Genomic DNA, 72,089 nt, shown 5'->3' on the forward strand with positions numbered 1-72,089 from the left:
AATACTTCTGTTTTACCATAGATGCGCATGAAGCTGTGATGATTGTGTAATCTGTGCGAAGTCTGCGATGATGTTTCTAGGTGTAGGGAACGTTTGTTAGTGTGGTGGGCGTATTTATGAAATAATGACAAAAGGGCTATGTCACGACGATTACTTAGCAGCTGAAGTGAAAGGTTAATCTTTATTTGAGTTACGCTAGAACGGTAGTCATAATTCCGGGAAATAAAACGTGCGGGTCTATTTTGCATTGATTCCAGCATATTAAGTAAGTTTGGTGGGGAGACCAGACTCAAGCGGTGAACTCAAGTCGAGGGCGAACAAATCTTTGAAATGCCAGTTTGCGGATAAGTGGAGGTGAGTTACGAAGGTTACGTCGCTGGTAACCCAGTGATAGAGAAGCACTGGCAAAAATGGTGGTAATGTGAGAAGTCCAGGAGAGGTTTGTTGAGAGATTTACGCCTAGATATTGAAATGACGAGGTCCGAGATAATGTGAAATTTTTAATACAGTAGGAATAGTCCAAGTTAGTGCGTTTGTGGGTGAAGGACATCACTTTGCATTTTGGTGAATTGAGAGCCATTAGCCAGGTGTCACACAAATTAATAATTTGGTTAAGATCATTGTGAAGGATCCAGTGGTCATCGGAACTGTTAATAGAAGGATAAATAGTGCAGTCCTGAGCGAAAATGCGCATGCATGATGATAAGTTATTGGGTATGTCATTAATGTATATCAGAAAGAATAAGGCACCAAGAACGCTTCATTGTGGTACACCGAATGGAGCATCTGAAATGGGCGAGGAGAAGCTGTTAGCGAAAGTAAACTGCTACCTGTTAGAAAGAAACTTTCAAAGCCAGGATAGAGTTAGTGAATCAAGTTTTAATGATGACAACCTCAAAAACAGGTGACAATGGGCTACGCGGTCAAAAGCTTTAGAAAAATCCAGAAAGATGCTGTCAGTTTGAAGGTTTGAGTCCATGTTAAGATGTAAATCTGTCGCAAATTCAAGCAGTTGCGTTTCGCAAGACAAACCTCTCCTGGAACCATGTTGCTTATGAAAAAAGAAGCTGTTCAATTCTAGACGATGGTAAACATGAGATGCGATAATATGTTCCATCATTTTAAAGCATATGCACGTTAGTGATATCGGTCGGTAGTTCTCAGCCAACTTTTGTCAGCGTCTTTGAAGATGGGTATGACTTTGGCTGCTTTCCAATCTCGGGGTATGTGATCTGTCATTAAAGAGTGATGAAAATTGGGGAATAAAAATTTGCTAGATACTGAGTCTGTATTTTTTAGTAATTGAGAATTAATATTGTCAATACCTGCTGAATACGAAACTTTCCAGTTATTAATAGGCTGAACAATACCATCAATAGTAATGTCAATAGCTTCCATGTGCCGGTAATCTAGGTCTGCAACAATGGGCAAATTAGTAATACTTTCTTTCATGAATACGGATCAGAATAATTTATTGAAAACTTGAGCGCAATCACTGTTAGCAATAGGAATGTTTTCTTTATTGTGTAACGAGATGTCATTAGTATGGCGTTCAGGAGATAAAATTTGCCAGACCTTTCTGGATTAGATTTGAGTAGTGAAGGAAAGTCTTGGGAAAAATATTCATTTTTGGCTACACTGAGCGCAGGGCAGTATGAACTTAAACAGTTAAGATACCTTTCCCAAGCTGACGAGGTGCCAGCTCGTTTTGCAGTTCTGTATGAACGTTTCTTTCTGTTTCTGAGTAGGTGTAGGGACTTAGTGAACCACGTTTTATTTTGTCTTCAGTTATTATGATTAAAAGAATGTTCTGCTCAACCAATGCGCATCACGTATCTCTGAACATGACCCAGTTATCATGAACACACCTGGTGTGGAACGAAGAATTGATGTTCAAGAAATGATTCTAGCTCAATGTTGATTACTTCATAATTTCCCTTGTTGTAGTCACGAATTGTCTTTCTTGAGACGCTTGAAATGGTAATGGGATACTGACAGATACATTGAGTAATCTGTAGTCACAGAAACCATCCGAACATGTAACTTGTTCTATAGTTTTCGGGGCGTTAGTTAGTATAACATATAAGACGTTAGAGCCACGGGTAGGTTAGGTTATAATCTAACGTTAGGCTAATGAATTCTGATGAAAAACTGCAGGATGACGACAAGTTTGGCCAATCAATGAGAGGAAGGTTAAAGTCGCCAATAAGGTATGTGAACTCGGTTGGACAGAGCTGGGTGGCTTTAACAATGCTGCTGCGCAGTTCATCAACGAAGCAATGGCTATAATTTGGAGGGCGGTAACAAACGCCTATCAAAGCTTTAGCAGAATGGCCGTGGCATGTGGCCCAGACAATCTCCAGACCTGAAGATGTGTCAGTAATGTACGATGCCACTGTCTTTTTATTAGCCAGTAGGACGCCACGACCTCTTCTATCTGAGCCATCGCAGCGATAAATATTATAGGTTAGCTTAATTGGAAGAATTCGCTCTCAGCTAAGTCGGGGGAAAGCCAGCTTTCGGCGAGAGCAAGAATAGTGCAGTCGCAGTCTTCAAGATGAGATGAGGCGAGTTCGCGTTTCGACATCAGGGTTCTAATATTAGTGAATGATATTGTTAACGATGTAGCAATGGGATGAGTTAGCGGCGCTTCACGTGTGTCTTCATCTAGCTATCTGCTGATTTCCACTACTAAACACTTTGTGGCATCCTATGCGTAAGATTTGTCATCAATGCGCAGTTTGTCAACTGGAAGTTTGAATGGTTTATTTAGTATTTTCGCGTGATCGATCAATTGTTTTATGGCTTGTCGTGTAGAAAAAGAAAAGTGCTCTCGAACGTAGAAACCAGAAACTTTTAGTTTCTGCGCATAAGCCAAGATGCGTCCTTTACCTTTAAAATACGTCACCTCAGCAGCGAACTTACCTATTGTATGCACTCTGTCAAACTGGGCGCCCGTTGCAGCGATACCATGTTCCTCTGAACAGAAAAAAATAATCTGCAAGTAGAAATTATTATCCAAATAAACTTAGAGACGGCAATGATATTACAGACTCATTAAGCGTAATTAAGGCTTAATGCGCATAAAAGCATAGAAACTCTCTAATAATAGAACTTCATTCGCTTCTGTGCGCAAGCTATGCAGCTGAGCAAGGTATCGTGGCATGCTGGGTTCCTGGCCACAGAGGTATTCCGGGTAATATGCTTGCTGATGAACTAGCTACATGCACAGCAACGAGAACTCGCAAAGCTCCCGTAGTTGTCGCGGCAATATATTTGAAACCTTTCCTCCAGAGAAAACCAATCAGTTATTGGAAGCACCTCTGGGATGCTGAAATGCCTAATAACCTACCCTTATTTAAACCACAGATAGACATTTGGCCATCAACAAAAAATCATGAAAAGCCGATGTCCTCTTAACTCGGCTGAGTATAGGAAACACATACGGCGCACAGAAGCACTTCTTGAGCGGCGATGAACCTCCCATCTGTGGTGAATGTAGTGGGAGGTCGACTGTTACGCACGTCTTACTGGAGTAACAAGAAACAGACGCTGAAAGGAAAAAAAAAATACTTCCCTCTGGCTTAGAGATGTTTCCTTCTACATCCATCAATGTTTTCTGGTAAGGAACCACTGTTCAACATGAAACAGTATTCCATTTTCGCAATGAAGTCAGCTTGCAACAGGTTAGTAGCCAAGGGTTCGTAGTGCGGCTTCGCTTAAGAAGCCTCTGTTGTGATGGTAGCATATGGTACCGCGCACGCCTCCAGGCCCTTAGTTTCAGGGAACCCTGATGAGGCTAGCGCTTCTGATAGCTCACCTATTTTAGTATATCACCTCTTCGTAACATATATTTTATTTTTGTCCAAAATACCAGTTACCAGTGCATACTTTACGCATTTTATAGTTAATCTTTTAAGCCACTTAACAGCCGCGTTACATATACCACTTCACATTAATCCCTACATCGAATCCATCATACCATTGTCTACCGCTTTTTGGCCTTCTGCGGCCCCTGCACACCAAAACCCCATTTATCATCATCATCATCAATAAAAGTTACTATGCAAAAAGTGTTCATTCGTTTTATTGGACGGCCAAACAATTGAAGGGATTATGCATGTCCTGACAAGGTAAATTAACTGAACATATTTTTCAAAGAAAGATTATATGGACATAAAGTATTCTACAAGTAACAACGATATCAATCTGCATACCACTGCTATAGGTCCCATGACCAATGTGACTTGCCTGCTCTAAGCAGTACAGGCTATGTAGAACTGTGAAATAGCCAGCGTTTAGTTTGTCTATCTTGCTTTCCTTCTGATTTCATGTATACAAACCAGAAAGAAGCTTTCTGCAGTTTTATTCTGAAGATTATGAAAGGTTGCCCGACGCTGGGGGGGGGGGGGGGGGTTGGCTTGCAACGTTCACAGGCGCGCGGCTTACTAGAAGATACCATTCCTGTTAGCAACAGTAGGTGAAAGGTAAACGAAAACTCAAGTACAGACATTGTTTTAAAGGTCTTCACTTTCACTACATTGTGTAATATGAAGACTTTCTAAAGGGAAGAAGCCAGTGTCATGTGCATGCACGTTGCTCACCAGCTGCTGTGGCTTCATATCGAAACAGGTGATGTGCAAAGCCATCTGTGGGCTTGAAGATAGGTGCATATAAAGCACCACAGTCCAATAAATATGTTCTTCCCGTATGCAGATATAGCATCATTGCTGCCAGTACAAAGGTGATATGATGAGCTGGGATGCCATCAGCCATCCCACACATAAAGTGTCCCAAGTTTTCAAATAGCGTGAGACTCGAAATTGACGCACTAGCCATTTCCTTGTTTGGATGTACTGTTCAGTTTGTACATCTTATAGTGCAAGGATAACACCAATGGAGTTAAGCATTGTAAAAATCAAGTGCACTGCATTGCCTATTTAAGCGATAAACATTTGCTCGAAAAAAGTTTTTGTGGCTGAAGAGCTTTTGCTTTATACAATGACTTACAGTGTCAAAGTAAATGTCTAGGATTATTCTAGGATGCGAAAAAATTCACTTTTCTACAATAATGAACCCCTAAAATAATATGTCACCCACGATATTACACCTGTTATAGTAGGCAGAGAGGCTGTGCTCGCACATTTATTGGTACGCAGTAATTATCCTGTGGTTCTCGAAGTGAGTCGGCTATCTCGGGTGAAATGTACCATTAAATCTGAAGGAGGACCAACTGTTTTACACATGCATTCTGCCAGATATTCCAGATTCAGAAGACTAAAATACCATAGGAAAGCTTGTCTAACTACAAAAGGGCCACATTATTTAAGTACTCAAAGGTTGTTTCTAGTAAAGAAGCATCTGCACTGACAGAAGCTGTAAGCTGCAGTAAACATGATCCCTCTGTAAGCTGCAGTAAACATTATACCTAAAGTGAGTGCACTGATGTTACACAAAGAATAAACACAATTTCACTACACAGATGACTGCGGTCCTGCCTCATCTCAAAACATTGTTCTCACGTTTCGCTACCCTATTCGCCAAATAAGCGCTGCGTATTAAGAGATAGTCTCAACGTTTAGTGCAACGCCTTTGTCACTGACTAACCACAAATTAAGCACTAACAATGACGTGCATATGTAAGCATTAGAGTGTTCGCTTCAGCTCCTGCTTTGTGACTCATGACCCAGCTGTGTCTCTATGAGGCCGGATCCAGCTCCACAGAGTAACTATCGAATTGCTGTATCTTACAGGAGTATGGTGACCTGTATAAATAAAGTTTTCTATTCTTTACGCACTGCAAGTGAGTGTCCAGAGTTTTCAGCAATATTTTAACTCACGGACACAGGCGTACGTTATCTTTTTCATTCAATAAAGAGGTGTAAAGATCGACGAAAAGCTCTTGAACGTATATGTGTTTTCTATGTGCAGTTACTGAGAAGAAGGCTCAAGTGCTACATGATGCCAGTTCTCTATTGTCAGGTTCGCTGCAGTGCTGTAATGTTACGTGGTGACGCATGTCACAAGATGAAAGGGGATACTGTCACGGCTGATACTCGCGGCGCTCGCCGCCACGCAGATACGCCTAATAAATGTGCTAGCAGGTCTTCAGAGATATTTCGGACGTGGCTGTGGTGATTTGAGCGCTTATCTCGGCCACCTAGTACGCCTCATATACACGATCGTAACGGGAATTATGTAGCGTTCCTTAATTACATATACAAGTGTGCACGCGCTTCACAATGACTGTGAAACTGTACCACGCAGTCAATCAGTGTTGCTGTGCAGTTTTCACAATGGTCTATATAAGGCTATGAAATATTGCATGGCGACGTCCATTTTTCCTACTTTAGCATACAGGATACGAAATGTGTTTCAATTCATCGAAGCGTTTTGGTAAACGTCGGCGCAACCAAAAGCTTTGCCGCTGTTGCTATACAGCTGTCACAACGCTCTACGGCTTTTAAAGTGCTCAGCGACGCTCAATTCTGTTAAATTTATATATAAAGAGTACAACTTAAACTGTTTCCGTTCCCGCGCGAATCTCCTGAAGTGTGCGGTATGCTCAACGACACTAACGAACAATGTAATGCTTTGGCGTTAAAGTCATCCGAGAAGACAGTTCACTTCCAAACGTATCTGCCTGCGGCTATCAGCATTTAATATGTTGCCGTCACATCAAAACGCAGCAACCTCACCACGGACACGGCTTCTTCGCCGAGCCAGCCACGAATTCTGTCGAAACTGTGCTGCCAGCTTGATTAGGGACGAACGAACAAAACAACGTCAACAACGTTCGCCCCCGTAGTAACAAGGCGAAGACAAATTTAAAGGATCTAAAGTCCACACATTTCTCTCTCGCAATCTCTGCTCCTCACGTATGCGCGCAAAGAGCGGTTAAGTCTAATTTCGATGTGCTCGTGCTGACACGCGATGTCCCACGGAGGAAGGAAAAAGATAGGAGGGAGCACACCGCAATGCTATTGAAGGTATTGTGGTGGCTCAACACGTGATCGCAAGACGCAATGCACGGTTAGATTTAGCGACCCCGGTCTGCAGGCAGAGCCACGGCAGGGCAGCCGAACAAACACGCACCGAATAAAAGCTACTGGCATAGCTACTGGGAACCAAACGTCACAGCAAATCTCGATTCTTGCTACGTGATCTCGACGCAAGGAGCCACGTCTTGGGCCACCACTTTGGCTTCACGGAGCGTTCGCTTGCCTAGGCTGGCTGCGCGACGTAATGCTTCCTACTTAGTTTTCTTTCCTCCATGCAATCTCCCTTGGATGGCCTTGGTTCCTTCACGAGAGGGACATTTTAGTGATCGCCCAACGTTTCTGCGCAGGCGCGAGTAAGAGCGAGCGTGAGATAGAAAATATGGGGTCTTTTGCTCCTTGAATATATGACTCTGCCTAGGCACTACGGAGGAGGTTTCTTAGCGCATGTTGTATATGTTTGTCCCTAGGCGCGTCGGCATTGCGCGGTGGGGTCGAGTTTGTTTACGTTAGGACGCTGGTTGCCGGCGCGGTGACATAGGTGAAGGGGTGGTCACTGACGCCCTATTCGGCGACCGCTGTGTCGGACAGACTGTCTCACACCTGCGGCGCTTGTGCTAAGTCAGTCGTACCAGATCATAGCTTTTTCGTGCCTTACGGTGATGTACCTTGAAAATAACATCTCAGATATTTCCGTGGGAGCAGTAGGGTCCATAGTTGAAAAAAAAATTATGGGGTTTTACGTGCCAAAACCACTTTCTGATTATGAGGCACGCCGTAGTGGAGGACTCCGGAAATTTCGACCCCCATGGAGTTCTTTAACGTGCACCTTAATCTAAATAACCTAAAATGCGGTCGCCATGGCGGGGATTCCATCCCGCAACCTCGTGCTCAGCAGCCCTACACCATAGCCACTGAGCAACCAAGGCGGGTGACCGTAGCAGAGGCCGGGTCACACATATCGAAAATCTAGAAGTCAGAGCGCCTTAGCAACCGCGGTTGAAAGCAAGTGGCTGAAAGGCCGCCAGTGACGCTCGAGGCCCCTGCAACCGCTATGGGAATACGTCGCGTTATCCTAACGCCTCTTACGCTAACCTAACCTAACATTAACCTAACCTAACGTGGCCTAGACGAAAAGACAATAATCCTCAAGGCGCAACCGTTGTGACAACAGGTCGCTCCACCCTAACGCCTTTCACTCTAATGTAACCTAACCTAACGTTAACCTAACGTAACGTGTACGAGACGGAAAGACAAAAATCCGCACTGCTTAACCGCTGTCAGAACACGCCGCGCCACCCCAACGCATTTTACGCTAACGTAACATAACTTAAACCTAACCTAAACTTTTTTCGCGGGCGAGACCCACTTGAAAAACACAACAGGAAATTTCAGCCTGTCGTATTTTCGGACGTTGTTTCTGTCATTCTGTTGACTGTAGTGTGACGTCCTGTAGTCGAAAGTTGTGTAGTTCTTGACCAATATTTCATTAAAAATTGACAGAGACCTCTTTAAGGCTACAAAAAACATAAAAAGTTTCAGGCCGGGGATTCGAACTTGCGACCTGAGGATCCCAGCACCTTACCACTACACCACGCCAAATTTTTTTCTTTTTACATGGAAAACAAAATTGAAGGTGTAATACAAAGTGGGCACAATTATACACACCTAAACCCCGGCAAACACACACATGCATTGAACAATTGCATCCAGTCTGGTGGAGGTTCCTGCGCAGCATACACATTTCTTATATAGGCCGCGCTTTCGTGAAAGAAGGATTTTGTAGATCACGGGCTTTCGACATGGCGATCACACAGTCTACTTCTCCATAGGCTATTTAAACTAAGTATACTATGAACATGTCATAGGAAGGGCGACCCGTGACCTTAAACGGTAGAAACTTAAATGAATGTGGAGTCATGTCAATGTCCTTTTTAAGCGTCCATTGGAGAACGTCCCCCCCCCCCCTCTCAAAAAAAAGAAAAGACAGCGTCCCTACAGTCTATGAAACAATGATCTATGGTTTCAGCACGTGGATAGAGTCGACGGTTTGTTGACCACGGCACAAAGCAACCCCTCGAATTCAACCAAGTTTTAACAGGGAGTGTTCCCGAATGTAATTTAAAGAAAAATATTTTTACTCCATGAGGTACACACATTTTTCGGACGCACTTAAGTACATCCTGATAAGGTCGGCTTAAATAAGGTGCACGATACAAATGATCTGGAAAAATGGAGTCCCCCAGTGCCGCAGAAATTGCTTTTCGACTCGCTGTGAACACGTACTCCAGGCTGAATCTAACTTTCAAGAAATGTGTCAACAACCTCCTTGAGAAAGCCCCAAGGAGCCTGCGGGACATATTTGGCATTTGATGACACTACCATATTAGGAACATAATGAACTAAATGGAGTTGCAACATTTCCCGCAAAAACGGATAGTCACTGTCTCGAAAGAAAAACAGGGGACAAACAATTTGCCTGACGAAGAGGTGGACTAATCCTAGACCACCACATTCAAGGGGGAGGAACAGATTATCGCACCGCATCGATTCGCAACTAGAACTCCAAATAAATGCTGCAAATACGCGATGCAGTGCTTGAACGTGCAATCGTGAGCAGTGCAGTACTTGAAGCACATACATTAGACGGGAAGCTAAGAAGACGTTGCACACTTCAGCACGAATGAACATTGACAAATTCCGCCCTCGCCATGAATTCACTTTACGTTGAATTTTGCCAACTTCTCCCGACCAATGAGCGTTGCTATTTCTATACTGTGAGAGAGGCACACCTAAATAACGCAGCTCTTTTTTCCAATGAATGCCTGCGTAATTTGATGGCATTGTGGCCCATTATCCAAAGCAAAAACCTGAAATTTTTCAATGATAACGCTTGCACCAGAAGCCGCACAAAATTATTTTGTAGTTGCAAGAGCAGTTTTTACACTCTTTTTATCGGTACAAGAAAAAAAGGCCATGTCGTCTGCATACGCAAGAACCCAAACCTCATTAGTCAGTAATTTTAACCCTTGGAAATTTTCTTCCTTATGAGTGCTCCTACAAAGTGGCTCTAAATACACGCAGGAAAGAAGCGGTGACAAAGGGCATCCTTGTCGTGCTGATGATACAAGCCTAATCGGATCGGAGAGAGAGCCATTCACTATCAGCCTCGTTGAGCCATTAGCATAACATATCCTGACACCTCTAAGGAGCAGGGATCCGATATTTATAAGCTCTAGTACAGTAAACAGGAATGAGTGATTCACCCTGTCGAACGCCTTAGCCAGATCTAGCTGTACCATTGCCACCTGTCCAATCCACTCAGCTACACACTCGAGCACGGATCTCGCAACATGAATATTTGTATGAATGGACCGGCCCCTGATGCCACATGCTTGATGATCACCGACCACAGATCTTATTATAACTTGCAAACGGTTATCTAATACCTTAGCAAAAATTTTATAATCCAAATTGCATGAGGAGATAGGTCGATATCCGCCAACATTTTGCGATTTAGTCTCATCATCGCTTTTGGCTATAAGGACGGTGCGTCCTTCATACATTGTGGCAGTTAGGTACCCTACTTTCAATGCGTCACGGTACACCTGAAGTAATAATGGCGATAAGAGGGAACGAAAACGCTGATAAAATTCGGCAGTAAGGCCATCCGGGCCGGGCGTCTTGCTCATCGCTAACGAATCGATGCATGCAGTTACCTCATTAATATCAATGTTTTCATTTGTATAATCGTAATCATCCTGATTTAACTGGGGCAGCAACGATACAATTTTTATGGCAGCATCTGTATCCAATGGCTTACGGTCTCAATATAGTTTTTGATAATTTTAGAGAAACACTTTAGTTATTAGAATAGGCTCATTAATAATGATTCCACCATATTCTATATCTATTATTTGTTTAGACAGCATGTGTCGATGCTCATCACCAAGGGCCCTCCCGCAAGGCTGTTCTTCCAGGAAACGCTGCTCTCGCGCACGCACTAGTGCACCTCTGTATTTTTATGCGTTCAAAGTTTGTAACTGTGCCTTGACCTTATGAATATCATCAATATATTGACCCGGATGTAGGCATTCAAGCTCATGCAATTCACTTAGAAGTCCATACAATGCTTTGTAATTATTCTTTTTTTCACAGGCCAATATTCATGATTCTTCGATAGGTATCATTTTAGCTTCCTGTTTGAATAATTCCCACACAGCAAAGAGTGGCAATTCCTTGCGGCATGACACATGAGCTATAAGCTCAGTAACACGATTTAAGAAACACTCACGCGAAAGTAATTGGTTATTAAACTTCCACAGCTCCCAGCACATACGCCGACTTTGATACCGACGGCTTCCAAACGATGTTGAGACTAGGCAATGGTCACTAAAGAATATAGGGTGCACAGTGTAACCATAAATAAAAGGTAGTGAGCTCAGTGAAACGTAAATTCGATAAAGCTTGCATGCGAGGTACCCTGGAAGTGCGTATATCGACATCCCGCCTTTTCATTTTCCCCAATGTTCACACGCTGATAATCCCATATCAGGCGTTGCAACGCATCACTACTTGGATCATGCCTCAGCTTTAGATACGTATGATCTTGCGTGTTACATACACAATTAAAGTCTCCAAAGAGGACCAATGCACGATCAGTACAGAAATGATGTTCTAGAGATAAGAAGAAACACTCGCCTTCACGTAACTTGTTCGTAGCATAAACACACACACATGTAAAGATCATACCCCTGATATCAATATCGAAACAAATTAGACGCCCTTTCCTATCTGTAAACAAATGTAGAAAATCACATGGTAAATCTCTTCTAAAAAATAACATACAAACTGCGGAAACGCCTAATGCATGGCTGACACAAACATTGTAGTCAGAGAGGAATGGAGATAGAACTACAACTTTGTTTTTGTCGGATTCAGTCTTTGTTTCTCGGATAGTAGCAATATCTAATTTTATATTACGTAACAAATGAAGAAGCTGTACTTGCCGTTGCTTACATAGTAAGGCACGGACATTTAAAGTACCAAAATGGAAGGGAAGAACGCCCGCTATGATTACCTATGTAGGCGCAGCGTCTAAACGCTGCACCAGAGGTGCACCACTCCCTTCTTGATGATGTGATGCACTATGGACCCTTTGGTGCACGTTAACACAAGGGACATCTGCAGGAGTAGGTATTCCCCGGAGCGGTTTTGTCAACTTTGACACTTTGGGAACACGAGCGAACACAAAGGAACAAAAGCGGCCGCTTTGTATAAACACCCCAAACACTTTGCAAGCTGTACTGCTAGACTAGTTATATGAGCAGTCCAGGATAGGTGTTCTTCAAATATTATACCACAGTTGTCTCGCTCTTTGCACTTTTGAGTGCGCATATAATTCGTGCGTTCAATGCAAAATAGCTACATAAACATTCGTGGATGACTGTTCATTCTGACGGTATACTGGCTTCTCACGGCAGCGCTGTACCAGAATAATGAGACCCGAGCGAGACAGCTTTTCACGCAATTTTGTGGAACAACCCAAAACTTATTTTTCGCTCCCCAAAATCTTATGCAATATTTCTGGAAAATTAACTAATGTGTCAGTGTAACCACACATGTAAGTCCACAGGCCTCTGTGCCACATCTTACCAAATAAAACAAAATGGATACGCAGCCATTCCCGCAGATGGTATGATTTTGATTAGCGGCCGATTTTGAGGAGGCCGGTAGGGCGTTGCTGGTGCCTCGTCGTCACGGCACAATTATAACAATTGGTCACGTCGACTTTAATACCGGTGTCGGTGCTATCAGCATTGCCGGCTTCAGAGAAGCACGATTGAATACAGCGCAAGAGAAAAGTACAGTGTACACCAGCGATGCGAAACTGACATACAATTTTAAAGCGTCGCGATGGAAAGTGCTCTTGTCGTGGCGTCAGAACTTATGTCGCTGCGACAGTAAGTGCCACATTTATAACGCCACTTCAGAAAATGTGTAGTCCCTACAAAGAATTCCTGTTGCGACGTCAGAATCGCTGTTGCGATAGAAAGTTGTCACGACTTCAGAACTCTTGCTGTCGCGGCAGAACGTTTCTGTTTCTGTTGCGACATAAGAATTTCTGTTGTAACGTCAGAAATGTCTGTCGCAACTACAGAAACGTCGGGAACTTCTGTCGTACAACAGAAATTTCTGTAGCCGCGACAAAAATTTCTCTAGTTGCGACAGGAATTCCTGTTGTCTTTTTCAACTTGGGAAGCAAAGCCAATAATCCTCACGGCGTAACATTAGGCAGTGGCGTTCAACCCCTGTTGCTAAGGTGCTGTGCGTTCGTTTCACACAAAGGGGACCACTAAAAAATGCTCCTGTAAGGTAGCGTACAGCAGCATACAAAAAGCCTGCCAAGAGCGAAGTTGCTGCATTAGGAGAGCAGGCCGGGCGCGTAAAAATCTCTTACGTTATTTTGAAGGTAGAGCGCCATAAGGGGCAAGAAAGGTTTAATCCGGCATGGCTGACTCAGCACCAGCGCCACAGGTGCGAGGAAGTCTTTCCGATATACCTTCAGACACAGCGATCACCAAATGGGGCGTCCGTGCGCGTTGCCTCATCGCGTGGGCAGCCATCGTTGGAGTGTAAACAGACTCGACCCCACTCCGGAATGCCGCATGCCTAGGGTACAAACGCGTACGAAACGAGCAAACAAAGTTCTGCGCCGTAGTACAGATATTGAAGGAGCAAAAGCCCCCAGATTTTCTCTCCCGCGTCCTTTCGTACTCGCGCCTGCATCAAAACGTCTGGTGATCTCTGAAACGACCGTCTCGCGGTTCCTGCCAGCTGGATGGATCGTCCGGTGCCGTGCTGTTCTGCGATGTTGTGCGCGTGCGCGGTGGGGCAACTCTGAGTGAAAAAGTAGTGGGCTGGTTCCGCTTCCCTTTGCACTGTGGCTGCTTGTCCTCTTAGAAGTAAAACGGCGTTCTCTTTGCTCAGCGTCCTTGAGTGATACATCGCCATCTTCGAAGCCCGTCTCCCGGTTGAAGCAGGAGCTTACGCTACGTTTTGTTCTGTAATGCCGCAAGAGTTGAACGGGCATTCTACGCTCTCTCAGAAGGCAAGAAGGCATTTCACTGTCTCCTTGCAGACGGAGTGAGCAATGCATTTCGTTTCACTCGACATTTTGCGAGAGTAAAACAATGCTTTGAAGAGTAAATTGGCCCTTTTACTCCTGCGATACTCTCCCCAGTTAGAGTGTAGCCACTCCGATGTCCAGGCGGATGAAGTTGAGCAAGCATGTAGCCGATGTTTCATGTAGTCTGGGGCCGTTACCGCTCTGGTAACCGAGACTCCGTCATGGTAGGCAGTTTTGGCACAGGTGTCCACCTCCTGGTTACCGGCTATCCCGTCGTATGAGGGCAGCCAGTGGAAAGATACAGTCATTATGGGGGAAGCAAGAGCCGTTAGCTTGGCAAGCAGCAGCGCCCCTGTAAGTCCTGCCTCCCATGCTTTGACCAGGGCCTGGAGCGCTGGATTAATAGCCCACCACCACCGAGCCTGCGAGAGCATAAAGTTCCTTTTTTTGAATTCCTAGCCAGGCGCAGATAAGTTTCTCGGCACACCGCCATGGTACTTACTCGATGGCTTAATTAGTTACTTCGACCCGTAAGATTTCTAGTATTTACAAACCCAAGCATGCAGTTGAAGGTGTGAAGGGGACACAGGAAGAAATTGGGCAGATAAACGAACGGGACATAAACGTACTTAGCGGAGAGAGAATACCTCTAAGACACAAGAGTGTTGTGCGCAGAGAATTGAGTCACAAAGTATATAGGAGGTCGTTGTCAGCGTCAGCCGCCCAAGTCCAAGAATCTTATTTATCATACATATGACTTCAAAGAAGCCAGATATGTACAAATAATATAATCGCTTACACGGGAGCAAAAATCAGGGGCGCTATAACGTAAAACTATTCCAAACTTTTCTATCCTAATTCTGCTATCATGCCCTCCACGATTGGTGAAAAACTTTTTTCGACCACGCCCACTTCACCTGACTGTCACGCGACGTCACGAAAACCGCGATACCTCCCCATCTGATATGATGTGTATACACTGATTATGCATGATTTGACAGAAAAAAAGAAAAACATTTATTTCTGATTGGACCCCTTTTCGCAATTAGCCCTCGGCTATTGGTACAAAGTTTTCGGGCTGCGCCCACTTCACCTGCCTGTAACGCGACGTCACAAAACCGCACACACGCACCGCGTCAAAGTGACGTGTGCGCGATAAAGATGCATTAATATGCCGAACAAAACTGAATTTTCTTCGGAATAGCCGCAGGCTGCCCCGTTCCGAAAGGAATAAAAGATGGCTGCCGCCGATCGCTGAGACGCTGGCTACTCGCACCTGCCGGAGAGCATGGGTTTATTTGCGTATTATAAAACTTCTTGCGTGGCCGTGTAACGTTTCCGAGCCCTTTCGGCACGTTTACGACCTCATTCTGCCAACTCTTCTTTGTTGAAGGTCAGTTTTAGCGTCATACTTAAGCTTGCGTTGCATGCCGCCGTGATTTTCGACCAGTCACCACAAGCTAAGTAAGGGAAAGCCGACCAATCGCAGACGCCGGCACCGCCCTCTTCATCCGGTTATCGATTTTCAGTGCACTGGCTCTGCCCCAGTGAATCCCTCTCGACTTGAGCGTTCTCCTCGCCTCTTGTCAGCCAAATAGATACGACAAGCCGCTCAGTGTAGGCAATGTTATCCGTTTTTCAAGCAAACAAAAGTGACCTCCTATGAACGAGTAAAGCGTTTGATTGGTCTGTTCAGACAATCCTGCGGGTGACCGCCCGGTGCTTGCGTCGGTGGCTACGCAAATTTGACGTCAGGAGATTGGAATAGAAACATATTGGAATAGTTTTACGTTATAGGGCCCCAGGTGCACTAAATTTGAAGCAGCTTCATTTGCATTTGAGCCAATCAGCTGTTCCCATTACTTTTTTCCCTTTTCACCTTCATTGCTGCTTCCCACAGCGACTTTTGCATACGTCAGCGGGCTGTGTTTACTCTGTCGCTCAAAAAGTTGTAAAGCAGTGCGAGAGAACTTAACGGCTCACATGATGTCATCGATCAGCGGTGACTGCGTGGCAGCCGTTTTTCACCACGACGCAAAAGTGACAGGAGGGTGCCGAGCGTCAGAACTCCAGTTTCACCACCGTAGTGTGGCGTAAATGTTTGTATAGCATCGAGCATTGTCCTCTAGAGAATGCCAAAAGTAGTTTTTTTTTCCTTTTTGCAGGCTAGTGCGGCCCTTTCGAGCTCCACGGAAAGCCACCAGCGGGAGTGTATAGCACAGCGATGTCTCGGTGCCAATAGAGGCCGACTCAATGCAGAGTATAGGGACTTTCGGCTACTTGCATGCCGCAGACGAAGCTAGGCAAACACTTCACGCTTTTGCGAAATGCGCGCGTCTTGCAAGGATAAGTGTGACGGGGCTTGAGTGCTTTGGACAAGGCTCTGCAGACACTCAGCAATGTAGCCTATTCGATGGGAGGAAAGAGGCGTCGAAAGCACAGCGCATACGAAGCTACCGGCACTACGTGCACTCCGCAAACGTCGCCGATCGCTTTGAAGATGAGTCCCGCGCTGGCGCGCACTCTAGCCACGTCGCAGACCACTTTCAGGACACACGAGTGCCGGCAACGAGTCCCTACGGCGTCCGCCAAAGGCGTCTTTTTACGGCGTCCGCGACTCGCGTGGTCAACGCCGTTGTAAGCGCGGCGGTTGTCTCCCCTCTGTACGGAGCGGCGGACGAGGAGGACATCAAGGCACCGTAGCAGCCGCCGGATAAGAAAGCCTCCTCCCCCCCCTCCCTCGCCTCACGTCCTGCCTCGCGCGCCATAGCACAGGGCACGTATCTGGGCCGCGTTCCTCGCTCGCGCACGCTAGATTGAACCGCGTTCGTCGGCTCAACCTCAAACGCTTTCACTCCTACGGTACCTCACGACGATGGCTACGGCTGAAATGCGCCTGGAGTGTCCATATAGTTGCTATCGCAATAAAAGAAGGAAGACACAGAGGTGGTTTTCTTTGGCCGCGGTTCAGTTACATGTCACATAGAACTCACCATTGTCGAAGGGATGGGAGGTCGGTATCCCCGAAAACAAATAGCCGGCGCAGAGGAAGCTGCAGACCGGATCTGATGCCTGTGTCGCCCGTGTGTGCGACATTTGCTGCCTTGTGAGTTAGAAAGCAAACCGGTTGCCGGAGTGAGGGGCCACTGGTAGGATGACCTGTGCCAGCATGCTTACGTATTAAACTTTTCCCTTACGTACACTCTCTCACGCGCATCAACGAGAGCAGGTAACCTTAGTGGCTGCTTCTCCAGCACGCTCGTTCAGCGTTGAAATTAGTTCGTTTCCTTTTTTTACAGCGAAGCTGTTTAGGCTAGGTTCGGGCACATCTCATCTCCGTGGGCATAGACCGACAACTTATACTTATCTCCACCGTCAACACCTCTTTACTACATTGTGTATACTTCTTGCCACGAGCGCCGTCTCTTTCCCGACATTGCGCAATAGCGCAGGGCGCGCTCTTCGGCGGTCACCTACGCGGCGCACAAGAGCGTGCGCTGTGATTGGCTTAGCCCCGCTATAATAAAACATCATTGTCTCTATCCACCAATCGTCGCGTATGATTGCCTTGTGACGTACCTGGTAGCACACTCCCAAGTTCAAGAAATAACCACAGGGGACGAAAAAATCGACCGTGAGGCGCTGCTAATGAAACGAGCATAATACAACCATATGAAGGCTGCCTGCGTGAGTTCAATATCTACCGCTAGAGGTGCCGTTACAAGAGCCATTTTAACCTACAAACTTTCTCCCACACTCGTTTTTTTCCACACACTCGAATCGTTTTTATTACATAACAAAGACTACAAGATTATTAGTCCTAATGATATATTGTAGACTTTATTAGTAACGTTGTTGTTTTTTTTTGCTTGTATAAACGGAAATAGCGCTCAGCATCATCGATCTCCCACGCGACCTCTGGACTGGAGTTAAAATTTTTAGCGGTATGTTCGCGTGCACAGCAGGCTCCGATTCATTGGTGCGTAGACTTAAGCTGGCTGCTTATTTTGCACTAAAACCAGATTATTGCGCTTCAAAACCTCGCGTTACTCAACTTGGGGTGAAGTGACGTGTTGCGAGCGGAGATGTAAGCCCGCAAGCTACGTTTTGGTTGTGAGCCATGCGGAACACGTTGCACCGAAACGGGAGCCGGATTCTGCTGCGACTGACGACAGCAATAACGGTGAGTCGTTTAACATCTGCTTGAATCGTTATGTAATTCTCGTCTCATTCACTTACAGGCGGAAACAAGTTAATGAACTAGACACCGCAATAGATATGGGCAGTGAGGACTCTTCATTGCAGTTTCCTAAATAAACCTTTAGTTGCGAGGCCGTCGTTAATTCAATTTCAATCTCAATTTATTTTCCCATCTTACAATACAGATGGAGGGGTTGCAGAAAAAAGCTACACCAGGGCAGCTTGACAAGTCTACAAACCTAAAGTTCAGCAGGGAGGCAGTACTGGAACTTGTACAAAAAACAAACAAACAGATAAGTATATCAAGTAATCACTAAAGTATACACGAAACAGCAATACGTGCACACAAGTAAACTCAAGCCATATTATTTAAACACATAGTATGAAACTCCTCGCGCGAACAAGAAAACAAGTCAAAATTAGTGAGAGTATAACCATTAAGAAGAGATGGAAGAATATAGTGAAGGCGTTCTTGTCCGAGTTTAAGTTGAGGTGTCGGTACCATCCATTCCTCGCCATGTCTTGTTGGATAGCTTAACGTTTTTTTCTTTAGTTCAGCTAATTTCCTGAGATTGGTTATATTATTCCTGATTTCCGATTTAAAGATGACACTGAGACGATATTTATAGAGATTATGTACTTTAATCACTCTAGAATGACTAAATAAAGTTGCACTTGGATGTCGGTATGACGTATTATACACATGTCAGAGATACCTTTTTTGGATTAGGTGAATACGTTCAAGGTTAGTGAAGGTTGTGGTACCCCAAACTAAGTGGCAATAATTCAAATGCGAGTTAAAGATCGAGTTGTAAATGAGCATTTTAGTTTGTGTGGGAAGGATGTTTTTTAAACGACCTATAGCACCAGTGATTTGAGCTATTTTGTTTGAGATGCAATTAACGTGATAATCCCATGACATATTCGAGGAAAATATAACTCCTAGGCATTTGAACTGCTCTATTATTTCAACAGGACGTGAATTCAAAATATCTTCATGCGGTGGTATAAGTTTATTTTTTGGTTTGAAAATGACTGCCTTAGTCTTACCCTCATTTATTTTCATTGAATTAGCAATGGACGAATCCTCGAGGGCTTTCATTGCAATGTTGCATTGATCAATAAGTTCGGAAATGTTATTACCGACAAAAAACAGACTTGTATCATCCGCATAGATGACAAACCTTGCATCATGGTTAATATTTATTATATCATTTATATAAATGTTGAAGAGTAAAGGTCCTAGCGTACTTACTTGAGGGACACCGCACGTGAGAGGTTTAGGTTCAGACTGCGTACCATTAATTAATACCACTTGTTGCCTAAATGATAGATAAGAGTTGACTAATGATAGTGCTTTCCCTCGGATACCATAGTGCTGTAATTTATTAAGCAGTACTTTATGGTCCACGAGGTCAAAAGCCCTTGAAAAGTCCACGAACACACCAATGACAATAGCTTTGTTTTCTAGTTGTGGTATTATGTATTCTTTTTGTTCGAGCAATGCAGACTCAGTTGATTTGCCTTTGCAGAAGCCAAACTGAAATGGTGTTAGCAGGTTAAATTTATGAATTAAATTAGACAGTCTTAGATGAAGCATTCTTTCAAAGGCTTTTGAGAACACTGGCAGAATTGAAATTGGTCTGTTATTACCAAGAACATTTCGATCTCCCTTTTTAAAAAGGACAACGACTTTCGCTAATTCCATTTTTTTGGGTAATACTGCAGTTACTAAACAGATGTTATAGATGTGAGCAAGTATAGGAGCGATAACTTCAGCTACATGCTTGACTGGCCGAATTTGAATGTCATCAATATTACAGCTACTGCTGTTGTTAAGATTTCTTATTACTGACACTACTTCACCTTCCGTAAGAGGATGCAGGAAGACTGATTCATCATTTCAAATGTGCATGTATTTGTTAGCATCAGATTGAGCAGCGCTAGTAGTCAGGTTAGTTAAAAACGTATTGAATGCATTAGGCAATTCCAAACCACAACCTTCCTTTCCATCAATATTTAGTTTGGTTAAAGCAGCGAGTGCACTATTACGCTGTAATAGAGTATTTAATCTTGCCCATAGTACACTATGTCGAGCATTCTTGACGTCTAGTAGTGATAGGTGATAGGAAGTTCTTGCAGATCGCAGTTTTTCAGTCAATTTATTCCTGTATTTCCTAAAGACCGCAAGGTCCTCAGCCTGACGAGTGCACAAAAAATTTCTGTATAACTTTTGTTTCGTTTGTATTTCTCTGCGGAGCTCTAACGTTATCCAGGGCTTACGGGTTTTTCGACTTTTTATACGGGTCACAGGAGGAAAGCAGTCATGATAAATTTGCTTAAATGTATCAATAAACGTATTATAGGCTAAATCTGCGTCATCTAGTTCAGCTATTTTGCTCCAATCTATTTTCACAAGCTGGACCCCAAAGGATGTCAGTGATGTCTCTGTAATTGCTTGGTATGTGACTGATGTAGATTTGCTCCCCATTGCACCAGGCTTCTCTATGCAAACAAACACGGGAAGGTGATCACTAATGGAACACGATAAAACGCCCGATATAACATTCGTCTGCATAGAGTTAGTGATAATTAAATCAAACACAGAATGGCTTTCACTTGTGACTCTCGTTGGTATATCAATCAGGTTAACAAAACCATTAGACGCAATGGATGTATTAAAATCTCTAGCAGACGGACTGGGCATATTCATGTCAATATTAAAATCGCCGCAAGCTATTTACGTTTTCTGATTATGACGCTCAACAACAGAAGCCATAAACAGGTCATAGAACTCCAGAAATGACGAAATATCACCGTCCGGAGGCCGGTAACATACAGAAAACACAGTGCTTTGTGTACAAACCGACAGAATTTCATAATCTTGGGTTATTACAGTGTATGATTCAAGTAATTTACCTTCTAGATCGTTGCTGAGCAATAGTGCAACACCACCGCCGCGGACATTTTGCCTATTTACGTAGTATGTGGTATAGTCTTTCAATCTGAAAACATCATAGTCACAAGTGCTCCATGTCTCTGTTAACATTATTGCAGAAAATTGAAAAGAGAAACCGGCAAAGAATTCTTGACACAGACAATAACGAGAGCGCTATCGAAATGCGCGTCACATTTTTCATCTTGCTGTAGCCGTGACCATAGGTGACTAAGTAGCCTTATCAATATCAATATAAAAAAAATTTCGAGAACGTCGGCAACTTCTTATGTCCACAAAACCGAATAACTCTTTGGTAAAATGAAGTGAAAGTAGAGAATTTAGTGCATTAGACGGTTGGTGCAGTTATGAGTACGCCACCCGTCACCCATATTTCGTACTTGTTGGTTCTAAATGTTCTTGCTGTTCAGTTCGGTATACCGTAGGGCATTTACTTTTTCAGTATTAAACGGTGAATCACGGTCGTGTAGAAAAAGAATACATCAGTTGTAATAGCTTCATTACTTTCATGCATTTGCTTGTGGAACCAGCAGTGTATGAGCGCTAGTGTATAAATGAGCGCGCAAATGTTCTAATTTGTGATCTTAATAACACCTAAGCTGTTGACATGCATCGTAGATAGGCAAACACGAATTTCATGGATAGTAGCAATACTTGTTTAACGTGCTGCTTAAGCACCCTAGGACAGTCTACATTTTCATGTGTTCTTTAGTCACACACCATTATATGTATGTCACTCCTTTTTGAAATTTATATTGCAAAATGGTGTGTTTTTTTCAATTTGTGATGCAGCCAAAACTTCTGTTCCAAGCATGCAGTAATGAGGACGGCACCAGTATAAAGCAACACACCCCACGCACTATAGAGAAGCTACTGCCTGCAATAACATGGGCATTGTTGCAACCACTGTTGTAAATATAACCTGTAAATAGTGCCTCGTCTTACTGACTCGTCCTTCGTGTAACATTGTGGTGGAGGTGGAACATTCTCCGTCCTCGCCACGGAGCTTCGAAGCGGCCGCACCACCGTCTTCTCAGTCATGGCTTCCGATGGAACCACCACCGTCGCCACCTACACCTGCGGCGCCAACCACAACGTGCGTTACGGTTCCTAGTCTCCATGATCCTGAGACATTCTCCGCCCAAAATTACGTTGACGTTGACGTCGACGACTTGCTCAGCATGTATGAGCGTGTTAGCCAAAGCCACCTCTGAGCCCGTACCATCATGCTTGCCAATGTGATCTTTTATCTGGACGGTACACCACGTGTCTGGTATCGCACCCATGAGATCGACTTCTCCAGGTGGGACATTTTCAAAGAGCGGCTTCGAGACCTATTTGGCAACCCGTCAGGTCGCCAACAGGCTGCGCGAAAAGTGCTTGCCACCCGTGTCCAGTCATCGACCAAGTCATATGTCTCCTACATACAGGAAGTGCTCGCGCTTTGCCAGAAAGTCGACGAGCACATGACCGAGGTTGACAAGGTGGGCCATATCCTTAAAGGCTTTGTGGGTGACTCCTTCACTTTGCTCGTCTATAACGACGTTTCTACCGTCGACTCCATCGTCAAAGAATGCCGCCGCTTCGACGTAGCCAAAAGCCACCGCGTCGTCCCACAGTTTTCCCGGCTCCCAAACACCCCTGCCACGTCCTCTTGCTCCGCTCTTACCGCCACACGACCATTTCAAGAGAACGTCACACGTATTGTTTGCCGTGATATCGAAGCGGTGAGTCCGGCCCCCCTTCAGCCACGACCCCCTGACGGTACATTTTACCAAGTGGCCCCCACTATTTCCGTTATTGAAGCAGCTGTGCGGCAAGAAATTGCAAACCTTGACATCCCTACCATCTGCTTTGTCTCCCAACCTTATTCGGCACCCATTCCCATGCCCACAACCTGTAATGACCAGTACCTCGCTCCCAGACCACGCAATCCTGCTGAATATCGAACCCCACATGACAAACCGATCTGCTTCCGCTGCCACCGCGTTGGTCATGTATCCCGCCACTGCCGCACCCCCTGGATGCCGCCGTACTGGAGCTCATTCCCTGCTCCTCGCCCATACACCGACGCTCGCCGTTATTCACCTCGTCGTCTGTATCCTACTTCTGATGCCCCTGACAGCCACTCCTCCGCGCGTACCCCGTCGCCTCAACGCGGTCGCTCCCCGTCACCCCAGCCTGGCCGCTTTTCCTCACCAAACCGACGGACTGAAAACTAGGTCATGCAGCTCTTGGAGGTAGTGCTGCATCACGTTCGTCCTGTCCAAATCCTCTGTTCACACTCCTCACCAACACTAACCGAATGGAAGTAGACGTAGATGGTGTTCCGTTGACAGCAATATTTGATGCTGGACCCCAAGTGTCCATATTGAGCGCTAACCTATGTCGTCGCCTCAAAAAAGTTATTACGCCTGCCATCACTCGAGCCCTACGCGTCGCCAATGGCGCCAATGTTGGCGTCAGGGGTATGCGCACTGCTCGCATAGGAATTGCTGGCCGCCAATTTCCAGTTCTGTTCACCGTGCTGACCAGTTGCCCTCATAACCTAATCTTCGGGCTCGACTATCTCACGACGCATTCTGCCCTCATCGACTGTGCCACCGGTACGCTATGCCTCGAGCTTCCTCATCTTTCAGACGTTCTCCCCGAACATCCGAACACCCTCTACACTACAGCCTTTATTCACTTACCTCCAAAAGCCCTAACCTTCGTCGAACTGGCCTCAACGGCAACCGCGCCTGATGGCGACTATGTCGTCGCATCTATTCGTGACGTCCTCCTGCGCGCGACATCTCTATGCCACACTCCGTCGTAACCCTTGCCGCTAATCGTATGTGTCCGCGTTATCAATTTTGGCTTGACAAAGCAAGTGTTAGCTGAAGGCATAGCAGTGGTCAGGCTCCGGTCAGTGACAGACGACCACGCTACTGCTTTTGCAGCCGACGCGAGATTCTCCTGATTACCTGCAGGATGCCTTGAACCTCGACGGCCCATTACGTCCCATGGTCGCTCCGGGCCTCGCACCTGACGAAGCAGCCACCCTATATCGCCTTTTGCTTTCCTACCGCGACATATTTGACACTGACAATCGACCACTTGGTCATACGTCCCATGTTAAGCATCGGATAAACACTGGTGATGCTGTTCCCATTCACCGCCGACCGTATCGCGTGTCCATGGCAGATCGGCAAATTATTCAGCAGGAAGTAAACAAGATGCTAGCCAGAGGCATTGTTGAGCCCTCGTCGAGTCCTTGGGCGTCGCCAGTCGTGCTCTTCAAAAAGAAAGGTGGTACATGGCGTTTCTGCGTTGATTATTGCCACCTAAACCGAATTTTTAAAAAGGGCGTTTACACTTTACTGTGATTGTCTTCACGGTGCCAAATACTTTTCATCCATCCACCTTCGATCTGGTGATTGGCAGATTTCCGTCGACGAGCCAGACCAAGAAAAGACCGCTGTTGTCACTCCAGATGGCCTTTACCAATTCAAGGTTATGTCATTCGTTTTATGCAATGCCCCCGCCACGTTCGAACAGATGATCGACTCTCTGCTTCAAGGTTTCAAATGGTCAACTTGCCTTTGTTACCTAGACGACGGCCTTGTGTTCTCTCCTACATTTGAGACGCACCCTGAGCGCGTCGCAGCTATCGTTGACGTATTCGGGAAGGCTGGGCTCCAATTAAACTCATCGAAGTGCCACTTCAGGCGCCGACAGAATACAGTGCTAGGCCATCTCGTCGATACTTCCGGAGTACAACCCGACTCGGAGAAGGTTCGAGCAGTAATGGCTTTTCCTATACCTCAGTCGGTCAAAGACCTTCAAAGTTTTGTGGGGCTTTGTTCTTATTTCCAACTGTTCGTGAAAGATTTCGGAGCAATCGCTCGACAACTCACTGAACTTCTGAAGAAAGGCGGGCCTTTTACATGGGGTTGCCCTCAGGCAGCCGCACACGCCTTACCACCATTCTCACCAATCCAGCGGCCTTGGCCCACTTTGACCCCTCCACACCTACAGAGGTCCGAACCGATGCCAGTGGTTATGCGATTTTCCCCGTCTTATCGCAACACCAACACGGACACGACCGCGTTATAGCCTACGCTAGCCGGATCCTGACAACTGCAGAGCGCAACTATTCGATTACCGAGCGCGAATGTCTTCTTCTCGTCTGGGTTGTTTCAAAGTTCCGCCCATATTTATATGTTAAGCCCTTCTCAGTAATCACGGACCATCATGCGCTCTGTTGGCTTTCGTCGCTTAAGGATCCTAATGGCCGGTTCGGTCGTTGGCCCCTCCGACTACAAGAATATCCCTACACAGTGACTTACAAGTCGGCACGCCAACACCAGGACGCAGATTGCCTCTCTCGCTACCCAGTCGAAGACTCGATCTCTACGTGGGATACTGTCACCGGCGCCTGTGTTCTTCAGTTTTTCCAATGCTCCATGTCGCCGACGAGCAGCGCCGTGACCCGTCCTTGCGTATCATCATTGACCGCCTGGAATCATCACTTGGCGGCAGCTCCCTTCGCTTATTCACATTTCAAGATGGCGTACTCGACCGCCACAACGTTCACCCCAACGGCCCTGCATTACTCCTTGTGGTTCCTAAACACCTTCGCTCGGTTGTTCTCCACGAACTTCACAACCTCCCCACTGCCGGTCACCTGGGTGTGTCACGTACCTACGACCGGATCAGCCGACGCTTCTTTTGGTCAGGGCTTGCTCGCTCCATTCGAAGATTCGAAGATATGTAGCTGCGTGTGAGAAATGCCAGCGACGCAAGACACCATCGACGCTCCCTGATGGGTACCTTCAACCACTCGACAAACCCGCGGAACCATTCTTTCGGGTTGGTTTGGACTTACTTGGCCGTTTTCCTCTTTCTACCTTTGGGAACAGGTGGATCGCTGTGGCCATGGATTACGACACGTGCTACGCATCACCCGAGCGCTTCCTACAAGCTGCGCCACAGATGTCGCCGATTTTCTTCTACACGACGTGATTTTATTACATGGAGCTCCACGAGAATTTCTCACAGACCGTGGCCGGCCATTCCTGTCAAAAGTTATCGCGGACGTCCTGCAGTCCTCTGCCACGAGGCACAAGCTATCCACGGCATAGCATCCGCAAACAAATGGCCTCACAGAGCGTCTCAATCACACTCTCAAAGACATGCTCGCGAAATGTCTCTTCAGACCACACTGACTGGAACCTCGCTCTACCATTTGTCACATTTGCTTATAATTCCTCGCGCCACGACCCAGCCGGTTATTCCCCATTTTTCCTTCTGTTCGGCCGAGAACCAGCACTGCCCCTTGACACAACCCTCCCTGTTCACGCGGCACCGACCAGTGAATATGCACCTGACGCCATCGCACGCTGTGGTCGCGCAAGGAAAATTTCCCGTGACCGCCTTCTGAAATCCCAAGAGAGCCCTTAACGGTGACTGTGGTTGCAAACAGGTGGGACACTCTGTACAATCTGCTTGCGCGGCTGGTGATCGCTCGTTACCAGGCCACCATGCATGAGCAAGGACGATGGTGAGCCATTTACGAACGCATGTCAATGATTCCAGCTTATCTCTACATTCAAATTTGATTTCTGCTCCTGCACGAGTATACGCACTGCTTCTCTTCTGCCAATAAAGTTGCACGTTCTGTTCACTCACTTGTACACTCTAAGAAAAATCCCGGGGAAAAAGGAGTAACTGGGCAGTTAGTCCTAAAAAGGGCGCTTTCGTGGACTAACTGCATGGATGTGCGTGCCGTGTACAAATTTTGGAGAGTAAGTGTTTAGCCCCTGGTCGGTAAGAGACCAACGGGAGGACGAACGACAACAGTTACTCCCGATGCACTCCATTGTTTTCGTCCGCGTCGTGGAGTGATGCGGCGAAAACGGTACTGACTATAAATCGTGAACAGCTCGAAGTTCGTGCACCGTTGCATGCAGTTCGTGAACTGCATGCAAAGCAGCACTTTGCCTCTTCGCGAGAAAATTCCGTGAAATTTAAAAGATGGAATGTGGAGACCAATGCCCCTTGTGCTCACACTATAAGTGAGCGATACACATTAAACACGCAAGTCATTGATAGACTACTAGATTTTCTTGGTGAATAGTGCCGTTCCTTCTCTTCCAAGGAGATTACAAACTTAACTGAAGCTCAACCGGGACACGCTAGGCGACAGAGAAATTGTTCTTCTCTGTCGCTAAGCGACAGAGAAGCCCAAGGTTTTGTACAGTTTTTTACGTGACACCTCATGTAAACTATTTCAAAGAAAAACGCACCGATAAGAAATGGAAAGATGACACCAGTGACCAGATATCCTTGTACTGGTTCTTGCTGACACACTGAAGACACAACAAACTTCGGTAGCACTTTACCCAGACACAGTTCAATCATAGTTCTGAGAAAGGTATCCTTTACATCTCTAAGAAAAACAAATCTCACGGTCGAAAACAACGATGGTGTGCCTTTTGATCTGGTTATGCTCCTGGGCCTGCACAGTATATGGCGAACTCGGACTGCTGTACACAATGCGGATATCGACGTTAGACCAGTTCGCGAATATTTTTGCGAATCTGTGTCCCATTTTGTCGAAGTGCAGAAGGTGCAGACGTATGTACCGGAGTGGGTTCCAAGACTGGAGATGTTGTTGCACATGCCGAAATACTGATGACTTGTAGTCAGCCAATTGTAGATGACTTGTAGTCAGGAAAATTGCCCGGTGCCGGCAATTTTCCACCGGATTAAAAAAAAAATACGCGTGTTGATAAAATTGCATAAACAGGCCTGGAGTGTGGCCTGATCCCGGTGACCAGAACCGGTAACGCACTCCCTCACCAGAGCAGGATTGGCCACCCTGGTGCAGTACTTGGCCAAAAACCTCCTATATGAACAACACAATCAAACCGCGGCCCTCAGTCCCCAGCAGCTGCGACGCAACTGACCACGGCGGCGGCCAGACCTGCGACGCTGCAGAGGTTGCTAAGAATCACTGGCTCCGGACAGGCCGCCATTGGAATATGAACCTGGCAACGTTTAACGCTAGAACGTTATCTAGCGAGGCGAGTCTAGCAGTGCTATTGGAAGAATTAGAGGGCAGTAAATGGGATATAATAGGGCTCAGTGAAGTTAGGAGGCCAAAAGAAGCATATACAGTGCTAAAAAGCGGGCACGTCCTGTGCTACCGGGGCTTAGCAGAGAGAAGGGAACTAGGCGTCGGATTCCTGATTAATAAGAATATAGCTGGTAACATACAGGAATTCTATAGCATTAACGAGAGGGTGGCAGGTCTTGTTGTGAAACTTAATAAGAGGTACAAAATGAAGATTGTACAGGTCTACGCCCCCACATCCAGTCATGATGACCAGGAAGTCGAAAGCTTCTATGAAGACGTGAAATCGGCGATGGGTAGAGTGAAAACTAAACACACTATACTAATGGGTGACTTTAATGCCAAGGTAGGCAAAAAGCAGGCTGGAGACAAAGCAGTGGGGGAATATGGCATAGGCACTAGGAATATCAGGGGGGAGTTATTAGTAGAGTTTGCGGAACAGAATAATATGAGGATAATGAATACCTTTTTCCGCAAGCGGGATAGCCGAAAGTGGACGTGGAGGGGCCCGAACGGCGAGACTAGAAATGAAATAGACTTCATACTCTGCGCTAACCCTGGCATCATACAAGATGTGGACGTGCTCGGCAAGGTGCGCTGCAGTGACCACAGGATGGTAAGAACTCGAATTAGCCTAGACCTGAAAAGGGAACGGAAGAAACTGGTACATAAGAAGCCGATCAATGAGTTAGCGGTAAGAGGGAAAATAGAGGAATTCCAGATCAAGCTTCAGAACAAGTATTCGGCTTTAACTCAGGAAGAGGACCTTAGTGTTGAAGCAATTAACGACAATCTTGTGGACATCATTAAGGAGTGTGCAATGGAAGTCGGTGGTAACTCCGTTAGGCAGGATACCAGTAAACTATCGCAGGAGACGAAAGATCTCATCAAGAAACGCCAATGTATGAAAGCCTCTAACCCTACAGCTGGAATAGAACTGGCAGAGCTTTCGAAGTTAATCAACAAGCGTAAGACAGCTGACATAAGGAAGTATAATATGGATAGAATTGAACATGCTCTCAGGAACGGAGGAAGCCTAAAAACAGTGAAGAAGAAACTAGGAATTGGCAAGAATCAGATGTATGCGTTAAGAGACAAAGCCGGCAATATCATTACTAATATGGATGAGATAGTACAAGTGGCTGAGGAGTTCTATAGAGATTTATACAGCACCAGTGCCACCCACGACAATAATGAAAGAGAAAATAGTCTACACTGTAAACGGAAATAACTCCGAGGTGGGAGTATACTGCTTGTCCTCTAGCGACCCCCCGGTTCGGAGTTTATTATGCTCCGTATGATCGGAGTAGAATTTTTACTCCGTACGAGCGGAATTTTTGCGTGGAATTATGGGAGTTTTTTTTCTGTCTTTTCTTTATTTTTTGCTTTGCAATTGACGGAGTTTTTTCGAGGTGCAACGGGAGTATAAAAAGAGGCGAAAGAGGCATCGCGTGAGTTTGCGCGATCATGTTTACATGCAGAGGCTGCTGGTCAAATTTAGAAATATGCCCACGAGACCGCGTCAAATTCGACGAAACAAGTCAATGAAAGCACATATATCATAACATACATAAACATTCCAGAAACGCCCAATGCACAAATTTGAAAGACATCACACGTACACGCGATACTCAAAGAAGCAACGGTGCCAGTATATATAGCCACGATACTGTGTGCCTCGAAACCGCCTAGGGAGCAGCTGTGCTGTTTTCAGAATTAAGACTCACATGCTCGTTTATACGAGATCTGCCTCTTTGAAATTAACAGAATACCTTAATCAACACAAAACTGTTAATTCAAAATAGTGAGAGAAAAAAATTTAATGGCGTTATTTTTCAAAATTATCATGCCAGTCTGTGAGTGCTGAAGCGACTTCGCACACTGCCGGCGTTCGCGGCCAAAAAGTAGTGCGTTAGGTACAGTAAGCAAGAAAAATGTAAGTGCATGTGCTGCATAGCAAAATTAAATTTTTGCGATATAGTGGCAGCGTAGCAAGAAATTATTACGTGTGAGCATTACCCGCAGCAGCCGACGTGACACCAAAAAATGCGCAGACATACATTTTATACACCGCACTACTTGCTCTGCGTCCAAGCGATCTGTCTCGGTTGCGAAAAGGAGCTACATCGCTGATCTGGCGAGTGAATCGCTAAACTCGGAGTCAGCAGGCATGCGTCTAAATCAGTGTCTCGGATAGAGCGTAATGTTAATGCAATATCGGAAGCAACGACGTGACCATAACCTATATGCGCGATAACAATTCGATTCACATCGCTCAATAAGAAGCTTTATTTTCAGCACGCATACTTATGTCCTACCGTTTTTCTTCGGGCGAGGATATCCGTTCACAGATAAATAAAAACAGTTGCTTGCACTCCGGTCGTTTTCACTGGCAACACAGCACCGCAACGAACTTGGGTTACGCCATTCATGCGCGACTAGCACGGATGTCGTCGCTCGAACAGTGGCTGCTGTTGTCATTGCTACGCGGTCCTTTCAAACACTACACTGGACGTTGTCAGCATGTACTCAAAAAGGACATAGAAGTCGCATTTCACGTACTGAAGAACATAAGACAGGGTGACGCAGCACGAAAACACAGTCAGAACGTGAACCGACATCACGAGCCAGTGAGCAGCTTCGAGGTATACCTAAGCCTTTTTCCGCACTTGAAAACGTGGCTCTTGCAATCATCGTTGTCAGCAAAGTGATCACAGCTAATGTACTTGAAGCTGAGATACAGTGAGCTTCAGGCATGCCTATAACACTTTCTGGAAGGAGATACGGGAAACAAATTGACGAAACGCTGTCACGGAACGACACTTCACAGACGTAAACAAACCGTCAGCCATGAGCACTGCCCACTCCGCCGAACGCGCCCGGTCGCTGGCGAGGCGCACAGCCTCATGGGAAGCGCCACGTGACCGGCGGAGGGGAGTTTTCTAAAACTCCCTGTCGGAGTTTCACGGGAGAACAAGATTTTTAAGCGGAGTAAAATCGCGTCATGTCGCCTTAAAACTCCCGCAGCTAGCCAGCGGAGTGAAACGAGGGAATGGCGCTGTTTTGCTCCCATACATCGGAGTAAATATTTGAGGAGGGGAGGTTTTAGGGCACATCACCTCTTAAAAACCCTCAGCTGGGTTTATTTTCGTTTACAGTGTAGAGGAATTCGAAATCCCACAGGTAACGCCGGAAGAAGTAAAGAAAGCCTTGGGACATATGCAAAGGGGGAAGGCAGCTGGGGAGGATCAGGTAACAGCAGATTTACTGAAGGATGGTGGGCAGATTGCTCTAGAGAAACTGGCCACCCTGTATACGCAATGCCTCATAACGTCGAGCGTACCGGAATCTTGGAAAAACGCTAACATAATCCTAATCCATAAGAAAGGGGACGCCAAAGACCTGAAAAATTATAGACCGATCAGCTTACTGTCCGTTGCCTACAAACTATTTACTAAGGTAATCGCAAATAGAATCAAGAACACCTTAGACTTCTGTCAAGCAAAGGACCAGGCAGGATTCCGTAAAGGCTACTCAACAATAGATCATATTCACACTATCAATCAGGTGATAGAGAAATGTGCGGAATACAACCAACCCTTATATATAGCTTTCATTGATTACGAGAAAGCATTTGATTCTGTCGAAACCTCAGCAGTCATGGAGGCATTACGGAATCAGGGTGTAGACGAGCCATATGTAAAAATACTGAAAAATATCTATAGCGGCTCCACAGCCACCGTAGTCCTCCATAAAGAAAGCAACAAAATCCCAATAAAGAAAGGCGTCAGGCAGGGAGATACGATCTCTCCAATGCTATTCACAGCGTGTTTACAGGAGGTATTCAGAGACCTGGATTGGGAAGAAATGGGGATAAAAGTTAATGGAGAATACCTTAGTAACTTGCGATTGGCTGATGATATTGCCTTGCTTAGTAACTCAGGGGACCAACTGCAATGCATGCTCACTGACCTGGAGAGGCAAAGCAGAAGAGTGGGTCTAAAAATTAATCTGCAGAAAACTAAAGTAATGTTTAACAGTCTCGGAAGAGAACAGCAGTTTACAATAGGCAGCGAGGCACTGGAAGTCGTAAGGGAATACATCTACTTAGGGCAGGTAGTGACTGCGGATCCGGATCATGAGACAGAAATAATCAGAAGAATAAGAATGGGCTGGGGTGCGTTTGGCAGGCATTCTCAGATCATGAACAGCAGGTTGCCATTATCCCTCAAAAGAAAAGTGTATAATAGCTGTGTCTTACCAGTACTCACCTACGGGGCAGAAACCTGGAGGCTTACGAAAAGGGTTCTACTCAAATTGAGGACGACACAACGAGCTATGGAAAGAAGAATGATAGGTGTAACGTTAAGGGATAAGAAAAGAGCCGATTGGGTGAGGGAACAAACGCGAGGTAATGACATCTTAGTTGAAATCAAGAAAAAGAAATGGGCATGGGCAGGACATGTAATGAGGAGGGAAGATAACCGATGGTCATTAAGGGTTACGGACTGGATTCCAAGGGAAGGGAAGCGTAGCAGGGGACGGCAGAAAGTTAGGTGGGCGGATGAGATTAAGAAATTTGCAGGGACGACATGGCCACAATTAGTACATGACCGGGGTTGTTGGAGAAATATGGGAGAGGCCTTTGCCCTGCAGTGGGCGTAACCAGGCTGATGATGATGATGATGATGATGATGATGATGATGATGATGATGATGTAGTCAGCAAACAGCTGATGGTTCTCGGTACTATGATTTTGTTATTCTGTTCTTCTGAGCTCGTAAACTCTGTCAAGTAAGGTAATAAAGAAAACAAAAAAAATACCTGCCATGGTGAAGTGGTTAGAATACCTGACATGTGAGGCTGTGAGTTCTAATCCTGCGTTCGGGCACTTTTTTTCTTTTTTCAGCTCAGTAATTTTTTATCAGGGTATAAATGCCTAAATTCATTAATTTCAGCTTTGCGGAGCATCGGAAATAATGACCGTTACTCCCTTGAAGAGCATCGGAAAAGGACAACAGTTAGTCCTCGAAGGAGTAACCGTATGGGGACTAACAGTTCATCCCCTCGCATTTACCCCCTAAAGGGAGGAACGGTTGTGGCAGATCATTTCCTTCCCTAAAGGAGTAACCTCAATACCTAATTTCCTCCTTTTCTTCTTAGAGTGTAGCTTGTTTGTGTGGGCGTCTGTAGAGGCTCTTTGGTCTCCTGGCAATCAGAACGCACCAGCTACGTGGCAGCCAATGCAATGAGGCATGCCGCATAGCCAGCAGGGCGAGCATGGCACGTACCAGCGTACGCAGCCGGTGAAAAACCGCCATATTGGACTTTGCTCTAAAAAAAAAACAATTTCCGCTTCCTGTTTGAGTAGCGCCATCTGTCGTGTTACCTACGCAAGTTCCATGCGCTTCCGCTGCTTATTTTCGTACCACTGTGGAAGGTACAGTTTCCCTTCTCTAAAGCTGGTTCTTTATTCTATAGTTGCACTTTGGATTCGGCATGGGCAGGACGCGTGTTGTTCGATCGGAAGAACCGCGGGAATTCAGTGAGCGTCGGTGCGCCCATTCGCGCTTCTGAGGCCGCCCTTGCCGATGTACCTCGTCCGACGACATCGAGTGCCGGCGAAACTCTTCCCGAAGAAGAGCAACTCCCACTCGCCGAACGCCAACGTGAGCAAAAGCGTCGGTACGAGCGGCGCCGTCGAGCGAACGCCACCGACGACGATCGGGCCACGGAGGTGAACGGAAGATTGTATACGTCGCCTTGAGCAGAAGCATGGACATCAATCGTTTGTACCTCACCAAAGCCACGGTTGACTTTACACTCTATCACGGTAAGGACACTGTTGATCGTGATCTGCTGAACGAGTTCAGGCGACTGGACTCACACCATCTCGACACCATCGACAAAGCCTGCACTTACCAACTGGGCCAGCCACAGATTTACACTAACTGCGCTCAACATACGTTCTCTGTGCAAGCATTTCGTCGACGATACGCACAACCCTGTGCTAAGAAAGATGTAACATCTGTGCAACCACTTGTCGTGTACCACAGTGCTCACAAGGCAATGACTACAACGGTCACAAAATATGTTACTTTATATCTTTATTTTTATGCGAAGCATATTACGAGGGCTCAACCCAGCTCCTCAGGCGCGGCGGTGACCATGAAATCACGTGACACCGTGACGTCACGACAGAGGAGAAGTGGCTTTGGCTCAACTCTTGCAAGACGGGCTGGGTGGGAATCGAACCAGGGTCTCCGGAGTGTGGGACGGAGACGCTACCACTGAGCCACGAGTACGATGCTTCAAAGCGGTACAAAAGCGCCTCTAGTGAATGCGGTGTTGCCTTAGAAACGAGCTGTTTCTAAGGCTCAGGCGTGCGACGCTTGCTCAGGCGCACATTTCGTTGCCGCGCCGAACGCTGCGTTGCTCGACGCTCACCGCGTCCAATGCGGGGCGCGTAGTCGCTGGCGGGTCGACGGGAACGCTGTCGCGTTCCACTCTTGAAGGCGAAGCAGGGTAACGCATGAGTTGTTTCTTCGTCTAGCCGAACCAAATATAGCCAAGGAACAGCAGTTCACCAGGCTAAACAGTGGTTCAACAACTAAAATAAAGGCTAGTATGCTTCGCATCCTGGGCTTAACCTTAGCTAAGCCACAGCCATTTTTTCTTTAAGTTTCACAAAAAAACTTCCCTGGACTTCCTTCTTCACAGGGTGGAATTGTACTGATTTCTTTCAGTGTTTTTGAACGTCAAATTTCACTTATGGAATTGACTTTGATCGCCATGTCTGCACTTACCGCATCGGACCATAGGATTGTAATGGTGATGTCGGGTAAAAAATGGCTCTTATAAGAATGACTGTTGGCTATATTGCAATAAGAATTGTATGGGCACTCAAGGCGTCGTAGTGAGGTTCCGTAGAAAAATCAAAAATCGCGACCGCGCGCCGTTTGCTATGAATCCGTTTGCCCTGAGTGCTCGGAAAAAACATTTGAGGGTGAACGAAGAAGAATTGTGCCTTGGTGTGGCAATGTGTTTTCGCATGCACAAAGGAGGAAGGCGGGAAGGGCAGGAGGCTTTGCGCGGACTATTCCAGCTCGCGCGGGAGGGAGGGGGGGGGGGAGCTGGGAGGCGTGCGCACTAAGATCACCGGTGCGCACGCTAGGGGCAGGAAGGGTAGCAGAATAGTGCACCCCCGCTTCTCTTCTTCCCCGGCTGCGCCTGGCGCGGCCGCGCGCGTCTTGCAGGTTAGTAATCTCCAGTGGGTTTTAAGGTTAGCCGACCTGAGGAGGAGGAGGAGGAACTTTATTATTGGAGAAACCATTGCGCGGTTTATTCCTGGGTGGTTCCCTCTGACAGGGCTCCACTGGCGATCGCGGCTCGCCGGGCCTGGTCGAGGGTCGCCAGTTGGCTTCCCAGGTCCAGTTCGGAGAGTCGACCTGAGGTAGCCGATTCCTTCGTCTGCAGTGTATTCCCCGCAGACGAAGGTTGCGCGAGAACAGGCCAGTTTTTCTGTTACACCTTGGCGATTTTTTTTGCCAATTTTTGCTGTCACCGTAGCGGTGAAGGTCCGTATTAAGTCCAAGTGCGCGGTAGCAATGAGCAGCCCATATGCTGTATGCTACTTGCGCGGGGGCAAGCATGCAAAAGTGAACCGAGAAGGATGACTAGTTTCATGCAAGCAGTGTTCCCGCGCGCCCAGTGTTGGGGCGCTATAACGTAAAACTGTTCCAAACTTTTCTATTCCAATTCTGCAATCAGCATTCCGCGATTGGTCAAAAACTTTTATGGATCACCCTCACTTCACCTGTCTGTCACGCGACGTCACGAAAACCACGATAGCTCCCCATCTGATATGATGCCTACACACTGATTATGGATGATTTGACCGAACAGAAGAAAAATTGTGATTTCTGATTCGACGCCTTTTCGCCATAAGCCTTCGGCTATTGGTCCAAAGTTTTCGGGCGGCACCCACTTAACCTGCGTGTCACGCGACGTCACAAAACCGCAAAAACTCATCGCGTCAAAGTGACCTGTACGCGTTAAAAATGTATTATTATGCCGAACAAAACTGAATTTTCTTCTGAATAGCCGCAGGCTGGGCCGGTATTTTGTAGCGATGCCTTTTTCCGATTCTATGCTTTTTCACTCTTTTCGCGCATGGCCAGTGGTCAGAGCGACGGTCTGCCCACATTATCAACGGGATCGGACGGCCATGTGTGGTGGATGATAAGAATAGCATAGAATAAGGCATAAGGCATCGCTACAAAATAGCGGCCCTGCCCCGTTCCGAAAGGAATAAAAAATGGTTGCTGCCGATCGCTCACGCGCTTGCTCCTCGCACCTGCCGGAGAACGTGGATTTATTTGCGTGTAATAAAACTTTTTGCGTGGCCGTGTAACATTTTCGAGCACTTTCGGCACGTTTACGACATCGTTCTGCCAACTTTTCTTTGCTGAGAATCCGATTTAGCGTAATTCTTAGCCCTCCGTTGCATGCCGCCGCAATTTTCGACCAGCCACCGCAAGCTAATTAAGGGAAAGCAGGCCAATCACAGGCGCTGGCCCCACCCTCTTCGTCCGGTTATCGATTTTGTGTGCACTGGCTCGGCCCCATCGAATCCCTCTCCACTTGAGCGTGCTCCTAACCTTTTGTTAGCCAATTAGATAAGACACGCCACTCAGCTGTGTAGGCAATGTTATTCGTTTTACAAGCGAACAAAAGCGACATCCTATGAACGAGGAGAGCATTTGAATGGTCTGTTCAGATAACCCTGCAGGTGACCGCCCGATGCTTGCGTCAGCAATTACGCAGGGTTGACGCCAGTAGGTTGGAATAAAAATATATTGGAATAGTTTTACGTTATAGGGGCCTTGGAGATCGCGCGATTAAGCGCACGGTAGGGCAGAACGCGCGTCTCCGGGATCATCTAGCCCGGGCTTGGAAGCGCAGGTCTGTCTACGGGCCTGAGAGCATACGCGACTCGTGCGCCATACCTTGCAGGTAATTCGCGTTACATGCAAAAACTAATGGCACCTTCGGCTGGCCGTTTCAGAGCACTCGGAGTGAGTGGCCTTGTTTTCGGCTGGTTGAAAGAGGGTTCACGCCTTGCGTTCGGCTGGTTCTTTTCGATCGCTCTCCTCCACGTTCAAGCACTCTGAGGCGTTCTGAGTCCTGCCGTCGGAGGAGTCGTCGAGATTGAAGCATTTCCCGCAACGTCATCACAACACAGCGTTGCCTCTGTGGGCGACTTTCCATCGTAACGTAGGCAACCTAGGCCACCGCATGCTGGCGTCTCGACGAACGCTCGCTCTACCGGCGCATCCACCGATTTTCCCAGCAGCGCCAGAAGCTTTCGATAGGCGAAACATCGGACGTTGACAGTAGTCCCGTGTTTATGCATCTGCCATTTCCTCCTCCGAGAGCGAGTCACACGTTCGGTTTGCGCGCTTGTCCTCTACCTCTGAGTTCGTGGAATGTTGGATCTTCGCCCGTCTCTGCTTTGCGGGGTGGAGGTGACCAGTCGAAGATACCATAAGTGTAAGTCGAGATCGCAGGTAACTTCATGTGCTCTGTCTTCCGGCGCGCCTATTATTAAAGCTCACATAGTCTAAGTTTCGGAACGCGATTAAGTGAGCGGCAGCAGGACGCGTTCGCTCCCTGCTGCCGGTGCTCCTCATTACCAAAGTGTTTCGACAGCGAGGGCTCGCAGTCACCGAGTGAGATCGGTTCACACTTATCTGAGCATCCGTGACACCATGCTTGTTAATTTAATTAGTAAGTGAATGTTTACTCCAATTTATACGGCTGAGAAAACTAAGAGCACCATACTTGGTGTAATTGTCTACTTGGCTAGCGCTTTCAATGATTTGCCTTTCGGATGAAAGTGAGACCCGTTTTGTTCATACTGGTCTCTCGTTAGTGATTACGAAAGTACTCCGTGTGCCGCATATTCTCTTCGCACTAAAGAGCCTCGGCACTTCTGATGCGCCATCCTGTGTTGCGAAAAAAGAAAAAAGAAAAAACAACACGGAAAAAAAGTTAATTTTCTGAGTTTTTAATATTTATTAAGCGCTGATGAAAGCTTCAAACATGGTTAATGAGTAAGCTTTACCAAATCTGCTGTCAATAACATGCGACGAAATGTATGACAGGCTTTCTATCGCCTATTTTATACCAATCCGCAGCACTCCCGTTATTCGGCGGCAGGAATCGAAGCTCTGCGTCACACGCGCTGATAATTGCCCTTGGCTGTGACGTTTATTGTGAATTTCCTTGAGGGTCGTGGTTCACCGAAACGGTGACAGCAGCTCTGAATAAGCTGCTATGCTGCAAGTACTTGAATTTGAAAAAATAGTTCTGCGGAAACCCACAAGGTGGAGCGAAGTAAATATTTAAGGGAAAATGAGACATCCACCCAATCGCAGCAGTTGCTACACAGCAGACCCATACGGGTTTTGTGGACCCATATGAGGTTTATGTGGACCCAATTGTGGACTCATATGCAAAACCGTTTCTGTGAAGCGGTTGCTGAGGTGACCGACAATTAGGCCTGGAAACCGAACTTTTTGCGGGATATGTACACCAAGGGTGCGACTTGTGCGCTAGACTCGCTCGCAACTTGCTACTTTCTGCCAAACTCTAGGAGTGGATGCAGTGACCTTGATTTGCGATTACTTTCTCTCGACCCGCTTATAATATGCCCTACAGGCCTGCGCTGCCTTTGAAGGCACGTTTATCATTCCCGCTTGGCAATCTGTTTTGAACGCAATGAAAAACGTCCTCTGAACTTCGAGAGCGTGCTGGAGAGCGTGTTGAAAAGTGTGTTGTGTATGTGCGCGACACGCTTTTAGAGTACATGACTGAGTAATTCTATTGGTATTATGACACAACAGAAATGTTTAGCAACTAATATGACTTTCTTTCGTATTGAAAGGTTCTGATTCGTTATTTGCCTCTTATTCAGACATGTTTGAGAATAGTCTCTATTAGCTTTTATGTGCGAATGCCTGTAACACTGTACTTCATATTCACTGCGTGTGCCATATAATGACTTTGCATGGCTTTACGATGCAGTTCGTGTGCTCTTTTATTGGGCCGTGATAACAAATTTTAAATAAATGAATGAACGAGAAAATCGTTATAGCGACCGAGGTCTACCTTGTGGCTGACTGTAAAGTACTCAGTGCACCCAAAGCCTTGCCACCGAGCGGCGGTCATGCCTTCGTCCCTTTCTGAACTTTCGACTCCCCCGTGGCCTCCATCTCCGCGAAGCCCGATGCCGCGATTCGCGCGCTTTTCGCCTATTAATTTCTTAATCTCGAGAATTCTACAATGAAAGTAAAGTTGCGCTTTTCACAAAACAGTTGCGTGTTTTGTGCTCTCCGAGTCGTCGAAGTGCGCTTCTATCGATATAGTATTCTTCCTGCTTCTTACTGCGCTGATGACCGATGTTCATGTATCAGCCGCGCGTTAGACAGTCACAGTGCGGCCAGCAGGCTTTTCCCGTCTTCGTCAGTCAATCTCTCTCCGTTGCGCCGGCACGGGTCGGAACTAGCAAGTGTTTACTTTCGACGCGTCGCGTGCGCCTGGTTGCAAACGAGTTTCTTGCGTCGCCTGGCTACGCTCCTGCCCCGTATATACACGCTCTGAACCACCCCTCGGTGCGGCGTGCAAGACAGCCACAGTAGCAGCAGCAGTGGAAAAGTAAAAGCATCATAGCATATTCATGGCTACTGTCGCCAAACCGTCTTAACGAGCTCTCACGTTAAAACGGCCATCCCAGTTCAGATATGTCTCTTGCCAAGAAGCAGCCGCTGTGGTGGCTTAGTGGCTTGGGTGTAGCGCTCCTAAGCTCGAGGTCGAGGGATCAAATCCCGGCCAAAGCGGCCACATTTCGATGCGGGCGAAATGCAAAAACACCTGTGGTACTTAGACTTAGGTGCACGTTAAAGAACACTTGATGGTCAAAATTGATCGGCATGCCCCACTACTGCGTGCTTTATAATAATATCGGGGTTTTGGCAGGCAAAACCTTATTTAACAAGTGTTTTATTTCTCTTATATTTTTCTCAAGTAATTCTCACCTTAGGTCTTCAGAAAGAAGCGCTGCAACAACTAATTCGTGCCCTTCACGTCTAATGACAATCGGTTCTTTGTGCAATTCGGTACAAGTAACGATAGGCGATCAAGAAATGTGCGTGTTGCCTTGGGCGGCATTGGTTGGACAAAAGCTAGAACGCAAAGAAAAAACTGATCCTAAAGATGGTCGCTTGCACTTCAACCGAGCCTTAAATCAAACCTCTTTTTTTCATTTTAAAAGTGTGCACAGAAGAGGTTGGTATCATGTGTGATGACCGCGCTACTCCTTCTCTCTTAGGCAAACATACTTATAAAAAACTGGCCGGCTAAAGGAAATAAGCAAATCACAAAATGAGAGCGACAGTACGTAACAAAAATAACTCGACTATAACATACACAATAAATAAATGCAATATCAACAACAGAGGGCAAATAAACGTAGGTGTGAAAGCGCTACGTAGAGTTCACGTAATTTTCGAATTGGTGTGTGGTACGTCACAACACAGAATTTTCTCAGGAAGTCATGCCATTGAAGAGTATAGAACAGTCACTTGTATTTCACTTGAATTTCGAGGGAGCGCAGTCTACCATACAATATTATACAAGCTTACACCGCAAGCTGTAAATAAGTCAAGATCACGGGCACTTCAACAAAACATTAAAACGATTTAGAGATTTAGATTTAGAGACTTAGGAGATTCACCTTCAACGCATTGCTGTTCAAAAAATTTTGTTCTCGGATGCAGTTCTTTGGAGTGCAGTCGACTGGTGGTATAATATCGAGGAAAAAAAACCTCGATGGTCACCCTTGGAGCTTGTTGTTATGCAATCCGATGCGGTGCAGGCGCTGCATCTCTGATGCTGTACCCATCATCGGTCTCTGTCCAGGGGTTACCTTATCTTCCCGCCTTGCTATAACGTACTTATTGGAGCCTGAATGACGGAAGAGTCTTATGGACCGAGGCCAAGACGGCTGTGTTTCACCCTTCCTTTGACGTATCCGGCGTGGCATGGCGGTCTCTTTTATCAACCTAAACGACCTACTTCGCTGGCACTGGAATGGTTGTCCCCAAAGACCTGCCGACGTGGCCTTACTTCTTGAGCACGCTAATGGAAAGATAGCGGCATGCGCCTCACTGAGTTCATGTATACCACTCTAGCGATAATAATCACGCGGCAGGAACTCATTTCAAGCATGACTGCGAAGACATGCGAAGAAATAACAGCTTGTTGGGAGCTCACCTTTAATAATGCTATTTATACGAATAACCACGACTACAGTAGAAACGTAGAAAACTAGAAAACTATAGAGGAAATAGTGACTTTAAACTATATACTGGAGAGCGCCGGGACTTTCCAGTTCATTTCTTTATAATTAAAAAAAACCTTTTAAGCAAATTTCAGCAGCTGCGGAAAAATACACTTGATCATTAGTGTCTATTACCAAGGTGTACATTAATTCCAGGTATACATTTCTCTGGAAAACGCACTGCAGCACAAGTTTGAAATTTCCTTTATCTCACTGACCACGCCCCACCGCACTAGCTCAGTGACTATGGTGAGCACCAGGTAAAGGGTTCTATCGCAGCCGTGGCGGCTTCATTCCAATGGGGTCCGAATGCAAGAATGCTCGTGTAGCGGTGCATTGTACACACGTTAAAGAACCGTAGGAAGTCGTAATCAATCGACAGTCCCTCAGTACGGCGTGCTTCATAATCAGTTTGGCGCGTAATTTTGGCGCGTAATAATACACAGTTTAGTTTATTTTACTGACTATACGGATTACGTTTTTAATTGATACTGCGCAACAGCGACCGGCCGTCATATAACTTCTGTACACAACAAGAAACTACCAAGTCTGAGTTCTGATGACACAAGTATGAGCTCCAGTTTCTGGGTTCATGGGTTCCTTGCGCCTCCACCAGATGGCGCTCGCCTCCGCGCATCCGCTGAGTGGCTATTGCGGATCCGCTGAGTGGCTCGGCTAAATTCGCCAAGGTCTGAAGCAAGGATGCCCTCTATCTTTATTGTTGTTCACGCTTTATGCCACGAGCATGGAATGACGACTTGAAAACAGTGAATTAGGGTTTGATTTGTCCTACATGCGCAATGGGCAAATGGTACAACAGAAGGTCCCCGGACTGAGGTATGCGAACGACATAGCGCTACTAGTGGACAATGCAAGAGATTTACAGACAACTCAGCGACAGCAATGCCTTGAGTTTAGCCCAGAGAAATCGGGAATTATGTTCTTTAATGAAGAGACGAGTAATTACGTGGTACCAATTCAACAGCAAGTCATGCGTATAGTCAAGCAATTTAAGTAACGCGGCGTACACATGAACGAAGGCAAGACTTACTCAAGCACAAACCGAGATAATCTGAGAATAAAGGAGAAGCGGAATGCAGCACTAATGAAGCAAAGATCACTTCGGGACGACGATAAATATGAGGTGGTGAGTGGAATCTTGAAGACAGTAATGGTACCAGTGCTAACGTTCAAATAAAATATCTTGTCAGGGTTGGAAGTGAACCGAAGATTGGTAGGCTGGTTCGATTTGAGAGCACACGGTAAAGCCACAAATGAGGCAGTGTGACATGCGTTCGGCCTCGTTTGAAGTGAGAGAAGCGCAGAGCAAAATTAGTTTTAAAGATAGACTCAGGAACATGGACCAAAAAAATGGGCGACTAAAGAGCACAAATGTATTTACTAGAAAAGTGTGAATACAGAGTAGAGAAAGAAATCAAGAATGTTGCCAACCAAGTACAGGACAAAAGTGCAGAAAACCAGGAGTCATCACAATGTGAGGGAAGAAGAGAGAGCGAATTTTGTGCAAGGAATGGAAGCAAAAAAAGAACACCATGGATATTTATAAGATTGGGAATAAATAAATTAGACAAGAAAATCGGCACGATAACAGAAAGGGAAGTGGCTTGCTATTTGTATACCTTATTGAATCTAGCAGGCTAGGTGACTATTTGCCACAGCGCCATTTGAGAGGGAATGCCACTAAATATCATCATCATCATCGATCATTATTACCTTGACAGCGCCGGCCATGCGGGGCAAAGAAAAAAAAAGAACCAGAAAGCTCGCCTTGGCGTATCCGTAGTAGAGGCGGCAGCATTGCATTAGCCTCTCTACAATGCCTATACAAAGCCTTAATTCCGTGTCACTCAGTGCAGAAGTTCAATAAACGCAAACTCGTGTTTCGACTCTTCAGGCCCTCACACAAAACTTCGATGAATATGGATTCCAACTCGTTGGAGCTTCTCCATTTTTATTTTTAGTTCTTTCTGTTTAATTAAGGGTGTATCCACTTCCAGCCTGGTTGACCGTTCCAAAACGTGTGATGGCGTATAGAGAGGAGAAAAATTTGGATATTTTGTGCACCTGTTGGTGTATTCTGTGCACTGTTTGTGTACGGAAATGTATGAAAGGAGTATCAAAGTAGATTGTTTGTTGGTGTCGAACTTGGTAGCGTGATGCGGTGTAATTTTGAAGCAACTTCGCGCATATTGGCGATGACGAATGAGATGTGACGCTTCTGGAAACTTGCGCAGTTCCGTATGTCTGACAAGGAGTCGCGGAGATCAAGCCGGTAATGTTCCTCTAATAAGAAAAAAGAACGATGGATGATGAAAACTAGACAAACAGAATCTAGAACCAAAGTTATACTGTGCACCAGACACGGACCACACGTCTAGTCACTTAAAGTAGTGAACTGCCAACTGAAAGCTCATTTTCGAGAGAGTATCAGTGCGCTTCGCACAAGGAAGACCTTGATGTATGTGTGGGATGCGCTGGAAAAGTACGGTAATGCAGTACCAACTGGCCCAAATGCTCAACTTTGCAGAACAGTAATTTTGGCTTCGTGAGTTATATGGGAGAACGCATACGAAGAAACTATACGAAACTACGCGACAACACGAACGCTTTTTAGGAACTAAGAGCTGTATGCGGAACGGAGATACTTCACTTGTTTTCTCACTTCTTTTTTTATTGCGTGCACAGTGAAGAAGCTATTTCTGCCTTCGCAGTGGTCTGAATCCTGATTTTGAGTCGCGACGCGAATGATGTTAATCGAAAAAAAAGGTCAACAATATTATGTCTTACTTAACGTCTTATTTGTTCTTGTTATCGCTGGTTCTTTTGTTTGAAAAATGCTTGCGTCGTCAAGTAAATTGCTATATATGCGTAAGAAGGTTGCTATCGTTCTCTTTGCCTCATTTGCAATAAAATCGAATCTATGGTCGTATGCTGCCAGGTAAATCGTTGTTATTTGTTCTTCTATAAGAGTTCAGAACACGGCCTTAAATTCGCAGCGGAATGGCCAAAGAGGGAGGACATTCGTGCTTCTCACAGAGATCACCAGCCCTCAAGTAACTGACACTTTCCCTTACCCTTCTCCCGTCTCATTAGTTAATTACTTATTTATTTATTTATTTAATTATTTATTTAGGTGCCTTAAAAGGCTTTAGAGCGCATTACGTAGGGGGGGGGCAATACAGCATCATTCTGCCAAATGCAGAAAAAAGGAAGAAAAGAAAGAAAAATAGATTTGAATTGGGTAGAAAGTAAACACCGTGGTATAAAGGAAGTTAAACGATACAGCCAGGATGTATTTCATAATTGGGTCAGCGGCAATGAGAAAAATATTACACAATTTAAAATGCGCACAAACAACAGCACAACAGAAAAGAACAATGATATCAATCTCATAAATGATAACGATAGTATTATAATATCAAGGTTGAGAGACATAAATTTACGCAGCTAAAAACATCAGGAAACAAAAGGAAACGTTATACGAGTCTAAGAAACGCACAAATATAAAAACATCCGTCATTCACGGACAAGATGATCCAGAAGTTCCTTTCGAAAAATAGCTGCTTCAGTGCAAGTGCCAATATTTTCTGGTAATCCGTTCCACTAGTTTATCGATTTCTCTAACAATGAACATTGTTGTTTAATGTGCAAGTAAATATAGGTTGCAGATTATATAGGTTGAACATGGTTGAACATGATATACGTTTCATGAAACCGCCTGGACGAAATGTTATGTGATGGCTTAATGGGATTGGTTTCAAATGTTGTATCGAGGTAATATAAAGAATTAAGGAATGTCAAAAGCAAATGTTTGTGTTGGATGTTCAGGGCGGATATGTTGATGCTGCTTTTTAACTGTGATGTGCTCACAAAGCGTGAATATGAGGAAAATATGAATCTTACCATCTTATTCTGTACTGACTCGATGCGATTCTGTAAAGTAACACTGCTAGGATGCCATATCATCGATGCGTATTCTAACAAAGACCTGGTGAGAGATGTGTAAGCGCGAAGCTTCGTTTTTCAGTGTGCAAGATGCAAACAATGTTTGATTACTCCTAATTTCTGAGACGCCTTCTTTGATATCTGCTACTTGCATTTAGACTTCAACAGGGACCTCCAGTGCCCGAAAGCAATTCCGTCGCTCCCTTATGTAGTGTACACAGCGGAACGAATGCGTTTAGGGGTGAAATAGCAAGAGAAAATAAAAAGAACAGTCAAGGCTTGAAGGATTGGTTGCAATAAGGCGGGCGAATGTAACTGGCCCCTCTTTTCTTCGGGTCCTGGGGAGATGTCATTGAACGGGAAAAGACAGTTCGGCGAAAATTCCTGGTGGGAATAACGAACACCACACCGCTACCTACAGCGAGACGAGCTAGCACTGAGTGAGGCTGGCCGGTTCTTCGTTGGTTCGCGGTTTTTTGTCTCTTGCCCCTCGTTCCTTTGCCGGTGACACCGTCATCAACACATCCTGCCACAGTACTGCTGTTACCTACGGAATGCGTGCATTTCATTTCACTTCAACGCATGCAGATAATGCCTGGATTTGCTTTCGTTGTCGCGTGAGCATATTCACTTATATGGTGGGCCTGCCAGGCACTCTAACGTTCACGGTGCGTGCAAATTTTTCAAGCGTCACTTTAATATCGGAGTTCTAAATATGTTTCGAAATATGTTTCATGAAAAGGGCAAAACGAATGATGAAGCTGAAAAGAGCGTGCAAATGCCAATATTTGCCAATACCAATTCAACCTCAGCAGAGTCATGACCACAGTATTGGTGTGAAGGAACGCTCGGAATCCCTATCCATCCATTAACCAATAATTGAACGGGAAACTGGTCGAAATTTTATGCCGTTCAGCAGTCGCCACTGCACAGCGCAAACTTCCAGCGGCCTCTTTGGTAAGCCCACAACTTATTTTACATGGATGGTCATATGAAGAACATGAGGAAAAATGTGGCATTGTACAACGTAAAAAGCATTATCCAATTCAATGTGATCTCCGCGTAACCTGCAGTACTTAGAAGTAGAAGTGCGAGTGCATGTACTGTGCGTACAGTACAAGGGAACATGTGCCACCGCAATTTGTTTACTTGAAGTGCCTGCTGGAAAATAAGGAATTGATAAATATTCACAAAGACGTACTTTGGCCACAATTTACCATAGGAGCGCCTCTGATGGAGACGCAGGAATGACTTTCCAGGTTTAGAGGTCATTTGTGGCGGTTGCAAGAGTGGCACCCTTAACATCTGATCACAATCAGGCCGCGACGGCTTGTCCAATGACTCCACACCTCTAAATTCAGTAGCCAAAAGCCGACAGAACGTGGCTCCTACGCTTGCCTCTGTATAGGCTCTTGAGGAATCTTTTTCTTACTTTTCTGAAGGTTGATCCAACAGAATGAAGTTTTCGATTTTGAAGAGTGTTGCAGTGCTGATTGCTGTGCGAGTAAAGCTAGCTTACAAGACAATAATAAAGGCTCTGAAAGCAACCTACAAGACTCGTCACATAAGTAAGCACGACAGCAAAGCGAGGAGCCCAAGAACACTGAAAGGTAGCTTGTGGGTTTTATTATGGGCTTCCGCCAAGGTTTTCATAATGTTCAAATAACGACAGGCATAACAATCATACGTTTCTCAAGCTTAGACGCTGAACTCTGTAGAATGCAACCTGTATGGCCGCAAAGGACACTTTTTCTTTACCATGTGCAGCTGTTAGTTTTCCGAGTGCAAGAGAGATGTTGCCACGGGCTCCGACGCCATACGGCGCCTTCTGAGTGCAGCCGATTTCTTTCCGAGTGCTACCTAAAGTGTCTATCGCTGCAAGAGTTGTGCTAACTATAAGCTGTATAGCAAACTTATTACGCTTCTCGAAGTAACGAAGTATTACGCGCTCCTCGAACTCACTGTAACAAAAAAAAGCCCGCAGCCGTGATAGTGAAGTATAAGGCAATTACATGAAGAAAGAGTCTTGCCGTATAAATCCGCGGAAGAGCCACAACCGTGTAACGGTCTCAACCCTAACTTGACAGCCAATATTTAAAGAAATCCAACCCAGATGCAATCGCATGCGGTGGGTTGATTCCCATTGCGCTGTTGAGCGCGATCGGAATCAAGGTTGGACAGCATAGGGGAAATTGTACTTCTAAATTGAATTAGAGAGATGATACGTAGATTATTTAAATTAATATTGATGAAAAAAAACAACTGGCCGCAGGGTGGTCTTAGCATTAAGCGTGCAGTGCTCTTACCAGGTGAGCTACCGAGATGCCGTTTTCTCATCCATTTTATGGGATACTTATGTTTACCTACTACTAACCGTGGGAGCGTTAGCCAGCTTGCAAACCTTGACGGCGGATGTGGAACATCCTTCCTGCCGCAGGCGTCACGTGTGCGTGAACTTTTTTTGGTGATGTCAATTGCTCAATGCACCCACTCATCCTACCTGAAGGTATCGGTGCGCCGAGATTCTAGACCCTTGCTACGTAATGAACGTCACGAAACGAAACAGAGGGGCCGATGTTTATTAGTCATATCATAAGAAGCCCACAAACAAAGACAAAAAGGATAGCCTAGGGGAAATTACTTGTACTTATTAATTGAATTAAAGAGTTGTAGCACTGGCTAGCATTCCCGAGGTTAGTTCTAGCACCTAAACATAAATACCCCAGAGAATGAATGGTAAGACGGCTGCGCCGTAGCTGAATTGGTAAGAGCATCGCACGCGTAATGCAAAGACGTGGATTCGTGGCCCACCTGCTGCCAGTTGTTTTTTTTCTTTTCTCATCTATATGCATTTCGATTAATTCGTAGTCCCTTTAATTCAATTAACAGGTACGAGTAACTTCCCCTATGCTGTCTTTGGGTGCCTTTGTTGGCTTCTTATGATATGACTAATAATTATCGGGCCCCATTTTCCTTTTTGCTCGTTCAATACATAGCGAGGATCTCGAATCCGGCAGCATTGGTGCCTTCAGGTAGATTGTGTGGGTTTATTGACCAGTTGCCTTCACCCAAAAAGTTCCAGTACGCGTGACGCCTGTTGCAGAAAGGATGTTCCAAATCCGCGGCCAAGGCTTGTGATTGGCAGCGCTGGCTAACACTCCCAGGGTTTGTTCTAGTAGACAAACAGAAATACCGCTATGAGTGGATGCGAAAACGGCACCGCGGTGTCTCAATTGGCAAGAGCAACGTACGCGCAATGCGAAAACGTGTGTTCGTGTCCCGCCTGCGGTCAGTTCTTTTTCATCCATTGTCATTTCGATTCATTTATCAGCTCTTTAATTCAATTAATAAGTCGGTGGTGTGTCTGCTGGCTTCTTGTGATATGAATAATAAACATCGGGCCCTCTGTTCCTTCCTTCTCATATATATATATATATATATATATATATATATATATATATATATATATATGCAGATGCAGATGCATCGAGTTCGGAAAGCTTGTCGACCCCCCCCCCCCGCACCGGACGACTGAAAACTTTCCGCCTATACAATGCACAATACGAGCCTGGTTTGCGTGCAGTGTAATGTTTTCTTATTAACTGTGAAGCCCTGTTTGAAGTACACCATCTTTTGCATTTTGAGCCTTTGTGTCCATCCCAGACCAGTCGGGACTTGAACGATTTCATTTGGGAAAATATCCTCGCAACGGCGACCGCTACCACACACAATGGAGATTATTATCAGGGCGGCGTTTGCTGTCTAGCACATTACCACCGCTTACATGTATACGACGCGCGGGAAATGCGAGGCGATGTCCCATTGTAGCGTTTTCGAAAACGTGGCTAGTGAAGGGCCAAGAATACTTCATTCATTCAAGGCCGACCAGCGACCGGGCGCTCGAAATACTGATACCCGGTTTTCCCTTGAGTGCTAGGCGAAAGGAAAGAACGTACCATATTCATAGATTAATAATAATAACATGATATATGTCTTTCGGCACTTGCTCTCACAAGGTGGGCAATTTTCATTTGTTTTATGGTAACTGCATTTTTTTCCTATCCTTGACGAAAGGTTGAACTGCGACAAGAAATTGGATTTAGCCCGATTTTGAGGAAAGTTTTTTTTTCTTTGAGTACTACGAAATGAAGTAAGATCGATACGAAGACAAGTCCACTTGTCGAAACTTTGGCTCCTGCATTCACCTTGTTCACGTTTTGCTCATCGTCTTGAATTTCCATCTCCCGCATACCCCGTCTTTTCTCTACGAAGTCCTCTTGTATGATATGCACTGCATAGCGCGCGTCGGCATCTTCGTGGAATTGGTGTGAAGCCACACATATTTGCCCCGTCTCTCTGCGCTGCGTCTTTCGAAACGTTTGAGCTATTTCGCAAGCCAGCAACTTTCTTGCCGCTAACAAGGCAGCGAGCACCGACAAGCCGTCGTTCCAAGCCCGCCGTGGTGGTCATACGAGATAACGAGGTGCACCCTGTTTCCATAACACCATGCTGTAAAAAGAAAAGATCATTGCTGACAGAGCTTGAGTGCGCTACGCAGTCCAGGCTGTTGCGCTTGCGTTAGGGCACTTAACTAAAGGTTACCGCAACGCTGCAGTAACTCCGCTTGAAGCTAAACATTTCGACAGAATTGCCTGTCTGGTTGGGAAATTGATTAGAACTTGAGACTGACTCCAACCAAATAACTGAATTTTATTAGCCCGACGTTCGGAGCCCATTCGGCTCCTTCTTCAGGGGGTTGTTCTTCGGGGGGTGGCGGTGTGCCGCTTTTAAAGCGTCTTTTTTGAAGAAAGGATGGGGGGAACACAGGAGGTGGGGAGACACTTCACAGACGGAAAGGTGGGGGGGGGGAACAAAAGGAAAGGGGGGGGTGCTGTTGACGGCTTCCATGGTGCTGGGATGACCGGTGCTAGGGAGAAGTGCTCGCGAGGGTGCCCTTGATGGGAGGCGGTGGGGGCGGGGGGGGGGAGGTTACAGGGTCGCGTCGACGTTCTGTGTTGGTGAAACAAGCGGGAGTCTATCTGGCTGTGCGTCCTTTTCTTCTTTTCGTCATGTCGCCAAGGCCATGGACATACACCGAGGGTAGGTTGCCCTTCACGCGGTTTATGTTATTCCCCGTATTCTGAATGTGCCATGACTCCAGTAGTAGTCTCTTTCGCCAGTTCGTTTCTGTTTGAAGCATTTCAGTTTCCTTGAAAGAAATTTTGTGGTCGGCGTCTTCAGAGTGTTCAGCGACGGCGCTGCGAATACGGTTGAATGTCCTGACGTCGTTCTCGTGTTGTCTGATCCTTTCTTTTAGATTTTTGGTTTCCCCGATGTACGACGCCGGACAGTCGGCACAACTGATTTTGTAGACGACGCCTTGAGCTTTTTCTTTAGGTGGACGATCTTTTGGTTTAGGGAGGAGGATATTCAAACTGTTTATTGGTTTGTGCGCCACTTTGACGCCTTCTTTTTTTAATATTCGGCTGAGCGCTTCGCTGGTACTTCTGATGTACGGGATGGACACTCGCTTCTGGGGTTGGGGAGAAGTCAACAGCTGAAGGTCCCGCATTTTGCTTCTTCTTTTTTGTTGCCTGGTTGTTTTTCGAATGAAGTCATCTGTGTAGCCATTCCTCTTAAGTTCGTTGAGAACCGTTCTCTTTTCTTTCTTTAGATCCCATTCCGATGAGGAATGAGTTTCGGCTCGTTTGAATAAAGAATTTACAACAGACGCCTTGTGGTTTGCCGGATGGTCGGATTGGAAATGAAGATAGCGGCCTGTGTGGTTTTCGGTTTTCGGTAGACTGAAAATATTAGGATGCCGTATTTTCGTGTAACTTGTACATCTAAGAATGGGAGTGATCCGTTCTGTTCGCTCTCATATGTGAACTGTATATCCGGGTCTATGGAGTTTAAGTGTTTCTGCAAGTTTTCCACTTGGCTCGTCTTCGCGATGCAAAAACAATCATCCGCGTACCTGAGGAAGACTTTTGGTTTCAGGGAAAAAGTATTTAAAGCTCTCTCCTCGATGCTCTCCATAGTCAAGTTAGCCATGGCCACGGAAATTGAGGCCCCCATAGGAGTTCCTTTACCCTGTTTGTAGTAGCTGCCTCGGAAGATGAAATAGGTATTGGACAGGCACAGTTCGAGAAGGTGGCAGATCTCGTCTACACTCAAAGGGGTTCTCTCACTGAGCATATCGTCACGTTCCAGTGCATCTCTAGTTGCGGAAACAGCCAACTTAATGGGTACTCTTGTGAACAGAGAGGTTACATCAAAAGAGACCAGACATTCATCATCTTCGATACGGACTTTTGATGTGAGTTTGATGAAATTCTCGGAGTCGCGCACGTGCGATGCTGTCCTTCCGGTGAGTGGTGATATGATCTGATGCAAGTAAGTGGATAGTGATCGTAGTGGGGAACACGAAAAAGTCTACGATTGGTCGTAAGGGGATTCCGGGTTTATGGAGTTTTGGCAAGCCGTAGAACGCTGGGGCGGATCCGTTCCTACAGATTAATTTTAGGTAGAGATTTCGAGAATTTGGGTGGCTGCGGAATATTTCAATCAGCGTCTTGTTCAGCACCGACTGGGTTCTCGTAGTGGGGTCCTTCTTTAGTCTCTCGTAATCTTGGCTGTCAAGTAGGGCGGCCGCCTTATACTCGTAGTCCTTTATGTTCAAAACAACGGTTGAGTTCCCTTGTCCGCCGGTAGGATCACAATGTTGGTATCTTCTTTCAGCGTTATCACTGCTTTTATTTCGTCGGAAGTTAAGTTGCGTTCTCTTCTGCGGTTGTTATTGGAGCTTATTATGCCGATTGCTTTCAGACGCACAGCCAGATAGACTCCCGCTTGTTTCACCAACACAGAACGTCGGCGCGACACTGTAACCTCCCCCCCCCCCACCGCCTCCCATCAAGGGCACCCTCACGAGCACTTCCCCCCAGCACCGGTCATCCCAGCACCATGGAAGCCGTCAACAACACCCCCCGCTTTCCTTTTGTTCCCCCCCACCTTTCCGTCTGTGAAGTGTCTCCCCACCTCCTGTGTTCCCCCCCTCCTTTCTTCAAAAAAGACGCTTTAAAAGCGGCACACCGCCACCCCCCGAAGAACAACCCCCTGAAGAAGGAGCCGAATGGGCTCCGAAACGTCGGGCTAATAAAATTCAGTTATTTGGTTGGAGTCAGTCTGAAGTTCTAAGTAACTCCGCTTTCATTTAATTCTTACTGAAGCTCCTTTGTACACAAGTGAGGTCGTAAAATTTGATGAAGGCAGGTGATAACATTAAAAAAATGTTGAAAATATATCAAAATGTGGCAACTCGCTGTGGAACTCTAGTGCCAAAAAGAAGCCTGCAAGGGGCCTAATGGGCTAGCCAGGCTTGATATTACAACACCGTTTTTAGGCATGTTTTTCGTGCGCCATGTAAATATGAGTAAATGGATATTTTATCACTTAGTTCTGAGAACTATTTTGTCTGACCTACTCAGTGAGTAGGTATAAATTGAGCCCTTTCCGGATGTAACTCACTATCTGCTCTTTTCGGCTTTTTATTTTGCATTTATGTTTCGTGTCTTCGTAACAATGGTAAATATGTTTCATTGTCAAAAAATAAAAAGGTTTCCCAGCTGTTTTTTGAGACACATATCCGGATGGTCAATATTTAATATTTCTTTCACATTACAATCAATTTCGTTTGATGAGCGCAATTCCTCCACTCCGAAGTTCTAAACATCAAAATGCGACCGCCGAACTAGAGAAATACCTCCTTGTATATGCAGAGAGATGGCCATATCCCAGGAGGAGTTTTTATAAGGTGCAAGGGCAAAAAATCAAGCGATAGGACAATGAAGGAGAAGGACGGAAAACACAAGCACGTTTTCATGTGGAATAGGTGTTAAAATAAGTTTAAAACACTTGCCTCATACTGTAAAGGATATTTACAAAACTAACGTTCTACCAATACCATGCAGCGGTAATTTGGGACCTGCATATGGCATCCCTGGAAAAGAAAGTCTTGAAGCATACAATAGAGAACCGTGCATCCCGATCAACTACTAAAGAGTGCGGACCCCAAGGAGCGCGCCTGAAATAAAGACCGAGTAAAACTGACCTGATCTATTGTCACGACACACTTTTGTTTGGTTACTATTTTGCAAGACATACTTTTAAACTGTCAGTGTCGTTCCCAGATACGATCAACTTCCCCATCCGATATGTGTTTTACTGCGCCAAGACCACCCACTGTAGATGAAGTTTGAAGTTTCTTTATTCCCATGACAATACACCGACAGGGACCTCAGAACGAAAAGGATTAAAAGAAGGCTAGAAGGTATTCGATGCCCAACAACAGGCACAGCAAAGGACCGCAGAGTTCATGTGCTGTTAGGTACGGGACCTTTTCCTGAGCCTCCTTCGAGTTCACCAGACCACATCGAATCGCGCCACACCTAAGTAAGGAACACAGAAGCAGATCTACCACGTTTCCGAGGCGCAGCACGTCCAAACAAGTTGGCGTCCCCCACCTCGTGCGTCGCAACTGGAGCTATTCACTGCTTGACTCTTCCCGAAAGTGTAGCGAGAGCCTGGCAGTGTTCCAGGTAACGTGGGTCCCGTGGCAAGACGGCTGTAATGCAGCGTGAAACCCTGGCAGCAATCCCCCCATCCGCCTTTGTGGAGGCAGTTGCAGACCGGGAAGGCAGTACCACAGACAAATAATCCCTCGGACACTTGGAGCCCAAGGAGTGACCCTCTGAGCCGAATGTGACGTACACTCGCAGGGCCGCCTACCATTGGCCAAAAATGACGCCACCTGAGCGGGCTCGCCGATTGGCCGAACGTGACGTGACTTCGAGACACCGAAGGGGTTAAAAGCCAGAGACCGGGAGCAGCAAGGGAGCATTCCTTCAGTCATCTCTTTCGAGCTTCTTGCCACGGGCCACAGCGTCCGAGTTGCTGCCGGCCCGTAATGACTTTATGATTGTCAATTTCTTTGTACTCTCACTGTAAATAATCTAAATAAACATCTAATTTTCATCTCAAAGTCCTCCTCACCCTCGGCCAACTCCCGCACCCAACAGCAAGGTTCAAGATCTGCGGGACAGCAATTGGGATTGTCTTCCAGATCCAACTGTGCACAAGCACTAAAATAAAAAAAATTAAGGGTCAGCTCTGCATGCATCACACAAATATGGTCACAATCGGCATCTTACGTACAAAATAAGTGAGCCACACCATACAGCTGGTACAGGCGAAGAAGGGTTTTCTTATTTTGACGTTAATTCTTAGGGCTTTATTCTTAAAGAAAAGAACAAAACTACCAAGTCACATTGGTAGTACTAAGGAAATATTAGTATAAAAAGTCGCATTGCATATCACAAATGATACTACCCTGTGAAGAAAGTGCAGTTTAAAGTGATTTCGGGGCAACGTGAGAAGGCTTGTGTTATTTTTATTGTGATTTCGGAATGTGACAAGGAGAATAAGCTGTAATCTGTGCTTCCCATGATGATGTCTCGTGCGGGGAACTGTGCATTTTTCAGTAGTGCGTATTGTGACGTGTTTCTCTTTAGGTTTCAATCTTGCGAATGTTGTAATAACATCCCAAAATTGTCGTGGAGAAAATGTGAGGTATAAAAGTAAACGGTATTCATAAGCAACATCTATACGTAGAACGTTATATTGGAAAAATTTGGAGGACGCTTAAGCTTTGCCTTTAAGAGTGGAACGCGATGGCATTCAATGATCCCTGACTGCTTGTCAAGATTCCCGGCAACTGCAGCTTATGTAACAGTAATGTTTACGGGAAAACGCTGGCTGCGAACGGTATGCAAGAAGGCGACCTTTCTCGTATAAACGCGGTCTCTTGTGTGGACCGCGATGCGTTGGAGGCGAGCGCCATCTGGAGGTGTTGCTAGGAACCATGGGCACCGCTCCGTGGCCTCTAAGATTTGCACACGCCGGTGCGCATAAAATCGCGGACGCCGTGGCCGGTCTATTTGTTGTAGAAACGCTGGAAAAGGGGTGGGTTTGAGTTTCCGCCTAACAAAATGATGTTTTCCTGTATATTGACATTACGATTCGGCGCAATCATGTCTGTGGGTTGTGTATAAGTCATGCTTTACGATTTTCCTTGCGTATTTTACTTTCAGAAATTCAATTAGTTCAGTAAATAATTGAGGCATCGCAGTCACTTCTGAGCGGCAGCTGAAACTAAACAGAACGCAGTCTAACCAGGTGCTATTTCTACTGCAGCTCGTGTTTCTGTCATTTGTCAGCTGTCATCTACGGCAGACCATATCTCCATGCCTCCCCTCTGACGCCTGCATCCGGCTTCATCCTGCGTACTTCCTAGCAGGGTATACTGCGCACATACCGCAGGCTGACTCTGCGGCTTTCCTGGACTCGGACCTACGGCGCCTGCGCTTGCTGGGCTGGAGAGGCATTTGTATGGGACTATCCTGGCACCGGCGTCACTTCTGAGCGGCAGCTGCAACTAAACAGAACGCATTCTGACCATCTGCTGTTTCTACCGCAGGTTAGTTATACTTTTCACTGGTTCCTATGCTATTGTTGCGGCTGCTGCTCACAAGTGTGTCTCTAGTTTTCGTCTGTTTTCTGCGATGCCCACCAACACTGAACTCGCTAAAAGAATTGAGCATCTCGAATCCCTGCTTCGCAATAAGCTTGATTCACTTTTCGACAGTCTGGCTGCCAAGATTGGAAACAGGTTTGATGATCAGAGAAGGGGCAACCTTGCTTCTCTAGCTTAAAGCGTGCGTTTCATGAGCGAAAAATATGCTACCTTTAGAGCGACAATAAATGAACTGTAACTACTAACAAATCGTTAACTTCTCAGAATCAAGCATTATTAACAAAGAGAGTCGCACATATGGAACAGTACAGCAGGATGAATACTAACGAAGTTAAAGGCAGTCCATCATCGCAAGGAGAGGAATGCTCTGCGATCTTGAAGATGGTTGCCGATGCAATTGAGTGCCCGATTTCTTCTGCACCCGCCGTGGTTGCTTAGTGGATATGGTGTTGGGCTGCTAAGCACGAGGTCGCGGGATCTAATCACGGCCTTGGCGGCCGCATTTCACTGCGGGCGAAATGCGAAAACACCCGCGTACTTAGATTTAGGTGCACGTTAAAGAGCCCCAGGTGGTCGAAATTTCTGGCGTCCCCCACTACGGCGTGCCTCATAATCAGAATGTGATTTTGGCACGTAAAACCCCATTATTTAATTTTTAATTTATTCTGGAGACATTCACATAGGTCATTTTGTGGCCAGCAAGATGTCGGACAGGAGCAACATTGTTCGTTTTTATTCACGTAACAAGAAGAATGAGTTTCTTCGCAAGGGCCGCAAATCTCGTCTGCCAGGTTGGCTTTTCTGGAAGCAGAGACAGTCCCAATTACATTAACGAACACCTCCCAGTCGACAACAAACGCTTATTCAGCAATGCCCTTGCACTGAAAAAAGATAACAGTTGGCAGTTTTTATGGACTGAAAATTGCCAGATTAGAGCCCGTAGATTAACCAATAGCAGGATCTTCCGAATAAACCCGAAGGCTGATTTCCGTATCTTTGCGTAGGCGTAGCTCATTTCTACATTTGCTGTCCTGCGGACTGATTGCACACTGGTCCCCGAATACATTTCATCATGTCTTTGCTATCACCAGCCGAAGTCAAACCATTGCTTACATATTCTAATATCTTCATGCTTCACATCAATGCGCGAAGTTTGCGCAAGAACCACGATACCATTTCTGCATTTACTGATTTACTTAGTCACTCGTTTTCATTTTTTTGTGTTTCGGAAACATGGCTTGATAATGCGAAAATCAATTTATACGGTTTTTGTCTATACCAAGCAGAATACTACGATCGTATTGCGGATCGATACGGTGGTTCCGCTATATTTGTTTCACGTCATATTAAATATAAGCGTAGGCTTGATCTTTTTCATAATGTAAATCACTGCAAATCGGTATGGAGTGAAACTCACCTACAGCTTAATTCTCATAATCGTAACAGTTGTATTCTTGGTTGTGGATACCGCTCCCCTTCTTCATGTATCCCTGATTTTCTGGTTGAACTCTCCATAGTACTGAAAAGAATTTATCTTGAAAATAAGCAAGTCCTAATTGTCGGTGATATTAACGTCAACTTACACATGACGTCGGCAACGGAAGTGTAACAGCTTCCACAGACTGTTTTGTGGTTTCGGACTGTAATCAATACTCATCTCTCCTACTAGGTACTCACGATACCAACACACTTCTTGACCATACTCCAACTAACATCGCGCCAACTCCAAACTCTGGTGTCATAGATACTCAGATGACAGACCATTTCCCAATATTCGTCTGCTTTCAGGACGAAATACCTCAGTCTGAGCCTTGCTACTTTTCCTCCAATTTTGACTGAGATAGTTGTGTTAACGCTATAACAAATACTGATTGGTCTGTAATTAACTCCCTGCATGATCCCGATCAAGTTGATGGTGATGATTTGGGATTTTTATGGCGCAGCAGCCGTGCAGACTATAATGCGCCAACCGATCAAGTTCTTGAAAATTTGTGTTCCATCTTTCAAGAAACCGTTCGCGCTAACACAACTACCGTCAGATGCAGGAAACATCTTCAGTTTACCGGTAACCCTTGGGGAAAGAAAGGTTTTCTGAGTAGTACGAGAAAAAAAGAAAACCTGTACAAAAAATTAAAAAGAAACCTTTTATAGTACGCTTAGCGGCACGCTATAAATATTATTGTAACCTTCTGAATAACTTGCTAAAAAGTCTTACGACAGTATTACGAACATGAATTTGCAAAACACAAAAACAATCCCAAAAAACGATGACAACTTCTTAACGCGTTCATGAACTGTCCCAAGTCCGGTCATACTGCTGCTAAAATAAACTAAAATTAATAAAACTCATATTCATTCTTCTAGCATAGCGAATAGTTTCAGTGACTACTTCTATAACATATACAGCAGTCGTGATACGTCTACTACTTATCGCATTTATCGCTGTAATCATCCTTTTTTTTCTCTTTCCCGTAACTGCAGATGAGGTACGTTCCATGGTATTAGCTCTAAAGAATATTAGCCCTCGCTGAGATAATATTTCTGTATTTCATCTAAAACTTGTTGCACTACTTATTTCTGATACACTTTGTACTTAATAAATAATATTTCTAAATGTGGACTTTTTCCCACTTCGCTTTAAAGGGCTAAGTTATTCCCTTACATAAGAAAGGAGACAAACGGAGGTGTTTAACTATCGTGCTATTTCTGTTCTATCGTCTATTAGTAAAGTTGTTGAGAAGGTATTTTGCAAGCGCCTAAATATTTACTTTAAAAAATGTCATTTGTTGCAATCTTCTGAATTTGGTCTTCGCGTTGGCAGTTCGACGAACTTAGCTTTAGTATCCCTAACCGACTACACTCGTCACTCGATTGATACGGGTAACTTCGTTGGTTCCGTATTCTTGGACTCCACTAAAGCTTTTTATAGAATTAATCATAACATAGTTTTTACTAAGCTAGAAGCCCTGGGAATTACCAGTCCAATACTAAAACTCCTAAAAAGTTACCTGCATGACAGAGAACAAACAATTTTTTGGAGGTGCTTATTCTGATACTAAAGTTATTAACCAAGATGTACCACAAGGCTCCATACTAGGCTCCTTACGATCTCTCTTTATATTAATGTTTTACCCACGTGTCTCAAATCGACACATTCTGTACAATGCGCAGACGGTACTACTACCTCGTTGCGTGATAATTCTTTAACGACCTTAATCCTGAAACTAAACAGATAGCTTGAGCATATTGTTGCTTGGTGTTCGTCCAATCATTTAGTTATCAATCGTTCAAAAGCTCAATTCATGATTTTCCCTCCTAGCCAAAGAATACACCTGACTTGCCTGAGAGAACTATAGATGGTCATTACAGGAACTCTCGCGTTTGACATATTCGTCAGTAATACTCGAGATGATATCGATAAATTAACGATTTCCACTAAGTATGGGATGGTAATGTCCGCTACAAACATTATTGGTCTTGTTCGGAAGCCGTTGTAGTCTACAGAGAAAACGCGTTGATTTGATGTTAATTAAAATGGCAAGGACCTCTTCTTTATAAGTTGAGCGAAATGGAAAAGTTTGCGCTTCAGTGCTAGACAGAAGGTGGAGTTGTCTGGGAGAAACCAGTGGGATCAAATCTAATTTCAGAATAAGTTGACGTTAATGCGATTCTCATTGAAGCAATGTCGCTACACACCCTATTGTCACGCCGAAACGCGTCATGTACGTCGCGTATACTGTAGCAGGGCTCCTCTATCGGGCATCCTTTCATTAAAGAATGGCACGTGCCTGGTGGCCCAAGATGGCATGAAAGAAAAACGGTTAAGTCCGGACACAGATAGGCACCTCGAAGTGCGTGAAGTACCCTAAGAATGGTAATACCATAAAAGTAGTAAAATTTTCACGCTAACATGACACATTTAACCTGACATCCCGAGCCATCGATGACCGGGTCCTTTAAATGGTCTCTATTAATGCTATCAGCATTCTTAGGGCACTTCACACACTTTCCAGGGACTGCCCATCTATCAGTGTGTCTGTTTTCCCGTCATTCTTTGTCACTGGATAGTTCATGGTTGAATGGGTAGCGCATCGGGTTGCGCTGCTAAGGAAAAGGGCTCCAAACTAACCGTCGAACCTACTTGGGTCACTGGGTATGTTCGGCTCTTCAACGAACCTTCTAGACGCCCCCATGGGCCACTGGGAATGAAGTGTGACTGTGGCACTGAATATGCACCGCTCTTCAATGAACCTCTTCCACGCCGACTGAGTACGTGTCACTCAAACCGAGTACTGAGTACGTGTCACTCGGTTTGTGCTGCTCTTCATTGAACCTCTTTGACATTAACTTGGGCAACTGCGTACGTGCCACTGAGTATGTGCCGCTCTACTATGATAAAAGTGACCCTTTAAATTTCTACGATGCTCAGCCCAATGAAACCCGAGCCCCAGCGTGGACCAAAATTTAATTTTTTTTGGCGCACGATAACGCAATGCGGTGAGTTCCTCGATAACGAACTTTACGCGACTCGGATTTCCTTGATGAGCTGAACCGCCGTTTGCAGTTACTGCCATAGGAGCTTACTTATTCGAATTTAATTCATCTTTCAAAATATTTGGATTCTGATTTTTCTTTGTTACACTAAGTGTGGCTTTGTGTAACATATTCTTCATTAATCTCAGACTGATTTGTGATCTTCAAACTGTGTATGTATTATGTACCATTAAGGCGAATGTGTTTTTAGCCATCTACTACGTTGATACAATACAATCTCACTTGGTTCAGATCCAATCTTACTGTTGTTGTAACCTGTCGACTAGAATACCCCTTATTGCCTATATTCCTGAAATGTGCCTGCACGTTGCCTAACTTGCGCGTAGCATCACTTACAACCAAGGCGCACGTGCTAAAGAAAATACGCAACCGAAGCCAATATATAGAAGAAAGCATAAAAAGGAGGCCACTCCAACGACTGAGAAATGAGAAATAAAAAGGAGACCGCGGAGTGCAGAGAGCAATAGCCTCCACCGTGAGCACCCGTCACATCAAAGGCTACCTCTTACGGAATGAAGCCCATTAAAGACATAAGTCCTGAGTGAGTGGCACAGGTATTGAGCCAGCCGAGATGCACGCAAAAAAAGAAAGCGTCAGCGCGGTAAGTCAGTTCGTTCCCTTTTCTTGCACTCGCTCAGGTTTGTGTTGCGTTTGGTTTGATTTCCTGGCTCTATTTGGAAAATAAGGCAGTAATAGGACTGAAACCTTGCCTCGTGTCAAGGGATAATATCATTAATTTTCTTTTGAGCGGACGATCCCATTCTCGGACTGCACCGACGCAAGACGTCATGGCTTCACTCGAATGCTTGCTTTCACAGTGAATGCGGACTTCTCAATGTGGCCACCATTGAGCTGCTAGCTTTGGTTATGGGGTCTGCTGCACGACGAACGGATCTCAGTCCTGATTAGCGGTGACAGACCGGCTGACACTGGCTGCTTGATTTTGCTGCCTTTCAGAGTGCGGGGAGTAATGTAGCGATATGTGCTCTCCAGACTGCAGCTTTATCAAGGCTGTCCGTTTCCCTTATACGTGATCAATAACGTTCAAGGGGAGTATGGTAGCGCGATTCAAAGACGGGACAAGAGAAGACACAAAGGGACACACACAGCGCTGTGTGTGTCCCTTTGTGTCTTCTCTTGTCCCGTCTTTGAATCGCGCTACCATACTCCCCTTGAAGATGCATTACCAACAAGCCCACATTGCAACCCTCGTGATCAATAACGTGGCTGTATACAGGGCGGCTGGAGAACGACCGCATGGAATGATGATTAAATTGGTGTACCGCTTTTTATTTCCTTTGCGCGCGCAAGGAACGACCGCGTAGGGGTGGGTAGAGAACTGATAACAAGAGGACAGGCAGTCTGATGAAAAAATTATATCGACAAAAATGACGTCCCAACTTCTCATATAATCAAAAATACTCATGTCCGAACTTCTCATATCAGCGTGTCTCGAAACGAAGTTTCCTCTGAAACTGAAGATTTAAAGGACGTCGTGGCGATTTCTAATGAGAATGGGTGGATGTCTGATTTTCCCTTCATTAATGAGATTAAATGGGCACTGCTCCTGTGCATTGGAGTCAGGCTAGCGCCGACTACGAGGGGAGGGGCGAAGCCCCTCCACCCTCCTCCTCTCCCCCAAACACACACACCTAAAGTGCCATTACTACAGCTTTGTCGCCCACATCATTTGAGATTTCTTTTCACTTTCCTTGACCATATCACTTGAAATTTTCCTGGGGCTAATAGCTTACTGCATCACTGCTGACGCAGGCGTACACGGCTTTTAATTCATATGGTTGCTTTATTTCTGCGAATCCTGACAACAGGAGGACACACGCATTAGAAGCGCTAGCGGCGGCTGCCTCATTCGTATTTTCTCACTTGAACATTCTTTTAAATTTACACTGTAAACACTTTGCACATACACAATACATTTAAATATATACGCGGGACACATTTCATGAATTATTTTTGAAAGTGAAGGAGGTAGCCAATTAACAATTATTTCTAAAGGCATGGATAGCCTATACCTAGAAAATGAATGTGTTGTTGTATGTTCCCCTCGCTTCAAATTCCTTTGCGTGCTCTTGTGACCCTGAAAACCCAATAGATCTCAGTGACCCCTTCGGCAGAATATTTTATCAATTGCGTGTGAAATGTACGTGAATAATACGTGTCTCGGTATATTGCTTAGTAAACAATGCTAATGACTCATGACAAACAAAAGATCTAATAATTTACGTTTATTAGGGATGAAAACATCGTCACTTGTATGCAGAAGTTATAAATATATATATAGGGTGTCCCAATGAACCATAATTCACCAAGATTAAAAAAATAAGAGCAATGCATTACTCGAAGAAAATCTAGTGCATATTGTCTCCAGTATAGGGGGATAGCTGCCACAAATGTTTTCGTTAGTGAGATTTCATTAGGTCATTGTAAATAATTATCTAACTCGTGGCGTACTATCCTAATTATCAAAGTGTGAATGAGGTATTGGTAGGCGTAGCCAAGGGGCATCTAACTGTGGTAGTTTCAGCGACGTACTAATTGCGTACTAATTTTTTATGATTGATAAATAAACTCTGCGAAATATGGACAATGCCATGTGACTGCGCTACCACCCGCATCATAAAGCAGCGCACTCTAACATGCTCTCTCTGAGTGAGCCAGGACGAAATAAGGGAAATAAAGAAACATCGCGATCGAGCAAGTGCCTTTTCTGCCGTGCCCCGGCCGAATTAACACGTCGCGTTCGGTGTTAGACACAACCTGTGATAGCTGTTGTTTTAGCCTATGTGAAGTGCATGGGATGTTTTTTTTCTCTTTTTTGCCATAAAATCTGTCACCATAAAAGCGAATTGACAACGTCAGTGCAAGGGTTTCAAGATGCGTTTTGTTTCATCCCAGTCGCCATGTCTTTCTATAATGAGCAGGAGGAAAACAAGATCCTTGTTTTCGAAGCTCCAAATGGCAACAAGAGGAAGGCCGCAGATATGTGGAGGTGTGGTGCTAGACGAAACGCATCGACTATCATCAGAAATTATGAAAACCTGAGACAAACCGGTAGCGTCAAGCAACAGCGGCGGAGGATTCCATCTTTGAGACCTAGCCTAAGCACGGAAGTTCTACCATTCATGGCCTCAAACCCTCATGCTAGTGTGCGGGACATGACCACCCAGTGTTGTGGCTAGGCTGGCGTTCCGAGCACGAAAGCTACCAAGCCCATCGACTACGACGTCAAGTTGTAGAAAATGAAAGAAAAAGGGTTTATTGAGCTTAGTTACACGGCTCTAGTAGGGGAGCCCACTTCTTGCAGGATCAAGTTAAACGTCTCAGTTCACATCAGGACCCTCTCTCCTCACTCTTGAAAAGTAAGTATCTGCTTTTATTCCCGTCGTATTCCCTAGGCGAGTCGACTAGGGAATCTGAAGACTGTCCAGCAGCTCCGTTGCTATAGCACGCCCATGCTATTCATAATCCGCAGTAACTCCGCCTCGAAGAAAGTGGTTTGGAATTTGTGGAAGAAAGAAATCATCCGGTGACACCTGGTTCATTCGCCGTGGCCTACTCCGTTCTTCGCTCAGTCTGCAAGGCGAAGGGCGGGCTGAGGGCCTTTCGTGGAATCCTGTAACGGCCGGTTTACGCGCTGATTTGACGGCTGGATAAGTGCCGAGGGATGGGTGGTGATTTGACTCATATAATTAACTGCGCCTATCCATTCGTTGTCGTAGTTCCCTCCCGTTCATCCTTTTCTCCGGTTTCTAGGTAATGGTGGGGTGAGCGCCTTTAGTCGTCGTCCACGCCGCGCTGACCTATCGTGAAGAGGTGCGGTGGTTTGACGCGTGGGAGACGTTCAATCAACACCCTTGTTGGTGTTGAGACGGAACAACAGGTACCAATGTCCAAGTCGTCAGTTTGGAGGATTCTAAATGACGGCCTTTAACCCGCACCACATTAATCAGCACCCGTGCTTGGAAGATAGGGGCCTGTAGAATCACCTAGATTTCTCGAATGGGTCCTCAGAACTACAGGTGCGTCACCGGATTTTTTGAGCAACACCACGCGCACAGATGATGCCAATTTTCGCAGAAATGCCCAGACAAATTTGCATAATGCACAGTATTCAAGTGACTCCAATCCACACTGGGTAAAACGTAATCGCCACAAGTGCCAGTGGTCTTTCAATGTGTGGTGCAGAATTTACGCCGGTGCTATAAGGAGTCCCATCTTCGATCACACACTGGCTGTACAGTGTTACGTGGACTATATCCTTGAAGGAGTGGTTGATGAGTTTCTCAGCGAAGTCCCACTGTCACGTCTTCCACTTCTGTGGTATCGGCAAGATGGGGCACCAGCACACAGCAGCAGGCGAGTACGAAACTGGATGGATACGACTTTTTATGCGCCACAGATTGGAAGGTACGGGCCTAATTGGCCGGCAATAGCTCAACTGACCTCTCTATGCTCAATGTCTTTCTTTGGGCTTATGTGAAAGATCGTGCTTACATGATCAAGATGGACGTCAGATTAGCTCAAGGCAAGGATAGCGAATGCCTGCACCCGTAGAGTTCCACCGTCGGTCATCAAGAAAGCCACTGAAGATGTGATAAAGTGGACTCAGTACTCCGTAGCTGCAGAAGGAGACCTATTCGAACACATCCTCTAGCCAGCAGCTGATGTTGAACGGCCCTTACGAATTCATAGCTAACAAGGAAAAAGTGAAATCGATGTTTTTTTTTTGCGCAGGAATCCCGATTGCCAATTCGGCTTAGTTCGAATTGATGTATTTTCTTTCTTGAACGCATCAGTTTTTCCTTTTCTGCACATATGGGTCGCTTCTCGGTCTGTTTGTCTCGCTTTTATTTTTTGCCACAAACCTGTTTTTGCAGCATGTATACACTTTCATGAAAAATAAAAGAGTCACTTTAACTTGGTTTTGGTCCGAAGCATGTTTCTGGCGCGAAATATAGCTGCGCGCTCGCTCTTTCGATGCGGTGCGAGCAGAGCCGGCATTTTGAAACATTCCATGCCTGTTTCATTGCTTCTTGCATTTCGTGCCTAGTCAGAGCAGCGTTTCGGCCGCGTTATCAAGGCGCTTTTGCTATCAATGTGATCAGATGCCCTTGAGAGACGGATAATGTGTTCTAGAAATGAGAGGAAGGAATGGCTGCGAAACGCGAAACCTGCCGTTGGTGCTCCTTCGTACCATTATCAAGGTGACGCGCTGCCTCTTCTGGTTTGCGACAGGCATGCAGTTGCTTTCAATCAACTTACCTGCCGTGGTTGCTCAGTGGCTATAGTGTTAGGCGGCTGAGCACAAGGTCGCGGGATGGAATCCCGGCCACGGCAGCCGCATTTCGACGGGGGCGAAATGCGAAAACACCCGTTTACATAGATTTAGGTGCGTGTTAAAAAAACCCAGGGGGTCGAAATTTCTGGCGTCTTCCACTACGGCGTGCCTCATAATCAGTAAGTGGTTGTGGCACGTAAAACACCATACTTTAATTTTTTTCAGTCAACTTATTTGAGAGTGCTTTTTTTATGATGCTGGTGGGAGCGCAATCACGTGGTAGTTTTCATATATGGTGATGTTTCTTTACCAGTCAGAAAAATTGTTCGCACTTAGTAAGCCGGCGAAAACACCGCAATTATATTATTTGGGGGGGGGGGGTGGGGGCTATAAATGTCCCATTGACACTTTGTAAATCATGACACTACTTCTAGAGTTAGATAAATAATTGCAATTACCGAAATTGATATCACTAACAAAAATTACTGGCCGCTAAAGTAACGCTACTGCTTTTTTACGCCTTGGTGCATGATAGTTTGAGCACCCTGTATAATTCACTGTCAGCGAAATTAGGTGAAGCCGGATTCACTCGAAATCAGAATCAACAGCAGTGATGCGCAGCAGTGCTTATACTCGGACTCGAAGAAAATGAGAGAGAGAGAGAGAGAGAGAGAGAGTGAGAGAGAGGGGGAGGGGGGCTGCAGCTCGCCGGAAAGCCGAAGCATTATTAGTGCTAGCCAAGTATACCACGATTACCCGAAGGAAGATTAGATCACCGAGAGACGCCAGATTCTTGGTGGTGCGAAGGGACTCAGGCTGTGAAATCGCACTGTCTCCTAGCTTCTATGAGGTCTTGTAAATGCTCATATTCTCCATCAGGCGATATATATATATATATATATACCCATGGTGTTCGGAAAGTTGGTGGGGCCGCAGGCCCCTCCCCCGCAAAAATGAGAACTTTCCGCTTATGCATCCGGCCATTCAGATATGACATTTGGTGTTTCGCGTGGACTACGTAAACTAAAGAATCAAACATACAGCGATGAAAGTAAAATTAGAATTATTTTGCCAAAATTGTATTAGAATCAGACCAGACCTATTTAGTTATTTAGCCTCAGGGCTCTCAAGGCATCAGAAAAGGGATCGAGTGGGTTACAATGTTTAAAATTACAGTTTAAAACCACAACAAGAATGATGCAACAGTGCTTTTCGAAGTGCTGCTACCGTCTTGGTAGCAACACTTCGAAAAGCATTCATGTCTCTAATGGTGGCAACATTGTGCGGAAGGTGATTCCAGTACAACGTTGTATTGGAAGTAAATGAGTGTGCACATCGAAAACATTGCTACTCCATGAGGGAATGAAGAGGCCGAGTATAAACACGGAGGACTATACATATGGTGATCCCCATAAGTACGCGGTTTATACGAGCAACAGCACAGGCAGCATTTTCGCGTCTTGCGAGCGGTTCACGGCCATTTGGTGGCTGTTTCAGAATGGAAAACGTGACAACGCAAATCTCCCTCATATATTTTTCATGTTTACGAGGAAAGCTTAGGCGGGTATGCGTGTAACCATCGGAGGGGGGCGAAAAACATAAAAGTAAGAAACTTGGAGGGGAGAACCAGGATGGGTGCAAAAAAAATAGAATAAGATGTTGAAGTTGTGCTAATTTTTTTTCGTCACTTGGCCGCAGTAAAGCCGCGCAACAAAGCTGCCCATTTTAACAAAAAGGGAAAAGAAAAGAACATTTAAAGGTACGATGAACAACGGGGCCAAACGTGAGAGAAAGAGTAAAAACAGAAAAGGCTTTGTTGATACACTACTGGGTTTTAAAAGGATTTCTTTTTTTAATGGCAGATTCTTGTAAGGAACATCGATCTTGAGTGACGAGTTGATGATGGCTAATCGAAACTTACGGGAGACGTTGTCACGAGCGTGGTTGCGCCTAAACCTCGGAAGCAATGCTCTTAAATAAAACAAATGTGGCGTCAGCTAGTGCATTGATTCAAAGTAAGGATCTATTTTCATTGTTTCTTTAACTATCTTCACTTTAGTTGACCGCGACGTCTTCTGTTTCATTTCATATTCACGTCTACGCGTCTTGCATTTGTTTTAACATCCCTCGGAGACAGGCAAGCTTCAAAGTACGCAACCCTGTTACTTCTCTCTGTGCTTTTTTATGCTCTTGAATGCTCTGAAATGTTAGTAAAACTGCCTCGTTGCTGTGTTCGGTTCGTTTCATTCCATGCATCAATTTTTTCTGCCATTAAACCATTTATGAATTGCGGGAAACCTGAAGACAGCAGCTACCTTTCTCAGTTTTTATTTTCCAACGAGTCTCTCAACCTTGACTCGGCATTGTGATGTTGGTGTCGTCTCGAGGTATACCACGAGCTCCGCCTACACCAACAGCAGCTAATTCGTAATATTACTTCCCTATTGTTCGTGAGTTGACAAAATACAGGTAAGGGTGTCGTGTCCCACTCAAAAAATCGAGACCATACGATGTAGTCGTCGTCACCATCAGCCTATTTTTATGTACACTGCAGAACGAAGACCCCACACATCGATTTCCAGTTACCCCTGTCTTTCGTCAGCTGGCTCACTTGTATGGCTGCAAGTTTCGTCATTTCATGGCGCCACCTAGTTCTCTGTTGTCCTCGACTGCGTTTCTCTACCATTGCCAAAAAAAAACTAATTATCGAGTTTTCCGTGCGAAAACCACGGTCTGAAGATGAGGCACACCGTATATTTGATTACGAGGCACACCGTACTAATTGTCCCACAGAAAACTCACGAAATACGAAAAAGTGTCGCGCGCCCATGGGACTTTTCTTTTTGTGTTTCGTGGGCTCTCTTTGAAGCTTGCGGAAAACTTATGTAAAACGTAGTGACCCACAGAAAACTGGATCCGGAATTTTTAGGAATGGCCTATAATGTTTTCATTGACACTTTTGCTCTCATCATAATGTTTATTGAAGTTCATCAATTAATAATAACTAACATGTAATTAAGCGAAATACAAAAACATAGTCTCATTTGCTCCAAGCGGCGGCAGGCATTACCTTGGTTCTGTTCAGCTACGGCACTTCCATATTTTTAAATTTTGGCGGAAATTACATGGGAAACATCACACAATGAAATTGGTCACGGGGAACCCTGATCACGAGAAGAATATTTACAGAAGAATAAAATGGATTGGGGCTCATACGGTAAGCATTACATAAGAAGCGTTGGCTTTACCGAGTCATGGCCGGCAGCTTACTGCTAGCCTCTAAAAGGGCACAATCGGGTACACTAAGAGGGTACAATTGTTGCGTTCTACCGGTAGTAAAACATAAGGTAGAAACTTGCAGGTTAACAATGAAACTTGACAAAAAGTTAAAGGACTGCGTAACGAGCGATGGAACGAAAAATGAGAAGCAAACGTTTAGAGATACAGAAGATATCGGCGTGGATTGGAAAGCAAACGGGGGTAGCCGATATTCTAGTTGACATTAAGAGAGATAAATGGACTCGGACACGTCATGTAATGCGTAGGACATATAACATGTGCTGTATTAAGTTTACAAAATGGGCGCCAAGAGAAAGGAAGCGCAGTAGGAGATAGCAGAGAACTTGGTCTTGTGATGAAGTCTAAAAACTTTGCAAGCATAAGATGGTGCCAGCTGGCACAAGACGAGGGCAATTGGAGTTTGCTGGGAGGTGCCGAAGTCCTGCAATGGATATAAATAGGCTGCCCATGCTGCTGCTGCTGATGATGATGAATGTCAGCTAGTGCATAATTAACAAGCCTTGCATTGCGATCAATGCCTGGCCATTTCGTTTAAAATGTTAGTCTGGCTTGTACAATTACTTGATTATAATTACTGCCTCACGTCATATGGAAATGCGAACCTTTGTTATTAAAGTAATTCCATGGAAGTCGCTTAATTATTGCATCATCCATAGCTATCAGGAATTTCAAAAGAATTTCCAAGACACCTTGTATACTTATACACAAGCACAGTCCTTGACACCCATTTCTATAGTGCACATTTGCAGTGTGCTCACAGACGACTTTCGACTACCTAATGGACGCAGCTGCTTGAACATGGAGGATGCGTCGTCAGATGGGCGGGCCCCCGCTGCTGATGTTTTTGTTATGCGGTTTGATAATTTCACTGCGCTTATCATAGATGGTGCGCTAGGCGAGCTTTAGCGGGCGCCAAGATTTAAAAAAAAGGAGGCGTACTTCATCGCCTCGCCAAACCTAGCGCTAACTATATACATCTGGGGCCAAATTCACAAAGCTTTTCATTCGTAAGTGCTGTTTTTCATTGGTTGACCACCGTTGCTAATAATGTGCTACATCACTACTGGCTGGCACGAACGCTTTGAGCGTAAGAATGTTTTCTGAAACGGGCCCTGTTATCTAAACTGCACAGAGGGCATCAACCCCTGCACTGTACCGCCAATTGCTTGCGGAGAAGGAAATTCTCTATACTCAGCGACTTACTCTAGACAGTGCTTCCGCGCTACTGTGCTCCTGCACTTCATGATATATTGTGCTGGGGACTGCACTTTTGCGCCCACTTATACACGAAAGTTTTTTTTTTTTCGGAGATTATCTGGAATTGAAAATCAAGCAGCTTCTTCTAAAGAACTTGACCTGTTATGCTTTGCTCTCGTCCTACTTACCAACTTCAGCCATGTTTTTTCGCTTGCCTTCATGTATTTGATCGCTACGCAGTCTATTTGAGTAATTTTTTCTGTGTACATTGAGGAAAATAAACAAAAATAGCCCTTTTGAGATTTTCTGCCACACAAATTGAAGTTACTGCCCACCGAAAGAAGCGACAAGGAAAACAGCACACATTCCACAGGTGAGTGCACACTTGCATTCTTTCTCCTGCGTTGAAGAAATAACGGCATTCCATCGCGGTTTCCCTGCCCGAACTGCGCTTATACGCGCAACGTATCCGTTGCAGTCGGAGAAACTCTATGCAAACGCACGTATTGCAGAAATTCGGGCATGCAAAATGAAGCCCTCGACGATGGTAGAAATAAAGCCTTTAGAGAGGGTTCAATTGTAAGATGAAGTGTCATTTCGACATTCTAACAGATTCAGGTGGGTGTAAAGCCTAGGTACGAAGCTTAAAGAAGACCTCCAAAATCAACGAGCTCAGCGTCACTGGGGAAGCCTATATTGTACGACAGTAAAAATAAAGCACCAGAATTTTTCTTGAAGTGACCAAATCTTGTAAGTTGCGAAGGACGAGTTCGTTCCAGATCTCGAGATGCTATTCCTATGGGCTTACGCGAACTATCGTGTCCGCGGCCGCATGGGCAATCGCGAGGAGAAATTTTTGGAAGCGAGAAGCCAAGTACAAGCTGTTATTTCTCAACAGCCTTCGAATATTACCTCGAACTTGCGACGCTGTGCAGTAGGCGTGTGTGCTTGAAAAGTGGGTCACCATTTAAATTGAATGTGAGCGTAGAGTGCATGAGGAAATGTAGTTCTGCTCTTTTTGTTTTCGTGCATAATTTGGCTTCCGTATTCAGAAAACATCGGTTAGCTGCTGTACATACTTTTGATAAAAGTGGAATCCCAGCGACGAACAGAAAATAAGTTGAGTCACTTTCATTATCATCCTTATCATCATCATCATCAACAACAACAACCTGTTTTAGGTGTACTGCAGGACGAAGACTCTCTCTCTGATCTCCAATTACCCCGGTGCTGCACCAACCGATTCCAACTTGCGCCTCAGAATTTCTTAATTTCATCTAGGCCCGCCTAGTCTTCTGGCGTCCTCGAATGGGTTTCCCTTCTCTTGGCCCCTATTCTGTATTCCTAATGGTCCACCGGTTATCTAACTTAAGC

Source organism: Dermacentor albipictus, chromosome 1 (genome assembly GCF_038994185.2).
Source record: "Dermacentor albipictus isolate Rhodes 1998 colony chromosome 1, USDA_Dalb.pri_finalv2, whole genome shotgun sequence".
In the NCBI taxonomy this organism is placed as follows: domain Eukaryota; kingdom Metazoa; phylum Arthropoda; class Arachnida; order Ixodida; family Ixodidae; genus Dermacentor; species Dermacentor albipictus.